The sequence below is a fragment of the Babylonia areolata genome, chromosome 18 (assembly GCF_041734735.1).
Source record: "Babylonia areolata isolate BAREFJ2019XMU chromosome 18, ASM4173473v1, whole genome shotgun sequence".
Taxonomy (NCBI): Eukaryota; Metazoa; Mollusca; class Gastropoda; order Neogastropoda; family Buccinidae; genus Babylonia; species Babylonia areolata.
In genome coordinates this window covers 74,412,743-74,484,831 of record NC_134893.1, presented here as the reverse complement: position 1 = coordinate 74,484,831, position 72,089 = coordinate 74,412,743, and the positions used below count along the sequence as shown (strand labels likewise).

At 43.8% G+C, this 72,089-nt stretch overlaps 1 protein-coding gene across 2 annotated transcripts; it reads right to left on the bottom strand.

Annotated features, from left to right (window-relative positions):
- Window positions 1-21,540: 21,540 nt before the first annotated feature.
- On the bottom strand, window positions 21,541-59,190 carry LOC143293094 (protein lin-37 homolog). 2 transcript variants are annotated; one of them, XM_076604003.1, is made up of 9 exons: window positions 59,100-59,190; window positions 58,150-58,219; window positions 52,713-52,766; window positions 46,142-46,239; window positions 36,564-36,745; window positions 28,410-28,523; window positions 23,624-23,697; window positions 21,729-21,830; window positions 21,541-21,678 (listed from the first exon to the last, which is right to left on the bottom strand). In XM_076604003.1, exons 1-8 carry the CDS (start codon window positions 59,119-59,121, stop codon window positions 21,737-21,739), a joined length of 708 nt encoding a protein of 235 aa, XP_076460118.1. In that variant the 5' UTR covers window positions 59,122-59,190; the 3' UTR covers window positions 21,541-21,678; window positions 21,729-21,736. The 2 variants fall into 2 exon arrangements, with proteins under 2 accessions (XP_076460118.1, XP_076460117.1); XM_076604002.1 differs by lacking the exon at window positions 21,541-21,678 and having other exon boundaries at window positions 21,689-21,830.
- Between the last annotated feature and the right edge of the window lie 12,899 nt (window positions 59,191-72,089).

Below are 72,089 nucleotides of genomic sequence, written 5' to 3'. Positions count from 1 at the left end.
CACACCACCACCACACCACACCTGAGGTGACAGGAAGGACTGTACAATAAGGAAGAGGACTCCACGTCCCTACCCCACACACCACCACCACCCCACACCTGAGGTGACAGGCAGGACTGTACAATAAGGGGACTGCACGTCCCTACCCCACACACCACCACCACACCACACCTGAGGGTGGCGGGAGGAAAGACAACCCCGTGACCTCTGCCACAGAAAGAAAAGAACTGCAGGTTGTCAAATGTGTCCACCTCCATGTCTTCTTCGTTTCGCAGATTATGATTTTTATAGCCTACATTTCTGCCTTGTTAAACCTTATATTGCCTTGCTTGTTCAGAATATATAAATACGACTCACCTTGTTGAAAAAAAAAAGCTGTATAGTTTAAAAAATGAATAGAGGCTAAAAAAAATTCATCAGTAATACACTGACTTAGCAATTCTTTAAAAGAATGTGAAGACATCCGTCACATATTTTATTATGTCCGTATTGTCTCAAGAAATGTTTATTTACTTTTTTTTTTATTTGTGTATTTATTAAGATGTTTCACTATAGCGCATATTCTTGAAGCCCTACGCATTCTATAATAATCATGTCACTGCCAACACTGCATGTTTCCATGACACTTCATTTCTCTTTTCCTGTCCTTTTCCAGGTAACCCTGTATAACGACCACAGCAGAAAGATGATGAATGAATGTAAGATTTGTGGAATGGATGGGTGAGAGATGGGCAATTAATAAATAAAAAATTAAAATCCAAAAATAACAAAAAAAGAAAACAGAAGAACTGTTCATCGACTTGTAACAACATCTACTTCTCTCTGTGGCAAAACATGTTCGTCATGAGAAAACAATTCAAAATAAATATTTCCATATCAATGTAGTGGGCGGGGAAAAGTAGCGCCCCTCTAACCCAAGATTTAATAGAGTATTGGTCAAAGTATACAAACACCAAATGACACCTTAACAGTAACTTAACAGTACAAAATTACACGGAAATAATGCATAAGTAAACAATGAAAATGATTATATGTACAAATAAAACAAACATGGCGACACAGAGCGAGCCAAATGCCAATAAATAAGTTTACCTCAACAGCTGGTGCAATCTGGTCAAAAATTCCCAGAGACTGGAACGCAGCCTCTTCTACCTGGCCGGACGAGGACACGGGTCAGCACAGGGCCTGCAGTGACCCTGACCGGACTTATGGCTGAATGAACAGCCCGTCCCCTCCTCTTCAAACGAATGAAGAGGAACCGGGGAACCACTGGACAGACTGACCAGAAGGCCTTCCAGTTCAAAACCCGTCTGTGAGGAGACGGGGCAAGAGAGAGGAGCTTGAATCTGAGCCATGAACGGTTCACTCACAAGCACAATAATTGCACGAGCGGCACGGACCACATTGCCACACGGACACACTAACTCACATACTCCTATGTATGGCAACCCTTTCGTCTCAAAAGCTGGATCCATGCCGTCTTCCGCAAGAACGGCGAAATAGTAAAGTAACGTTTTAACTGTTGACCGTGACAGTATTAGTGTGCGTAGTGTACTGAAGTGCTTGGTGTATTGTGTACAATGCACTGCAGCGCGTAGTCTATTGCAGTGCATAGTGTATTAATGACCATAGTGTATGGTAGTCCATAGCGTATACTCTATTGCAGTGCATAGTGTATTGCAGTATATTGTTTGGTAGTGTATAGTGCATGGCAGTGTTTAGTGTATTGCATAGTGTATTGCAGTGCATGATGTATTGCAGTGTATAGTATTTTGCAGTGTATATCATATTCCAGTGTATAGTGTCCTGCATTGTGCAGTGTACCACAGTGCATAGTGTATTACAGTGTACATTGTACTGCAAGGTATTGTAAATTGCAGTGTTTGTTGTTGCATAGTGTACTGCAGTTCGCTGTGTATTGCAGCCCATAGTATGTTCCAGTGTATAGTGGTGTGTAAGAGTGCTTAGTGCATTACAGTGCATAGTGTATGGCAGTGTATAACATTGCAGTGAATAGTGTACTGCAATGCGTAGTGAACTGCATAGCAAAGTGTGCGCAGTGCATAATGCACTGATTTCTGTATTGCAGTGTATAGTGTATTCTAGTGTATTGCAGTGCATAATGTATTGCAGTGCGTAGTTTACTGCAGAATGTATGTCAGTGTATAGTGTATTACAGTGCATAGTGTTTTGCACTATGTAGTGTATTGCAGTTCATAGCGTATAGCACTGCTTAGTGTATTGCAGTGTATAGTATATTGCAGTGCATAGTGTACTGCAGTTCGCTGTGTATTGCAGCCCATAGTATGTTCCAGTGTATAGTGTACTGCAGTGCGTGGTGTGTAAGAGTGCTTAGTGCATTACAGTGCATAGTGTATGGCAGTGTATAACATATTGCAGTGAATAGTGTACTGCAATGCGTAGTGCACTGCATAGCAAAGTGTGTGCAGTGCATAATGCACCGATTTCTGTATTGCAGTGTATAATGTATTGCAGTGCGTAGTTTACTGCAGAATGTATGTCAGTGCATAGTGTATTACAGTGCATAGTGTTTTGCACTATGTAGTGTATTGCAGTTCATAGTGTATAGCACTGCTTAGTGTACTGCAGTGTATAGTGTATTGCAGTGTATAGTATATTGCAGTGCATAGTGTATTGCAGTATGTGGTGTACTGACGTTCAGTGTACTGCAGTGTATAATGTACTGCAGTATATGGTGTACTGACGTTCACAGTGTACTGCAGTGTATAACTTCGACGCTGAGCTGCATGTCAGCTTCAGATCCAGCGTTGAGGGCACAATCATCAGCAAACAAAAAGTCTCTGATGATGTCTGTCATGACCTTCGTTTTTGCTTGAAGCCTTCTGAGGTTAAACAACTTGCCATCTGTTCGGTACTTAAGGCCGATTCCAACATCGCCATCTCTGAAGGCATCAGTAAGCATTGCAGAGAACATGAGGCTGAACAGCGTTGGAGCCAGGACGCAGCCTTGCTTGACACCATTTGTGACAGCAAAAGGAGCAGATGTTTCGCCATTGTCCTGGACTCGAGCCTGCATGCCTTCATGGAACTGGCTGACCAAGGAAATAAATTTCCGAGGGCATCCGTACTTGGCCATGATCTTCCACAGTCCCTCTCTACTCACGGTGTCGAAGGCCTTAGTGAGGTCGACATAGGTCACTTTGCATAACAGGTCATTAGGTCTGTGTAAATCACATCAGGTCAGGTCACCAGGTCAATGTTTACAACATAGGTCATCAGGTTATTGTGTATAGCATATCAGGTCAATGTTTACAACATAGGTCATCAGGTTATTGTGTATAGCATATCATCAGGTCACTGTGTACAAGAGGTCATCAGTTCATCGTGTACAATATGTAATCAAGTGAATGTGTAAAAGAGGTCATTAGGTTAATTTGTACAAAAAAGGTCACCAGGTCAGTGTTTACAACAGGTCATTAGGTCACTGTGTACAACTGGTCATCAGATCACTGCACAATAGGTCATTGGGTCAACGTGTACAACAGGTCATTAGGTCAAAATATACAAAAGGTTACCAGGTCACTCTGTACAGCAGATCATTATCTCACTGTTTAAAACATGTCATCAGGTCATTGTATACAACAGGTCAATGTGTACAACAGGTCATCAGGTCAGTGCACAACAGGTCATGAATTCACTTTGTACAACAGTTCATGTCTGTACAACACAGCAGGTCAGGGTGTACAACAGGTCTTCATGTCATTTTGTATAGCATATAATCAGATCACTGTGCACAACAGGTCATCAGCTCACTGTGTACAAACGGTCATTAGATCACTGTGTACAATAGGTCATCAGGTCAATGTGTTCAACAGGTCATTAAGTTTGTGTGTACAACACAGATCATCCGGTTGTTGTGTATAGCATGTCAATAGGTCACTGTGTACAAGTCATCAATTCAGCGTGTACAACAGGTCAGTAGATCAGTATGCATGGAACAAGTCAAAAGGTCACTGTGTACAACAGGTCAACAGATCAGTGCAAACAGATCATGTCAATGTGCACAACAGGTCAACGTTTTCAACAAGTCATAAGGTTAAAATGTTTAACAGGTTACCAGGTCATTGTGTATAACAGGTCATCAGGTCATTGTACAACAAAGGTCAGCAGGTCAATGTTTACTATAGGTCATCACAGGTCACTCTGTACAATAGGTCATCAGGACAAAGTGCATGATAGGTCATTAGGTGACTGAACAACAGGTGATCAGGTCACTGTTACAACACGTTATCAGGTCAGTGTGCACAACAGGTAACAAGTTCATTGTGTACAACAGGTCAGCAGGTCAGTGTGCTCAACAATTCAATAGGTGAATGTGTATAACAGGTTACAAGTTCACTGTGTACAACTGGTCATCAGGTCAGTGTGTGTACAAGTCACCAGGACACTGTGCACATCAGGTCATTAGCTCATTGTGTACAGCAGGTCATTGTTCAACAGGTCACCGGGTAACTATGTACAACAGGTCACTGTGCAAACATGCAATCAGGTCATCGTATAACAGGTCATGAGGTCACTGTATAATACATTAGGTCAGTGTGCACAGCATGTCATCATGTCACTGTGTACAACAAAGGTCACCAGGTCAGTGTGTACACCAGGTCATCAGGTCAATGTGTACGACCTAGGTCATCAGGTCACTGTGTACCACAGGTCATTAGGTCACTGTGAAAACAAACTGTCCAACAAGTCATCAGGTCACTGTGTACAACAGATCATCAGGTCAGTTTGCACAACAATTCATTTGGTGAATGTGTAGAACATGTTACAGGTTCACAGTGAACAACAAGTCATCACGTCACTGTGCACAACAATTCATTTGGTGAATGTGTAGAACATGTTACAGGTTCACAGTGAACAACAAGTCATCACGTCACTGTGCACAACAATTCATTTGGTGAATGTGTAGAACATGTTACAGGTTCACAGTGAACAACAAGTCATCACGTCACTGTGCACAACATTTATTTGGTGAATGTGTAGAACATGTTACAGGTTCACAGTGAACAACAAGTCATCACGTCACTGTGCACAGCAATTCATTTGGTGAATGTGTAGAACATGTTACAGGTTCACAGTGAACAACAAGTCATCACGTCACTGTGCACAACAATTCATTTGGTGAATGTGTAGAACATGTTACAGGTTCACGGTGAACAACAAGTCATCACGTCACTGTGCACAATTCATTTGGTGAATGTGTAGAACATGTTACAGGTTCACAGTGAACAACAAGTCATCACGTCACTGTGCACAACATTTATTTGATGAATGTGTAGAACATGTTACAGGTTCACAGTGAACAACAAGTCATCACGTCACTGTGCACAACAATTCATTTGGTGAATGTGTAGAACATGTTACAGGTTCACAGTGAACAACAAGTCATCACGTCACTGTGCACAACAATTCATTTGGTGAATGTGTAGAACATGTTACAGGTTCACGGTGAACAACAAGTCATCACGTCACTGTGCACAATTCATTTGGTGAATGTGTAGAACATGTTACAGGTTCACAGTGAACAACAAGTCATCACGTCACTGTGCACAACAATTCATTTGGTGAATGTGTAGAACATGTTACAGGTTCACAGTGAACAACAAGTCATCACGTCACTGTGCACAACAATTCATTTGGTGAATGTGTAGAACATGTTACAGGTTCACAGTGAACAACAAGTCATCACGTCACTGTGCACAACAATTCATTTGGTGAATGTGTAGAACATGTTACAGGTTCACAGTGAACAACAAGTCATCACGTCACTGTGCACAACAGGTGATTAGGTCTGTATAAAATACATTAGCTCAGTGTGTGTAACAGGTCTTCAGGTCATTGTTTACAACGTAGGTCATCAGGTTATTGTGAAAAGTATGTCATTAATTCACTGTGTACAACAGGTCATTAGGTCACTGTGTATAACAGGTCTTTAGGTCACTGTGTACAACAGGTCTTTAGGTCACTGTACAACAGGTCATTAGGTCACTGTGTATAACAGGTCTTTAGGTCACTGTGTACAACAGGTCAACAGATCACTGTGTACAACAGGTCATCAGGTAACTGTACAAAAGGTCAACAGATCACTGTGTACAACAGGTAAACGTGCACAACAGGACAGCTCACTGTGTACAACAGGTCATCAGGTAACTGTACAAAAGGTCATCAGATCACTGTGTACATCAGGTCATTAGGTCACAGTGGAAAACAGGTCATCAGTTTACTGTGTACAACAGGCCTGTAAAGAAAGTGCCAGATAGACAGAAATAACTACACAAGAATGAGTGTGCTTGCTTGTAAGTGTATGCCTGCTATCTGTTCACTTGTCACTCCAATCAGAACGTGTTCTCCCCAAAACACGAAAACACTTATTAACCACACCCTTTTATTTATTATTAAGAAGATATGAAAAATTTCTAAGTATGGCCTGGACTGGAATATATTTTTTTATGGGGGAAACAATTTTAATTTCACCGCCTTGAATGTTCTTCAGCAGTCTTGCCAGCTCCTGGGTCCTTACTCAGCACGTCCCGATGGTCCCACCATCACGTTCATCTTCTGTGCCGATAGTTTGCCCCGATGGTCCCACCATCCAGCTCTATGAAGTCCAGTGCCAGTCCCTGGCACCTCGGCACAAAACCAAAACCCGTGGCCTGTCCCAGCCACTAGATGCCTGCACATTTAAGTATGCGTCAGTTCCTTGACTTTCTGGATGCAAACTCCCCTCATTTCCAGTCCCACTACAGACCATGTTTTGAATATTATTCCTAGAAACCTAAGTGGACTAACAAGACAACATAGACACCATACCTTTACATAAACACTAAAGAGAAAATCTTCATCCAATACTATTGACATAAATTCCAATTATCACTGAAGCTAATATAAAAAAAATATTCGCTTGGAAAACGATGTCCATTCACCCCATCAGGAAATACCAAAATATAGCTGCTTAGCTACTACACAATTCAATGTTTCAAAAAAAGTACCATTTCTTAGCCACTGAAGAGTCCAACAAAACTTAAGACAAATTTAAGTAACTACTATCTATTATCAACTGTATATCAACATAGCACCAAGTGCTGATTACTCATACAAGCTTTACAACAACATCAAATCAACCACAACATATCAATGTATCTCATTCAAACGCTACCCATTCAAATGTCCTGCTTTTATATACTATGGTCAATATCCCATCACAAAACGTAGTCAAAGTCATTTCAAACTTGCAATAATTTTCAACGTACCTTTACAGGCAAAAATATGTCCTAACCTGGACAGCTTCATGACACCATCTGGCAACAAATCTACACTTCACAGCAGCACATCACATTCATAACTCATGGTATGATTACAAAAATGCACGTGAAACACGTGAAACCATTTTTCAAAAGAAACAATTCCCAATCATCCGATATAAAAGTTGCCCTGTAAAAAAAATGGATCTAGGAAAGTAGTATATGAAAATAAATTCCAATCCCCGATATAAATATGTTGCCCTGTAAAAAAATGGATAGAGGAAAATAGGATACCATTTTCTTTACAAGGCCTTTAAGTCACTATGTACAACAGGTCACCAGGTCATTGTGTACAACAGGTCATCAGGTCACTGTGTACAACAGGTCATCAGGTCACTGTGTACAACAGGTCATCAGGTCATTGTGTACAACAGGCCATTATGTCATTGTGTACAACAGGTCATCAGGTCACTGTGTACAACAGGCCATCAGGTCACTGTGTACAACAGGTCATTAGGTCTATTTGTACACTGAAGTTCATCAGGTCATTGTGTCCAACAGGTCATCAGGTCACTGTGTACAACAGGCCATTATGTCACTGTGTACAACAGGTCATTAGGTCTATTTGTACACTGAAGTTCATCAGGTCATTGTGTCCAACAGGTCATCAGGTCACTGTGTACAACAGGCCATTATGTCACTGTGTACAACAGGCCATTATGTCACTGTGTACAACAGGTCATTAGGTCTATTTGTACACTGAAGTTCATCAGGTCACTGTGTCCAACAGTTCATCAGGTCAATTTGTACATAGAAGTTCATCAGGTCATTGTGTCCGACAGGTCATCAGGTCAATTTGTACATAGAAGTTCATCAGGTCATTGTGTCCGACAGGTCATCAGGTCATTGTTCACAACATAACAGTATTTCACTATGTATGACTGGTCATCATGGCATTGTGTACAACCGATGTCATGTCACTGTCAACATCAGGTCATTTGGTCAGCGTGTACAACAAATCATCAGGTCAATGTGTACAACAAGTCATTAGCTTACTGTGTACTACAAATCATCAGGTCAATGTGTACAACAAGTCATTAGCTTACTGTGTACTACAAATCATCAGGTCAATGTGTACAACAAGTCATTAGCTTACTGTGTACTACAAATCATCAGGTCAATGTGTTCAACAAGTCATTAGCTTACTGTGTACTACAAATCATCAGGTCAATGTGTACAACAAGTCATTAGCTTACTGTGTACTACAAATCATCAGGTCAATGTGTACAACAAGTCATTAGCTTACTGTGTACTACAAATCATCAGGTCAATGTGTTCAACAAGTCATTAGCTTATTGTGTACTACAAATCATCAGGTCAATGTGTTCAACAAGTCATTAGCTTATTGTGTACTACAAATCATCAGGTCAATGTGTTCAACAAGTCATTAGCTTATTGTGTACTACAAATCATCAGGTCAATGTGTTCAACAAGTCATTAGCTTACTGTGTACTACAAATCATCAGGTCATTGTACAACAAGTCATTAGCTTACTGTGTACTACAAATCATCAGGTCATTGTACAACAGATCATCAGGTCACTGTGTACATAAAGCCACTGTGTACAACAGGTCATTAGGTCATTGTGTTCAACAGGTCATCAGGTCACTATGTTCAACAGGTCATTAGGTCACTGTTCAACAGGTCATTAGGTCATTGTGTTCAACAGGTCATTAGGTCACTGTGTTCAACAGGTCATCAGGCCACTGTGTACAACAGGTCATCAGGTCACTGTGTTCAACAGGTCATTAGGTCACTGTTCAACAGGTCATTAGGTCATTGTGTTGAACAGGTCATCAGGATAAAATCCAGGAAGCACACACACACACACACACACACACACACACACACACACACACACACACACTGACTGCAGATGGTGATCCTATTCTTATGATGCTGTAGATGGTGATCCTATTCTTATGATGCTGCAATCTTATTTTAGTGTGTTTTGAACTGTCCATAGGCAGTTCTTCCTGACTGTAGATGGTGATTCTATTCTTATGATGCTGTAGATGGTGATCCTATTCTTATGCTGCTGCAATCTTATTTTAGTGTGTGTACACTTTACGCCATTTTGCGTGGCATCAATTTCTGCACCAAATGTGTCCCCACGATATTCGCTGGCTGAAATTGTACACTTTCTTCGATATATTCATGCAATATTTGTCGTCAACTAGCTCTTTACAGATGGTGCATTTGAAGCTGTCAGATCCCACTGAAGACACACCAGAAATCACTTTACAATGAAATTCTGATTACATGTGTTTGAGAAATAAATCCAGCCAACATCAGAGTTAACAGAATTTTTCGGTTTACTTTAACACATTTTCTTTTAAAAGACTTTTTCTGTAGTCAGTCCCTCAGTTCTGTGCCTCTATACACACTGCTTAATTCAATGAATGTTTTATTTGCACTCCTCTTTTCCCTTTTTTTTTATAACAATATCTAGTGATTGTTAGCTCAAGGTGAAGTCTGTTGTTCTAATCTGTTTTACTGTTGCCACAATAATGTGTCCGTTTTTGCAACCTTCCAAAAATATTTTCGTTTGTGTTCTATCTTTCTCCCTTTTTCTATATCCCTTTCTCTCACTTTTCCTTCCTGTTTGTGTGTGTGTGTGTGTGTGTGTGTGTGTGTGTGTGTGTGTGTGGCTGTCTTCCACTGTGTGTGTGTGTGTGTGTGTGTGTGTGTGTGGCTGTCTTCCTCTGTGTGTGTGTGTGTGTGTGTGTGTGTGTGTGTGTGGCTGTCTTCCTCTCTATGTGTGTGTGTGTGTGTGTGTGGCTGTCTTCCTCTGTGTGTGTGTGTGTGTGTGTGGCTGTCTTCCTCTGTGTGTGTGTGTGTGTGTGTGTGTGTGTGTGTGGCTGTCTTCCTCTGTGTGTGTGTGTGTGTGTGTGTGTGTGTGTGGCTGTCTTCCTCTGTGTGTGTGTGTGTGTGTGTGTGGCTGTCTTTCTCTGTGTGTGTGTGTGTGTGTGTGTGTGTGTGTGGCTGTCTTCCTCTGTGTGTGTGTGTGTGTGTGTGTGTGTGTATGTGTGTGGCTGTCTTCCTCTGTGTGTGTGTGTGTGTGTGTGTGTGGCTGTCTTTCTCTGTGTGTGTGTGTGTGTGTGTGTGGCTGTCTTCCTCTGTGTGTGTGTGTGTGTGTGTGTGTGGCTGTCTTCCTCTGTGTGTGTGTGTGTGGCTGTCTTTCTCTGTGTGTGTGTGTGTGTGTGTGTGTGTGTGTGTGTGGCGGTCTTCCTCTGTGTTTGTGTGTGTGTGTGTGTGTGTGTGTGTGTGTGTGTGTGTGGCTGTCTTCCTCTGTGTGTGTGTGTGTGTGTGTGGCTGTCTTCCTCTGTGTTTGTGTGTGTGTGTGTGTGTGTGTGTGTGTGTGTGTGTGTGTGGCTGTCTTCCTCTGTGTGTGTGTGTGTGGCTGTCTTTCTCTGTGTGTGTGTGTGTGTGTGTGTGTGTGTGTGTGGCGGTCTTCCTCTGTGTTTGTGTGTGTGTGTGTGTGTGTGTGTGTGTGTGTGTGTGTGTGTGTGGCTGTCTTCCTCTGTGTGTGTGTGTGTGTGTGTGGCTGTCTTCCTCTGTGTGTGTGTGTGTGTGTGTGTGTGTGGTGTCTTTCCCCAGACTGCCCCTTGAGTGACAGAATAATCAGAATGATTCCTGTGGTCGCTAAAGAAGAAAAGTGATGAATGGGAGGGTTGGAGGGGTTGGGGGGGGGGGGTTCTATCCAATGATTCCGTTTGTTTACGGTTAACAGTCAATGTGTCTGCTAGAGCCCAAGGCCTGGCAGTGTGATATTCCGGCAACTCATGTTTGTAAAACTGCTTGTCACATAATTTATTACAAGTGAATGGAGGCCTGGCAGTGTGATATTCCGGCAACTCATGTTTGTAAAACTGCTTGTCACATAATTTATTACAAGTGAATGGAGGCCTGGCAGTGTGATATTCCCAACTCATGTTTGTAAACTGCTTGTCACATGGATGTGTACCAGACGACTGGAAAATGGCGAACGTGACAGCAGTATTCAAGAAGGGCAATCGTAACTCTGCTGCTAACTACAGACCGGTCTCCCTCACCAGCATATGCTGTAAGATGCAAGAACACATCCTTGCAAGCAACATCATGCGCCATCTGACCCAACATGAAATACGTGATAACACAACAAGACATCGCCAAAAAACAGGACAGCAGACAGCAGACCGACATGGTAATCCTGGACTTCTCCAAAGCCTTTGACAAGGTCCCCCACAAACGCCTCCTCCGTAAGCTGGACCATTATGGTATACGAGGATCGACGTTGGACTGGATCAAGGCCTTCCTTTCTGACCGCACCCAAATCGTCGTAGTTGACGGCGAAAAATCTGAGCCAGCACCTGTCATCAGCGGAGTCCTACAGGGGACAGTTCTAGGCCCCATCCTATTTCTGATTTACATCAACGATCTGCCTCAGAACATCAAGGCCAATATTAGATTGTTCGCTGATGACTGTATAGTCTACTCTACCATCAAGACAATCCAAGACTGTAAAATGCTCCAACGAGACCTCAACACACTGTCTGACTGGGAACAGCGTTGGGGAATGGAATTCCACCCAGAAAAATGTAATGTCCTTACCTGTACAACATCAAGGAACCCCATCAGCTACAACTACAAATTAAAAGGACACACCCTCGAGCATGCTGACAGCGCAAAATATCTCGGCGTCGACATAAGAAATGATCTAAACTGGAAAGAACATGTTACAAGAGTCACCAATAAAGCCAATAGCATGGTAGGCTTCCTAAAAAGGAATCTAAAAACATCCAATAAAACCACCAAAGCCAATGCCTACCAAACTCTTGTACGCCCGCACCTGGAGTATTGCTCATCAGTCTGGAGCCCGTACAAAGAAGGCCAAAAGAACAAGATTGAAATGGTGCAAAGAAGAGCAGCACGTTATGTACACAATGACTACGGGCGGACCAGCAGCGTAACACACATGCTGCAAGAACTAGGATGGGAATCCCTCGAATCACGGCGGAACAGACAAAGGCTGACCCTGATGTATAAAATGGTCAACGGCATTGTAGACATCCCTCCAGACAAATTTCTCAAGAAAGGATCCGGCAGAACAAGATCAAATCATCGACACAAATTTGTCCATCTTAGCTCCTCCTCTGACCCTTATAAATACAGTTTTTTCCCATCAACCATCCCCGTCTGGAACTCCCTGCCTGCAACAGCAGCAGAGGCTCCCTCCTTGGCAGCTTTCAAGAGGGAGCTGAACAAGATCACAGTTTAGTCCCCCCCCCCCTTTTTTTTTTCCCCCCGGAGGGACGCTGCGAGTGACGGTGGGAGGGAGTATGTATACATGCTTTCTCATTGTCACCCCCTCCGGAGGAAAGATAGGTCTACTTAGGTTATAGCTAGGTATTTACGCCTCTGCGCACACAGGTCATTAATAGTCAGTAATGACGGCTGACCTTCCAATTTGAAGATTGAAGATTGACATGATTTATTACAAGTGAATGGAGGCCTGGCAGTGTGATATTCTCAACTCATGTTTGTAAAACTGCTTGTTACATGATTTATTACAAGTGAATGGAGGCCTGTGTCCTAACTCATGTTTGTAAAACTGCTTGTCACATGATTTATTACAAGTAGTGAATGGAGGCCTGGCAGTGTGATATTCCCAAATCATGTTTGTAAAACTGCTTGTTACATGATTTATTACAAGTGAATGGAGGCCTGTGTCCTAACTCATGTTTGTAAAACTGCTTGTCACATGATTTATTACAAGTGAATGGATGTTGTTGAATTGAAAAATTAGAGAAAATGTAAAACAAAATATAATTTATTTCGATTCAAGAAATAACGATGACTGAAAGAAAAAAACATCTGCTGCCGTTAGCTGACTGTAGTCATGACAACTATTCGTCATAGATAATATGATAACAGGGGGGAAACGTGCTTAAACTTTGAATCATATTACAATCATTGTGGGGCGATTGTTAGTAAATGTTTGTCAGATAAGATAGCACTGAACATTTCGTACAAATGTTTTATCATCAATAAATCTTTGAAAATAAATAGCAAACATGCGTACCGATTTTTGTGTGTGTGTGTGTGTTTGTGTGTGTGTGTGTGAGGAAGAGAGAGAGAGAGAGAGAGAGAACGTTTAGTGTGTCAATTAGAATAAATTCCCTGGTGTGTTGGACATTCACATACATGATGCAAAGCAATCAGAGTGTGTTTAATGTTAGTAAAACGATAAAGTAATGAGTTAGACTCAAGGTAATAATATGTAAACTGTCATTCAGTTTGTGATTGAAAAATATTATTTGTGGATAAATAACATTTATCTGGGCCAAAACAAATGAAATATTTTGTTGTATTTGTTTTTTGTATTTTGTATTTCTTTTTATCACAACAGATTTCTCTGTGTGAAATTCGGGCTGCTCTCCCCAGTGAGAGCGCGTCGCTACACTACAGCGCCACCCATTTTTTTGTATTTTTTCCTGCGTGCAGTTTTATTTGTTTTTCCTATTGAAGTGGATTTTTCTGCAGAATTTTGCCATGAACCACCCTTTTGTTCCCGTGGGTTCTTTTACGTGCTCTAAGTGCATGCTGCACACGGGACCTCGGTTTATCATCTCATCCGAATTATTAGCGTCCAGACCACCACTCAAGGTCTAGTGGAGGGGGAGAAAATATTGGCGGCTGAGCCGTGATTCGAACCAGCGCGCTCAGATTCTCTCGCTTCCTACGCGGACGCGTTACCTCTAGGCCATCACTTCACTCCGATATCAATAATTAATTGGGTGATTTCATGGTTTTACGTGGAGTTGTTTTGATGTGCCATGCTACATTGTTCTCAGAAAAAAATAGTATCTTTCAGAAAATGCAAAATGTAAATCATACATTTCATGAGTATGACGCTACTTTCGTTGTCAGTGTTTACTTCAGACTGGCGACGGCTGCTAAACTCAGAACCGGCATGAAGCGTCCATGGACTGGGTTGGTCAGCCTCCGTCCCTTTGACTTACAGCGCCAAGTTCAAAATGGAAGCAGGCAAACGCAGAATTATTTTCCGAAACTCACTAAGCTGAGAAACTTTGTTGTCGTTTTTCAGATGTTACGGCAACGTAAACAGTTTAACTGTACAAACTTATGAATCTAAAGTCTTGCGATTGAATTCACATAACTTTGTAGCATGCCTTTCGTTGACATTTTTGCTAGCTTTATAATTCCCAAAACATTAATACTTTACTTCTCATTGTCAGGGACAAGCATTGTCCTCCACTGAAGCGGTCTCTCCTTCCCGAACTCATCCGGCCCCACGAACACGTTCTGCACGCTTCTCTCTCTATCCCTCTCTCATCACCCAACAGTGCACATGCGCATCCAAGCACTTACACACACATGAGAGAGACAGCAATCACACAGAGTGACCATGTTGATCGTGGCCGTTACAAGGACGATGTTGAGGATGATGGAGAGAGATAGAGAGGTCCCAGATCTAGGATACTGTCCAAAATAACACACACGTGTGTGTGTGTGTGTGTGTGTGTGTGTGTGTGTGTGTGTGCTAACTTTCTACAAGTGTGTGTATGTATGTGTGTGCACATGTGCATACACAATTGTGTGTGTATGTATGTGTGTGCACATGTGCATACACAATTGTGTGTGTATGCGTGCATATGTTCGTGTCGATTGTTGAAACTGGACATAAGCGTATGTTGGTACTTTAGAGTGTCTCTATGGAATGTATTTGTGTGAGAGTGCGTGCAAGCATAATGTGCACACGTCTGTCTGTCTGTGCGTGCATATGTGTTTGTGGAGGGGTGGGGCCAGGGTGTGTATGTGTCAAGTCAAGATTTTATTTCATGATGGTAAATTGAATAAGCAACAATTGCTTTTTTACATCAAACCATCAATGAAACTAACAATTAAAAAATAAATAAATAAACAAAAATTAAAAAGGGAAAAAAAGAAAGAAAAAATGGAGAGAGAGAGAAGAAACAAGCAGATGAAGAGCTACAATAACAACAAAATGCATATATACATATATATATATATATATATATATACAAGAATATTGTGATAAAGAAATACACAATCGCATTTCCATTTCACACACACACACATAGGCGCGCGCGCGCGCACACACACACACACACACACACACACATATACACACACCAACCACTGAACACAAATTCTCGGACTCAATTACACCATGCCCATTCCATCCACATGTTCCCCCATATAGTGCAAAATCCTTGCCAACACAAGCATATACAAAACATTTCACAGTTAATAGAAATATTAGACAAACAGATCAAAATTTGTATTACTGTTAATTATTTTCAATGAGGTGATTCTTCAGATTTTTCTTAAACACGTCTTTATTTATGATACTTTTCAGAGTGAGTGGGAGATTATTCAATAAATTTCCACCAGAATACAGAAAGCTGGATTTGTAAAGGTTGTTTCTTGGTCTGGGTATACAGAGCATGTGGTTGTGTCTGTGTTCATTAGTTTTAAAAGTGTCTGCAATCTTTTTTGGAGCATTTCCATACATAACATTATGCATGCAAACAGCTTTGTTGAAGTACAGCCTGTTGTGAAAAGATAATATATTAAGTTGTTTATAGTCCATTGGGGTCAGGCAGTTCGGTTTTAACAATACTATTTTCAGTGCTCTTTTATACATACAGTGAATAAACTTCAATGAGAGGCTACAGATGTCCCATAAAGTTGACGCATAATCGATTACTGGCAGAATATGTGCACAGAAGAAGAGCTTTCGTGAATGGACATTAAGGATCTTTTTGATTTTTGCTAGTTGAAGTATTCTATTTGAGAGACATTTACTTATGTACTTCATATGATCAGTCCAAGATAGATCCTTATCAATATTGACACCCAGAATTTTATGTGAATCTACCTCTTCAATTTTATTGACGCCTAGGAATAGTGGTTTGAAGTTATGTTTCATTTTTTGTCGTGCACATACATACATGCACTTCGTTTTCTGTGTCTGCATGTGTGTGTGTGTGTTAGTGGTGGGTAGGGCCTAGGTATGTATGTGTTAGTGGTGGGTGGGACCTAGGTATATGTGTGTTGGTGGGTGGGGCCTAGGTGTGTGCGTGTTGGTGGTGGGTGGTGTCTAGGTATATGTGTTGCTGGGTGGGGCCTAGGTATATGTGTGTTGGTGGTGGGTGGGGCCTAGGTATGTGTGTGTTGGTGGTGGGTGGGGCCAGGGTATGTGTGTGTGTTGGTGGTGGGTGGGGCCTAGGTATATGTGTTAGTGGTGGGTGGGACCTAGGTATATGTGTGTTGGTGGGTGGGGCCTAGGTATGTGTGTGTTGGTGGTGGGGGGGCTAGGTATGTGTGTGTTGGTGGTGGGTGGTGTCAAGGTATATGTGTGTTGGTGGTGGGTGGGACCTAGGTATATGTGTGTTGGTGGGTGGGGCCTAGGTATGTGTGTGTTGGTGGTGGGTGGGGCTTAGGTATGTGTGTGTTGGTGGTGGGTGGTGTCAAGGTATATGTGTGTTGGTGGTGGGTGGGACCTAGGTATATGTGTGTTGGTGGGTGGGGCCTAGGTATGTGTGTGTTGGTGGTGGGTGGGGCCTAGGTATGTGTGTTGGTGGTGGGTGGGGCCTAGGTATGTGTGTGTTGGTGGTGGGTGGGGCCAGGGTATGTGTGTGTGTTGGTGGTGGGTGGGGCCTAGGTATATGTGTGTTGGTGGTGGGTGGGGCTTAGGTATGTGTGTGTTGGTGGCGGGTGGGGCCTAGGTATGTGTGTGTTGGTGGTGGGTGGGGTCTAGGTATGTGTGTTAGTGGTGGGTGGGACCTAGGTATATGTGTGTTGGTGGTGGGTGGGGCCTAGGTATGTGTGTGTTGGTGGTGGGTGGGGCCAGGGTATGTGTGTGTGTTGGTGGTGGGTGGGGCCTAGGTATATGTGTGTTGGTGGTGGGTGGGGCTTAGGTATGTGTGTGTTGGTGGTGGGTGGGGCCAGGGTATGTGTGTGTTGGTGGTGGGTGGGGCCTAGGTATATGTGTGGTGGTGGGGGGGGGGGGGCTAGGTATGTGTGTGTTGGTGGTGGGTGGGGTCTAGGTATATGTGTGTTGGTGGTGGAAGGTGTCTAGGTATATGTGTTGGTGGTGGGTGTGGCCTAGGTATGTGTGTGTTGGTGGTGGGTGGTGTCTAGGTATGTGTGTGTTGGTGGTGGGTGGGGCCAGGGTATGTGTGTGTTGGTGGTGGGTGGGGCCTAGATATGGGTGTTGGTGGTGGGTGGGGTCTAGGTATGTGTGTGTTGGTGGTGGGTGGTGTCTAGGTATATGTGTGTTGGTGGTGGGTGGGGCCTAGGTATGTGTGTGATGGTGGTGGGTGAGGTGTGGGTATGTGTGTTGTTGAAGGGTGGGGTGTGGGTATGTGTGTGTTGGTGAAGGGTGGGGTGTGGGTATGTATGTGTTGGTGAAGGGTGGGGTGTGGGTATGTATGTGTTGTTGAAGGGTGGGGTGTGGGTGTGTGTGTGTTGTTGAAGGGTGGGGTGTGGGTATGTGTGTGTTGAAGGGTGGGGTGTGGGTATGTGTGTGTTGAAGGGTGGGGCGTGGGTATGTATGTGTTGGTGAAGGGTGGGGTGTGGGTATGCGTGTGTTGGTGAAGGGTGGGGTGTGGGTATGTGTGTGTTGAAGGGTGGGGTGTGGGTATGTATGTGTTGGTGAAGGGTGGGGTGTGGGTATGTGTGTGTTGAAGGGTGGGGTGTGGGTATGTGTGTGTTGGTGAAGGGTGGGGTGTGGGTATGTATGTGTTGTTGAAGGGTGGGGTGTGGGTGTGTGTGTGTTGTTGAAGGGTGGGGTGTGGGTATGTGTGTGTTGGTGAAGGGTGGGGTGTGGGTATGTGTGTGTTGGTGAAGGGTGGGGTGTGGGTATGTATGTGTTGGTGAAGGGTGGGGTGTGGGTGTGTGTGTGTTGGTGAAGGGTGGGGTGTGGGTATGTATGTGCTGGTGGAGGGTGGGGTGTGGGTATGTATGTGCTGGTGAAGGGTGGGGTGTGGGTATGTGTTGGTGGAGGGTGGGGTGTGGGTATGTGTGTGTTGGTGAAGGGTGGGGTGTGGGTATGTATGTGCTGGTGGAGGGTGGGGTGTGGGTATGTGTGTGTTGGTGAAGGGTGGTGCATGTTGATGCTCTGATGGTAATAATGAATGCAGAAACGATGGCCAAGTGGAACTAGGAGTGAAGTGACCATGGATTTGAGTTCCACATACTGACTGGGATTTTTACTTCCCCTCCCTTTTACCTTGGGAGGTTGTCTGGTGTTAGTTGTTCTGATAGGATAATTAGCCAAGGTCCCAAGTGCAACATGAATTTAGCATGCGTAAAAGAACCCATAGCAATATATATATATATAACTGTCAGTAGCAAAATTCTGTTGAAAAATCCTCTTTAATAGTACAAATCCAAATAGACATGCGACCCATGAATGCTGAAAGACAGTTCATGGCAGGAGGTATTTTCCTTGGTATCTGTAAACAGCAATCAAGAACAATACCCTCCTTTGAGTTTGAATCATTACAACACATTTAAATTCTGTGTCAGAATAACAGCACATATGTAATAATTAAGGAACATTGACCACCCATGTGAACACAGTGCAGCATGGTGGGAATAAATGACAGACAAAATCAGAACCAATGAGACAACAAAATGGGCACCAAGATGTTTTAATTTCACTAAGTCAGAAACCCTGCATTACACATATGTTTACATACAAATGACTTCACATTCGTTTCATGATTGAAGCAATACAGAAAACACCCTTTTGTGTCTGAAGAACAGATATGATTTCCAACAATACTGAGCAGAAAGAAACTGGTTTATTTACAATGACAGCAATTATCAAAATATCTTTAACATATGTCTCCCTTCATATTTTCAAGTAAAACCCTTATCTTCAAGAATCATAATTTGAGTTTTGAACAATTTTAAAATGCCACTTAAAATTTGTATGCATTTTCCACTTCCAAATGACATTGTTTTTGTGCATCCCAACTTACACTTACTCCAAATCAGCTCCTCCTTTTCCACTCTTGTTCTCTCAACAGACCTCTTATGACACCAGTTCCAACAGAAACACCGACACGGTTAGTGTCTGAAGACACCAGTTCCAACAGAAACACCGACACGGTTAGTGTCTGAAGATACCAGTTCCAACAGAAACACCGACATGGTTAGTGTCTGAAGATACCAGTTCCAACAGAAACACCGACATGGTTAGTGTCTGAAGATACCAGTTCCAACAGAAACACCGACACGGTTAGTGTCTGAAGATACCAGTTCCAACAGAAACACCGACATGGTTAGTGTCTGAAGATACCAGTTCCAACAGAAACACCGACATGGTTAGTGTCTGAAGATACCAGTTCCAACAGAAACACCGACACGGTTAGTGTCTGAAGATACCAGTTCCAACAGAAACACTGACATGGTTAGTGTCTGAAGATACCAGTTCCAACAGAAACACTGACCCTGCACCAAGACTACTAGATGAAATGTCTACATTTCCAGCCTACTCCTACCTTGGCAGCACACTGTCACGAAAAGCGACCATCGACGATGAAGTGAACGTCAGGATTGCAAGACTCTATGCAAATGTCTGGAACAGAAGAGGCATTAGTCTTGAGACCAAGCTAAAGATCTACAGAGCAGTAGTTCTCCCCACACTACTGTACACCAGCAAAACTTGGACAGTGTACCAACGACATGCCAAAAAGCTGAACCACTGCCACACAACATGCCTCAGGAAGCTACTGAACATCAAATGGCAAGACAGGACCCCAGACACAGAGGTGCTTGCAAAAGCCACCCTTCCCAGCATCTTCACCATTCTGATGCAGTCCCAGCTTTGCTGGGCTGAACATGTGGCGTGCATGCCAGACCATCGGCTGCCCAAAAGGCTCTTCTATGGCGAGCTGCAACAAGGGAAGACATCACACGGAGGCCAGAAGAAGCGCTTCAGAGATACTCTGAAAGTCTCTCTGAAAGCGTTTGACATCAACCCTGAATCCTGGGAGGAATCTGCAATGGACTGTGACAAATGGCGCGCTGCTGTGCACAAAGGCGCCAAGTTGTGTGAGGCCAACAGGACTGCTGCAGCTGTTCAGAAGAGGCAGTCCAGAAAGTCACGGGCAAACAAGCTCCCTGACAATGATATGCCTGTCTTTTTCTGCCCCAGCTGTCAGCTAACATTTTGTGAGCAGATTGGACTATTCAGCCATCTGCGCATTCACAGATAGACTCATGAGCATCCCCCCCCCCCACCCCCCCACCTCCAAACTTGTCCCAGAACAGGTGAAAAGCCAAGGTAAATCCTTTAGGGCCTCCAGGGTTAGTCGTGATCTGTAACACACCTACAGTGTTAGTCATGAGCTGAAACACCCCTACAGTGTTAGTTATGAGCTGTAAAACCCCTACAGTGTTAGTTATGAGCTGTAAAACCCCTACAGTGTTAGTTATGAGCTGTAAATCCCCTACAGTGTTTAAATCATGAGTCCTAACACCCCTAAACTGCTTCAGTCATGAGCTGTAACACCCTTAAAGTGTTACAGTCATGAGCCGTAACACCCCATACAGTGTTACAGTCATGAGTAGTAACAACTCTAAAGTGTTACTGTCATCAGATGTAAAACCCCTACAGTGTTACAGTTATAAGCCATAGTTCCTATAAGGCAGTCCCCACACTCGATCACAATTCACCACTCTGCACACTGTTGTTTCCTCAATCCTTCTGTGGTGAGGAAGGCAGACATGATCTCTGAAGGTGTCCCCACACACAGCCAGTTTCACATTTCTCTAGCTGTCTTTCATGTTGCTCAAGCTGTCTTTCATTTTGCTGTCTTTCACATTGCTCTAGCTGTCTTTCGTGTTGCTCTAGCTGTCTTTCATGTTGCTCTGGCTGTCTTTCATGTTGCTGTCTTCTTTCTTTCATGTTGCTATGGCTGTCTTTGATGTTGCTATGGCTGTCTTCCTGTCGTGTTGCTATGGCTGTCTTTGATGTTGCTATGGCTGTCTTCCTGTCGTGTTGCTATGGCTGTCTTTCATGTTGCTCTAACTGTATTTCATGTTGTTCTGTCTTTCACATTGCTCTGTCTTTCATGCTGCTCTGGCTGTCTTTCATGCTGCTCTGGCTGTCTTTCCTTCATGCTGCTCTGGCTGTCTTTCCTTCATGCTGCTCTGGCTGTCTTTCATGCTGCTCTGGCTGTCTTTCCTTCATGCTGCTCTGGCTGTCTTTCACATTGCTCTGTCTTTCACATTGCTCTGTCTTTCATGCTGCTCTGGCTGTCTTTCCTTCATGCTGCTCTGGCTGTCTTTCCTTCATGCTGCTCTGGCTGTCTTTCCTTCATGCTGCTCTGGCTGTCTTTCACATTGCTCTAGCTGTCTTTCATGTTCCTTTCAAACATGTCCTGCAGTAGGTGCATGCTTCGTGCGTACCTCATTTCATTCGTTGCACTGGCTTCTCGCCACCTGAAAAACACCCAGGGTAATTGGTAAAGAGACAACTGCACTGGCTTCTCGCCACCTGAAAAACACCCAGGGTAACTGGTAAAGAGACAACTGCACTGGCTTCTCGCCACCTGAAAAACACCCAGGGTAATTGGTAAAGAGACAACTGCACTGGCTTCTCGCCACCTGAAAAACACCCAGGGTAATTGGTAAAGAGACAACTGCACTGGCTTCTCGCCACCTGAAAAACAACCAGGGTAATTGGTAAAGAGACAACTGCACTGGCTTCTGGCCACCTGAAAAACACCCACGGTAACTGGTAAAGAGACAACTGCACTGGCTTCTGGCCACCTGAAAAACACCCAGGGTAATTGGTAAAGAGACAACTGCACTGGCTTCTGGCCACCTGAAAAACACCCAGGGTAACTGGTAAAGAGACAACTGCACTGGCTTCTGGCCACCTGAAAAACACCCAGGGTAATTGGTAAAGAGACAACTGCACTGGCTTCTGGCCACCTGAAAAACACCCAGGGTAACTGGTAAAGAGACAACTGCACTGACTTCTGGCCACCTGAAAAACACCCAGGGTAACTGGTAAAGAGACAACTGCACTGGCTTCTGGCCACCTGAAAAACACCCAGGGTAACTGGTAAAGAGACAACTGCACTGGCTTCTGGCCACCTGAAAAACACCCAGGGTAATTGGTAAAGAGACAACTGCACTGGCTTCTGGCCACCTGAAAAACACACCTGGTTATTGGTATAAATACAGACAGCTGCGCTGGCTTCTCACCGCACAACTCACAAGGATAAAGCTGTAAACATCACACAACTCACAAGAACAGAGCTGTAAATATCACACAACTCACCAGAACAGAGCTGTAAACAGCACAAAACTCACAAGAATAAAGCTGTAAACATCACACAACTCACAAGGACAGAGCTGTAAACACCACACAACTCACAAGGACAGAGCTGTAAACACCACACAACTCACAAGGACAGAGCTGTAAACACCACACAACTCATAAGAACAGCTATAAACACCACACAACTCACCAGAACAGAGCTATAAACACCACACAACTCACCAGAACAGAGCTATAAACACCACACAACTCACCAGAACAGAGCTGTAAACACCTCACAACTCACCAGAACAGAGCTGTAAACACCTCATAACTTACAAGAACAGAGCTGTAAACACCTCACAACTTACAAGAACAGACCTGTAAACATTACACAACTCATAAGAACAGAGCTGTAAACACCACACAGCTTACAAGAACAAAACTGTAAACATACAACTCACAAGAACAGAGCTGTAAATCGCACACAACTCACAAGAACAGTTATAAACACCACACAGCTCACAAAAACAAAGCTGTAAACAGCACACAACTCACAAGAACAGAGTTGTAAACAGCACACAATTTACAAAAACAAAGCTGTAAACACCACATGACTCACAAGAACAGAGCTGTAAACACACAACTTAAAAGAACAGCTATAAACACCACACAGCTCACAAGAACAGAGCTGTAAACAGGACACAACTCAAGAACAGAGCTGTAAATAGCACAGAACTCACAAGAACAGAGCTGTAAACAGCACAGAACTCACAAGAACAGAGCTGTAAACAGCACAGAACTCACAAGAACAGAGCTGTAAACAGCACAGAACTTACAAGAACAAAGCTGTAACCATCATACAACTAACAAGAACAGAGCTGTAAACAGCACAGAACTTACAAGAACAAAGCTGTAACCATCATACAACTAACAAGAACAGAGCTGTAAACAGCACACAACTCACAGGTTTCTGATCTGCTTCCAGCGCACCATATGATCAAGCAACAGGTGTTCTGGGGGAGGGCATAGGTCAGGGTCCTGAAACAGGTGTGTACACAACAGGTCTCAATACAGGTGTCTACATGTCTCAATACATGTCTTGGTCAGTGTCCTGAAACAGGTGTCTACATGTCTCAATACATGTCTTGGTCAGTGTCCTGAAACAGGTGTCTACATGTCTCAATACATGTCTTGGTCAGTGTCCTGAAACAGGTGTCTACATGTCTCAATACATGTCTTGGTCAGTGTCCTGAAACAGGTGTCTACATGTCTCAATACATGTCTTGGTCAGTGTCCTTGAACAGGTGTCTACATGTCTTGGTCAGTGTCCTGAAACAGGTGTCTACATGTCTCAATACATGTCTTGGTCAGTGTCCTGAAACAGGTGTCTACATGTCTTGGTCAGTGTCCTGAAACAGGTGTCTACATGTCTCAATACATGTCTTGGTCAGTGTCCTGAAACAGGTGTCTACATGTCTCAATACATGTCTTGGTCAGTGTCCTGAAACAGGTGTCTACATGTCTCAATACATGTCTTGGTCAGTGTCCTGAAACAGGTGTCTACATGTCTCAATACATGTCTTGGTCAGTGTCCTGAAACAGGTGTCTACATGTCTTGGTCAGTGTCCTGAAACAGGTGTCTACATGTCTTGGTCAGTGTCCTGAAACAGGTGTCTACATGTCTCAATACATGTCTTGGTCAGTGTCCTGAAACAGGTGTCTACATGTCTCAATACATGTCTCGGTCAGTGTCCTGAAACAGGTGTCTACATGTCTCAATACATGTCTTGGTCAGTGTCCTGAAACAGGTGTCTACATGTCTCAATACATGTCTTGGTCAGTGTCCTGAAACAGGTGTCTACATGTCTCAATACATGTCTTGGTCAGTGTCCTGAAACAGGTGTCTACATGTCTCAATACATGTCTTGGTCAGTGTCCTGAAACAGGTGTCTACATGTCTCAATACATGTCTTGGTCAGTGTCCTGAAACAGGTGTCTACATGTCTCACCTCTTACCCCTCACTGCCTCACCTCTTTACCCCTCACTGCCTCACCTCTTTACCCTCACCTCTTACCCCTCACTGCCTCACCTCTTTACCCCTCACTGCCTCACCTCTTTACCCCTCACTGCCTCACCTCTTTACCCCTTACCTCTTACCCTCCACTGCCTCACCTCTTTACCCCTTACCTCTTACCCTCCACTGCCTCACCTCTTTACCCCTCACTGCCTCACCTCTTTACCCCTCACTGCCTCACCTCTTTACCCCTCACCTCTTTACCCCTCACTGCCTCACCTCTTTACCCCTCACTGCCTCACCTCTTTACCCCTCACCTCTTTACCCCTCACTGCCTCACCTCTTTACCCCTCACCTCTTTACCCCTTACTGCCTCACCTCTTTACCCCTCACTGCCTCACCTCTTTACCCCTCACCTCTTTACCCCTCACCTCTTTACCCCTCACTGCCTCACCTCTTTACCCCTCACCTCTTTACCCCTTACTGCCTCACCTCTTTACCCCTCACTGCCTCACCTCTTTACCCCTCACCTCTTTACCCCTCACCTCTTTACCCCTCACTGCCTCACCTCTTTACCCCTCACCTCTTTACCCCTCACCTCTTTACCCCTCACTGCCTCACCTCTTTACCCCTCACTGCCTCACCTCTTTACCCCTCACTGCCTCACCTCTTTACCCCTCACCTCTTTACCCCTCACTGCCTCACCTCTTTACCCCTCACCTCTTTACCCCTCACTGCCTCACCTCTTTACCCCTCACCTCTTTACCCCTCACTGCCTCACCTCTTTACCCCTTACCTCTTACCCCTCACTGCCTCACCTTACCCCTCACTGCCTCACCTCTTTACCTCTCACCTCTTTACCCCTCACTGCCTCACCTCTTTACCACTCACCTCTTTACCCCTTACTGCCTCACCTCTTTACCCCTCACTGCCTCACCTCTTTACCCCTCACCTCTTTACCCCTTACTGCCTCACCTCTTTACCCCTCACCTCTTTACCCCTCACTGCCTCACCTCTTTACCCCTCACCTCTTTACCCCTTACTGCCTCACCTCTTTACCCCTCACCTCTTTACCCCTCACTGCCTCACCTCTTTACCCTCACCTCTTTACCCCTCACTGCCTCACCTCTTTACCCCTCACTGCCTCACCTCTTTACCCTCACCTCTTTACCCCTCACTGCCTCACCTCTTTACCCCTTACCTCTTACCCCTCACTGCCTCACCTCTTTACCTCTCACTTCTTGCCCCTCACTGCCTCACCTCTTTACCCCTCACCTCTTTACCCCTCACTGCCTCACCTCTTTACCTCTCACCTCTTTACCCCTCACTGCCTCACCTCTTTACCCCTCACTGCCTCACCTCTTTACCCCTCACCTCTTACCCCTCACTGCCTCACCTTACCCCTCACTGCCTCACCTCTTTACCCCTCACTGCCTCACCTCTTTACCCCTCACCTCTTACCCCTCACTGCCTCACCTCTTTACCCCTCACTGCCTCACCTCTTTACCCTCACCTCTTTACCCCTCACTGCCTCACCTCTTTACCCCTCACTGCCTCACCTCTTTACCCCTCACTGCCTCACCTCTTTACCCCTCACTGCCTCACCTCTTTACCCCTCACCTCTTTACCCCTCACTGCCTCACCTCTTTACCCCTCACTGCCTCACCTCTTTACCCCTCACTGCCTCACCTCTTTACCCCTCACCTCTTACCCCTCACTGCCTCACCTTACCCCTCACTGCCTCACCTCTTTACCCCTCACCTCTTACCCCTCACTGCCTCACCTCTTTACCCCTCACTGCCTCACCTCTTTACCCCTCACTGCCTCACCTCTTTACCCCTCACTGCCTCACCTCTTTACCCCTCACCTCTTACCCCTCACTGCCTCACCTTACCCCTCACTGCCTCACCTCTTTACCCCTCACCTCTTACCCCTCACTGCCTCACCTTACCCCTCACTGCCTCACCTCTTTACCCCTCACTGCCTCACCTCTTTACCCCTCACTGCCTCACCTCTTTACCCCTCACCTCTTTACCCCTCACTGCCTCACCTCTTTACCCCTCACTGCCTCACCTCTTTACCCCTCACCTCTTACCCCTCACTGCCTCACCTCTTTACCCCTCACTGCCTCACCTCTTTACCCCTTACCTCTTACCCCTCACTGCCTCACCTCTTTACCCCTCACCTCTTACCCCTCACTGCCTCACCTCTTTACCCCTCACTGCCTCACCTCTTTACTCCTCACTGCCTCACCTCTTTACCCCTCACTGCCTCACCTCTTTACCCCTCACTGCCTCACCTCTTTACCCCTCACTGCCTCACCTCTTTACTCCTCACTGCCTCACCTCTTTACCCCTCACTGCCTCACCTCTTTACCCCTCACCTCTTTACCCCTCACTGCCTCACCTCTTTACCCCTCACTGCCTCACCTCTTTACCCCTCACCTCTTTACCCCTCACTGCCTCACCTCTTTACCCCTCACCTCTTTACCCCTCACTGCCTCACCTCTTTACCCCTCACCTCTTTACCCCTCACTGCCTCACCTCTTTACCCCTCACTGCCTCACCTCTTTACCCCTCACCTCTTTACCCCTCACTGCCTCACCTCTTTACTCCTCACTGCCTCACCTCTTTACCCCTCACTGCCTCACCTCTTTACCCCTCACTGCCTCACCTCTTTACCCCTCACCTCTTTACCCCTCACTGCCTCACCTCTTTACTCCTCACTGCCTCACCTCTTTACCCCTCACTGCCTCACCTCTTTACCCCTCACCTCTTTACCCCTCACTGCCTCACCTCTTTACCCCTCACTGCCTCACCTCTTTACCCCTCACCTCTTTACCCCTCACTGCCTCACCTCTTTACCCCTCACCTCTTTACCCCTCACTGCCTCACCTCTTTACCCCTCACTGCCTCACCTCTTTACCCCTCACTGCCTCACCTCTTTACCCCTCACCTCTTTACCCCTCACTGCCTCACCTCTTTACCCCTCACCTCTTTACCCCTCACTGCCTCACCTCTTTACTCCTCACTGCCTCACCTTACCCCTTACTGCCTCACCTCTTTACCCCTCACTGCCTCACCTCTTTACCCCTCACCTCTTTACCCCTCACTGCCTCACCTCTTTACCCCTCACTGCCTCACCTCTTTACCCCTCACCTCTTTACCCCTCACTGCCTCACCTCTTTACCCCTCACCTCTTTACCCCTCACTGCCTCACCTTACCCTTACTGCCTCACTTTTTTACCCCTCACTGCCTGACCTCTTACCCCTCACTGCCTCACCTCCAGCTGCAAATAACCATGAGTTTGTAAAGCATTAAGTTCTGTCTCTTACTGAGGATAGGTGCAATATAAATAGCCATATTGTTCATCATTCATTCCATGGAGGAGAGTTGCTTTTGACTTTTTGGGGTCAAAGGGCAGAAGTAATAAAGTAAGCATTCACATACACACATACAGTTGATAAAGGACAAAAAACTTCACCACCTCTATCAGTTATCATGTTTCAAAGCTTGTCCAAGCCTGACTAATCTTGAATTTCCTTGACTGATGTTTCAATTTCAGTTTCTAAAGGAGGCATCACTGCATTCAGATAAATCCATAATTATACACTACCCCACATCTGCTAGGCAAATGCCTGACCAGCAGCAAGACCCAAATTTACCTGTTGAATATTCATTGTCTCCCACCCTCCATTTACCCATTGAATATTCATTATCTCCTCCCCCATCTACCTGATGAATATTCAGCATGTCGACTGGCCTGGGAAGAGGAACAGGAATTCTGCAGCCACAGTCAGTGAACTCATCCTTCACTGGGGTCGGCATGCGGTGCACGTCTGGGAACGTCTGCAGCACAAAGGTAATCATTCATCAATTATAGTAATAATAATTTATTGTACTTATAATAAGGTGCAAACTACCCCTATAATGGACTCAAATTGCAGATATGAATAATCACACAAAAAAGCATAAAATATGCCCTACACACACACACACACATGCACACACGCACTGACACATACACACAATAAACACCTACCCACAAGCACACATACACTACATGAAAACTTCAATGGGGTGAGGGGTGGGGGTGGGGGCCACACAAGGGGAGTGAAGAGGGTGGGAAGGAGAAAATGACTGCTTCGTCGCATCCAAATGCCACTTTGAACAAGTAGGTTTCTAGTTTCGTTTTGAAAGAGGACAGAGTTGGTGAGTGATGGAGTTCCAGAGGAAGAGAATTCCAGACAGAAGGTGCTTGATACTGAAAAGCCCTTTGACCAAATGTCTTTGAAGAGACTTTGGGGACTTGAATGAGCTTTTCTCCAGAAGACCTGAGAGAACAGGAATGGGTGTAAATATGAAGGACCAAAGATAGGTAAAATGGGTGAGAATCTTCGAAGTGGTGACAGGCCAATATGCCAATTTTGCAGTGAATTCTGTACTGAATGGGCAACCAATGAAGTTGAAACAAGAGAGGGGTAACTCTGGAAGCATTGTTCAAGATCATCTGAAGGTGTGATATCAAATCAGAGGGGAGACCAACAAGTAGTGAATTGCAGCTGTCAATGTGACGGAGAATCAAAGGAACAGACAAGATGAGTGGTTGCTTCAACAGTCATATACAGATGTATGGTATAGATTTTTCTTTCTAATTTATCATTGTTGCAATATATACAGGTAGCAGGCAGTGGTGTTATTTATTTCATTATTGTTCCAATATACAGGTATCAGGCAGTGGTAATCATTTATTTTATCATTGTTCCAATATAAAGGTATCAGGCAGTGGTAATCATTTATTTTATCATTGTTCCAATATACAGGTATCAGGCAGTGGTAATCATTTATTTTATCATTGTTCCAATATACAACTACCAGGCAGTGGTATCCATTTATTCTGTGATTGCTGCAGTATACAAGTACCAGGCAGTGGTATTCATTTATTTTATCATTGTTCCAATATACAGGTATGAGGCAGAGATATTCATTTACTTATTTTATCACTGTTCCAATATATATACATTTTACTAGGCAGTGGTATTTATTTATTTTATCACTGTTCCAATATATATACATTTTACCAGGCAGTGGTATTCATTTACTTATTTCATCACTGTTAAAATATATAGGTACCAACTACATTGCAGAGTATTCATTTATCTTATCATTGTTACAACTTACAGGTACCAGGCAGTGGTATTCATTCAATAACTCATCATTGTTACAACTTACAGGTACCAGGCAGTGGTATTCATTCAATAACTCATCATTGTTACAACTTACAGGTACCAGGCAGTGGTATTCATTCAATAACTTATCATTGTTACAACTTACAGGTACCAGGCAGTGGTATTCATTCAATAACTCATCATTGTTACAACTTACAGGTACCAGGCAGTGGTATTCATTCAATAACTCATCATTGTTACAACTTACAGGTACCAGGCAGTGGTATTCATTCAATAACTCATCATTGTTACAATATACAGGTACCAGGCAGTGGTATTCATTCAATAACTCATCATTGTTACAACTTACAGGTACCAGGCAGTGGTATTCATTCAATAACTCATCATTGTTACAACTTACAGGTACCAGGCAGTGGTATTCATTCAATAACTCATCATTGTTACAACTTACAGGTACCAGGCAGTGGTATTCATTCAATAACTCATCATTGTTACAACTTACAGGTACCAGGCAGTGGTATTCATTCAATAACTCATCATTGTTACAATATACAGGTACCAGGCAGTGGTATTCATTCATTTATTTTATCATTGTTACAAAATACTGGTACCAGGCAGTAACATTCATTTATTATATCACTGCTGATGGGTACTAGGCAGTGGTATCTATTTATTTTATCACTGCTGACGGGTACTAGGCAGTGGTATCTGTTTATTCTATCACTGCTGATGGGTACTAGGCAGTGGTATCTATTTATTCTATCACTGCTGATGGGTACTAGGCAGTGGTATCTATTCATTTTATCACTGCTGACAGGTACTAGGCAGTGGTATCTGTTTATTCTATCACTGCTGATGGGTACTAGGCAGTGGTATCTATTTATTCTATCACTGCTGATGGGTACTAGGCAGTGGTATCTATTCATTCTATCACTGCTGACAGGTACTAGGCAGTGGTATCTGTTTATTCTATCACTGCTGATGGGTACTAGGCAGTGGTATCTATTTATTCTATCACTGCTGATGGGTACTAGGCAGTGGTATCTATTTATTCTATCACTGCTGATGGGTACTAGGCAGTGGTATCTATTCATTCTATCACTGCTGACAGGTACTAGGCAGTGGTATCTATTTATTCTATCACTGCTGATGGGTACTAGGCAGTGGTATCTATTTATTCTATCACTGCTGACGGGTACTAGGCAGTGGTATCTATTTATTCTATCACTGCTGATGGGTACTAGGCAGTGGTATCTATTTATTCTATCACTGCTGATGGGTACTAGGCAGTGGTATCTATTTATTCTATCACTGCTGATGGGTACTAGGCAGTGGTATCTATTCATTTTGTCATTTTTGCTTACAGCCCAACCATCCACTGGGTCAAGGGTCATATCAGGACTTAAAACATCATCAATATTAAATTGATCCCACGTAACATGGAAGGAAAACACCAGAAATGAAAATCAGTCACAAGTACAGTCACAATCATGAACATACATCTGGGACATGCCTCTGACACAGACCAATCCATCAACACTAACCAGGGCACTGACAACACTAACCAGTGCCATGACAACACTAACCAGGGCACTGACAACACTAACCAGTGCCATGACAACACTAACCAGGGCACTGACAACACTAACCAGTGCCATGACAACACTAACCAGGGCACTGACAACACTAACCAACCAGGGCCCTGACAACACTAACCAGGGCCCTCCCAACACTAACACTAACCAGGGCCCTGACAACACTAACCAGGGCCCTCCCAACACTAACACTAACCAGGGCCCTGACAACACTAACCAGGGCCCTCCCAACACTAACACTAACCAGGGCCCTGACAACACTAACCAGGGCCCTCCCAACACTAACACTAACCAGGGCCCTGACAACACTAACCAGGGCCCTCCCAACACTAACACTAACCAGGGCCCTGACAACACTAACCAGGGCCCTCCCAACACTAACACTAACCAAGGCCCTGACAACACTAACCAGGGCCCTCCCAACACTAACACTAACCAGGGCCCTGACAACAATAACCAGGGCCCTCCCAACACTAACACTAACCAAGGCCATGACAACACTAACCAGAGCCCTGGCAACACTAACCAGGGCCTTAACAACATTAACCAGGGCCCTCCCAACACTAACCAGGGCTCTCCCAACACTAACACTAACCAGGGCCCTGACAACACTAACCAGGGCCCTCCTAACACTAACCAGGGCCCTGACAACACTAACACTAACCAGGGCCCTCCTAACACTAACCAGGGACCGGCTAACACTAACACTAACCAGGGCCCTGACAACACCAACCAGGGCCCTCCCAACACCAACACTAACCAGGGCCCTGACAACACTAACCAGGGCCCTCCCAACACTAACACTAACCAGGGCCCTGACAACACTAACCAGGGCCCTCCCAACACTAACACTAACCAGGGCCCTGACAACACTAACCAGGGTCCTCCAAACACTAACCAGGGCCCTCCCAACACCAACACTAACCAGGGCCCTGACAACACTAACCAGGGCCCTCCCTACACTAACTAACCAGGGCCCTCCCAACACTAACACTAACAATGGCCCTCCCGACACTAACCAAGGCACAGAGAACAAGATTTTGCAAACCTCTTCATGTTACATTTGTGTCATACTAGACATTAAGGTCTTCAGATACACAAAGAACAAGGTGTCCTCAGATACACAAGGTGTCCTCAGACACACAAGGTGTCCTCAGATACACAAAGAACAAGGTGTCCTCAGATACACAAAAAACAAGATGTCCTCAGATACACAAGGTGTCCTAAGATACACAAAGAACAAGGTGTCCTCAGATACACAAGGTGTCCTCAGATACACAAGGTGTCCTCAGATACACAAGGTGTCCTCAGATACACAAGCAACAAGGTGTCCTCAGATACACAAGGTGTCCTCAGATACACAAAAAACAAGATGTCCTCAGATACACAAAGTGTCCTCAGACACACAAGGTGTCCTCAGATACACAAGGAACAAGGTGTCCTCAGATACACAAGGTGTCCTCAGATACACAAAGAACAAGGTGTCCTCAGACACACAAGGTGTCCTAAGATACACAAAGAACAAGTTGTCCTCAGATACACAAGGAACAAGGTGTCCTCAGATACACAAGGTGTCCTCAGATACACAAAGAACAAGGTGTCCTCAAATACACAAGGTGTCCTCAGGTACACAAAGTGTCCTCAGATACACAAAGAACAAGGTGTCCTCAGATACACAATGTGTCCTCAGATACACAAAGAACAAGGTGGCCTCAGATACACAAGGTGTCCTAAGATGCACAAAGAACAAGGTGTCCTCAGATACACAAAAAACAAGGTGTCCTCAGATACACAAAGAACTAGGTGTCCTCAGATACACAAGGTGTCCTCAGATACACAAAGAACAAGGTGTCCTCAGATACACAAAGAACAAGGTGTCCTCAGATACACAAAGAACAAGGTGTCCTCAGATACACAAGGTGTCCTCAGATACACAAAGAACAAGGTGTCCTCAGATACACAAGGTGTCCTCAGATACACAAAGAACTAGGTGTCCTCAGACACACAAGGTGTCCTCAGATACACAAAGAACAAGGTGTCCTCAGATACACAAACAACAAGGTGTCCCTAGATATACAAACAACAAGGTGTCCTCAGATACACAAGGAACAAGGTGTCCTCAGATACACAAGGTGTCCTCAGATACACAAGGAACAAGGTGTCCTCAAATACACAAAGAACAAGGTGTCCTCAAATACACAAGGAACAAGGTGTCTTCTGATACACAAGGTGTGGCCATACAAAGCAACATCACACTGCGCACAAAGACCATACACAGCATCGCCATACTGCACACAAAGACCATAGCAACATCATACTGCACACAAAGACCATAGCAACATCACACTGCACACAAAGACCATACACAGCAACGTCACACTGCACACAAAGACCATAGCAACATCACACTGCACACAAAGACAACAGCAACATCACACTGCACACAAAAACCATACAAAGCAACGTCACACTGCACACAAAGACTATACAAAGCAACATCATACTGCACGCAAAGACCATAAAAAGCAACGTCATACTGCACGCAAAGACCATAGCATCATCATACTGCACACAAAGACTATACAAAGCAACGTCATACTGCACGCAAAGACCATACACAGCAACGTCATACTGCACACAAAGACCATACAAAGCAATGTCATACTGCACACAAAGACAATACACAGCAACATCATACTGCACACAAAGACTACAGTGACGTCATACTGCACACAAAGACAACAGCAACATCACACTGCACGCAAAGACTATACAAAGCAACGTCACACTGCACACAAAGACCATACAAAGCAACATCACACTGCACGCAAAGACCATACAAAGCAATGTCATACTGCACACAAAGACCATAGCAACATTATACCGTACACAAAGACCATACAAAGCAACGTCATACTGCACACAAAGACCATAGCAACATCACACTGCACACAAAGACCATTCAAAACAGCATCACACTGCACACAAAGACCATACAAAGCAACATAATATTGCACACAAAGGCCACACAAAGCAACATCTTACTGCGCACAAAGACCTTACAAAGCAATGTTATGCTGCACACAAAGACCATACAAAGCAATGTCATACTGCATACAAAGACTACAGCAACATCATACTGCACACAAAGACCATACAAAGCAACATCATACTGCACACAAAGACCATACAAAGCAACATCATACTGCACGCAAAGACCATACAAAGCAACATCATACTGCACACAAAGACCATACAAAGCAACATCATACTGCACACAAAGGCCATACAAAGCAACATGTACACAAAGGCCATACAAAGCAACATTACACTGCACACAAAGACCATACAAAGTAACGTCACACTGCACACAAAGACCATACAAAGCAACATCATACTGCACACAAAGACCATAGCAACATCATACTGCACACAAAGACCATAGAAACATACTGCACACAAAGACCATACAAAGCAACATTACACTGCACACAAAGACCATACAAAGCAATATCATACTGCATACAAAGACCATAGCAACGTCATACTGCATACAAAGACCATACAAAGACCATAGCAACGTCATACTGCATACAAAGACCATAGCAATGTCATACTGTACATAAAGACCATACAAAGCAACATTATACTGCACACAAAGACCATACTAAGCAACATCATACTGCACACAAAGACCATAGCAACATCATACTGCACACAAAGACCATAGCAACATTATACTGCACATAAAGACCATACAAAGCAACATAATACTGTACACAAAGGCCATACAAAACAATATCATACTGCACACAAAGGCCATACAATACACACTGTGAAACAAACATATTTCCACTTCTCATCATCCTATAAATTTGTGCCTTCAAGGTCTCTCTGCTTCTGCCAATGATAAAACTGTTCCCAAATTCAACAGAGTGGTGGGAGAGTTTTTAGTTCTTCAGCTGAACAAACAAGAAATTCCCTGCCGTTTTCAGTCCTGCAGTCTCTCACTCACATCGTTTTGAACAAATCTAGAAGCCTTCTAAACTTCCTTTTCAAGCAATGTCCACATGATTAAGACAAACCAGATCACAAACTTGCCCACACCTCCTACAAGACAAACCATGACCCAACAACTTGTCCACACCTCCTCCTACAAGACAAACCATAACCCAACAACGTGCCCACACCTCCCACAAGATAAACCATCACCCAACAACATGCCCACACCTCCTACAAGACAAACCATCACCCAACAATGTGCCCACACCTCCTACAAGACAAACCATGACCCAACAACAACATGCCCACACCTCCCACAAGATAAACCATCACCCAACAACATGCTCACACCTCCTACAAGACAAACCATGACCCAACAACATGCCCACACCTCCTACAAGACAAACCATGAGCCAACAAGATGCCCACACAACTACAACAAAAACCATGACCCAACAACATGCCCACACCTCCTACAAGTCAAGCAATGACCCAACAACTTCCCCACACCTCCTACAAAACAAGCCATGACCCAACAACATGCCCAGGCCTCCTACAAGACAAACCATGACCCAACAACATGCCCACACCTCCTACAAAACAAGCCATGACCCAACAACATGCCCAGGCCTCCTACAAGACAAACCATGACCCAACAACTTGCCCACACCTCCTACAAGACAAACCATGACCCAACAACACGCCAACACCTCCTACAAGACAAACCATGACCCAACAACATGCCCACAACTCCTACAAGACAAACCATGACCTAACAACTTGCCAACACCTCCTGCAAAACAAACCATGACCCAACAACTTCCCCACACCTCCTACAAGACAAACCATGACCCAACAACATGCCCACACCTTCTACAAGACAAACCATGATCCAACAACATGCCCACAAACCATGATCCAACAACATGCCAACACCTCCTACAAGACAAACCATAACCCAACAACATGCCCACACCTCCTACAAGACAAACCATGATCCAACAACATGCCCACATCTCCTACAAGACAAACCATAACCCAACAACATGCCCACACCTCCCATTACACAAACCATGAACCAACATTGAACAACTTGCCCACACCTCGTCGTCCTGTGAGGTGGAGGGTTCAGGAGGCTCTGGTGTGGGCGTCCTCTCTCTTTTGTGCAGGGTGCGGTTGCCAGGCTGGTTCTGTATCCAGGCACGGCAGATTGGGTAGAGCGGGGAGTTCTCGTCAAACTGGGCCAGGTCTACACTGCGGTCAAACAGCTTCATCACAAACGTCTCTGCAATCAGATGTCACTCTGCTGCATCTCCTGTGTTATACTGCGTTGCATTGTACTTTGTACTGCATTATACTATACTGTATTGTATTGTACTGTGTTGTACTGCATTATACTATACTGTATTGTATTGTACTGTGTTGTACTACATTATACTATACTGTATTGTATTGTACTGTGTTGTACTGCATTATACTATACTGTATTGTATTGTACTGTGTTGTACTGCATTATAGTATACTGTATTGTATTGTACTGTGTTGTACTACATTATACTATACTGTATTGTATTGTACTGTGTTGTGCTGCACTGTGTTGCAGTGTACTGTAATGTACTACATTATACTAAACTGAATTGCATTGTACTGTGTTGTACTACATTATACTATACTGTATTGTATTGTACTGTGTTTACTGCATTATACTAGTATTGTTTTGTACTGTGCTGTATTGTATTGTGTTGTACTGCATTATACTACACTGTATTGTTTTGTACTGTGTTGTATTGTGTTGTACTGCATTGTACTACACTGTAATGTTTTGTACTGTGCTGTACTGTATTGCGCTGTACTGCATTATACTACACTGTACTGTATTGTACTGTGCTGTACTGTACTGTGTTGTACTGCATTATACTACACTGTATTATATTGCATTGTGTTGTACTACATTATACTACACTGTATTGTATTGTACTGTGAACTTGAACTTATTCCTCTTGATTCCGTGGGGAACATAGGGCCGCAACAACACTCCTCCAACGCACCCGGCTCTGGCTGGTCCTCTTCAGTTCGGCCCACGTCATTCCGGCCGCCCTGGTCTCTGCCTCAATGCTTCTCCGCCAGGTCTGCTTCGGACGGCCAACTTTCCTTTTCCCCTGTGGGTTCCAATCAAGAGCCTGTCTTGTGATGTTTGTTGCAGGCTTGCGTAGTGTATGGCCTATCCATCCCCATTTCCGTTTCTTGATTTCCGTCTCCAGTGGGGCCTGTTTTGTCATGTTCCAAAGTTCTTCATTGGAGACAACCTCTGGCCATCTGATGTTCAGGATGTTTCTTAGACATCTGTTGGTGAATGTCTGAAGCTTGTGGGTGCTGGTCTTTGTCACTCTCCACGTCTCTGAGCCATAGAGTAGAACCGACTTCACGTTGGTGTTAAAAATCCGCATCTTGTTGCGGATTGAGAGGGCTGTCGATCTCCAGATTGGTCGAAGGGTGTTGAAGGCGTGTCTTGCTTTGTTGATACGGCTCTTGATGTCTTCGTCCGTCCCCCCGTCTTTGCTGACAACACTGCCTAAGTAGACAAACTTGTCAACCTCCTTGATGTTCTCTTGGTGTAGTTGCACTGGATCTTGCTTCTTGTTGTTGACCCTCATGACCTCTGTTTTCCCAATGTTGATTTGGAGTCCAGTCTTCTCAGCTTCTTCTGCCACACGACATAGTTTCTCCTGCGCATCTTGCTGCCTGTGGGAGAGAAGACTTATGTCATCTGCGAAGTCTAGGTCCTCCAGCTGTTTAGTGAAAGTCCACTGGATGCCTGTCCTCCGATCTGCTGTAGACTGCCTCATGACCCAGTCAACCACCATCAGGAAAATGGTCGGTGAGAGCAAACAACCCTGACGGACGCCGGTTTGCACACTGAAAGGTTCCGTCAGTTTCCCATTGTGGATCACTTGACAGGTGGCGTCTTCGTACATTTGCTGGATGATGGTTACAAACTTTGGTGGAAATCCATAGTGGTACATCAGTCTCCAGATGACATCTCGGTCGACGCTGTCAAAAGCTTTTTGAAAGTCGACGAAGACTGTGTACAGGGGGGTCTGCCACTCCAGGGACTGCTCGATGATGATGCGCATGGTTGCGATGTGATCCGTGCACGAGCGATCTTGTCGGAAGCCTGCTTGTTCGTCCCGAAGTGTCTTGTCCAAAGCGTTCTTCAGTCTCTCAAGGATGATTCTGCTCAGTACCTTGCCCGGAATAGACAACAGCATGATTCCCCGCCAGCTGTTGCAGGATGAAAGGTCCCCTTTCTTTGGCAGCTTTACAAGATGTCCTCTTTTCCAGTCTTTTGGCACTCGCTCCTGTTCCCAGATCTTGCAAAGGAGAGGGTGCAGCATCTCAGTTGAAGTCTGGATGTCGGCCTTCAGAGCTTCAGGTGGAATTCCATCTGGGCCAGCTGCCTTTCCTGACTTGAGGGACTTGATGGCCTTGACGATCTCGGTCTTGCTGGGAGGGTTGGTGTTGATGTCGAGGAGCTTGGTAGGTGGCGGGATGTCTGGTGGGGCGGGTGGTGCTGGTCGGTTGAGCGTTTCTTTGAAATGCTCCGCCCATCTTGCTCTCTGCTGTTCTTCGCCAAGGATGGTGTTTCCGTCTTTGTCCTTGACGGGCCGGCTTGGGTTGCTGTTTTTCCCGGAGAGTGTCCTGGTGATCTCATACAGGCGCTTCATGTTCCGCTGACCTGCTGCACTCTCAGCTTCTGCTGTCAGTTCCTCGATGTAGGTTCTTTTATCTTTTCTCGCACTTCGCTTTACTTGTCGGTTCGTCTCCCAGTACTGTGCTTGTAGCTCATGTCTCTCGGCTTGATCTTGCGTGCAGTTGATCTGGTCTTTCAAATGCTTCCTCTCAGTGATGAGTGTCCAGGTGTCTGTTGATAGCCACTCTTTGTGCTTCCTCGTTTTCTTGCCCAGGACTGTTTTGCAAGTTGTTGTCCAGGTCTCTCGAAGGCTGTGCCAATGTTCTTCTATTGAGTCCTCTGGGAGTTGGGAAAGCACACTGAACTTGTTCCTCAATTCAATCTTGAACTCTTCTGCTTTGAGTTTCTCCTTCAAGCTGTGCACGTTGTACTTGTGCGATGGTCTTGCAGCCTGGTCGTTGTAGGCCTTCAGCTTGGTTTTGAGTGCTGCCACAACCAGGTGGTGATCCGATGCTGCGTCTGCGCCGCGCTTTACCCTGACGTCGTGCAGGCTTCGTCTCCACTTACGACCAATGGTGATGTGGTTGATCTGGTTCTCGGTCTTGCCGTCAGGGGAAACCCACGTGGTCTTATGGATGGTCTTGTGGGGAAACAAGGTGCCTCCAATGACCAGGTCATTGAAGGTGCAGAACTCCATGAAAAGTTCTCCATTCTCATTCTGCACTCCAGTGCCGTGTCTGCCCATGATGAGCTCTCTGTTCGTGTTGTCGGCGCCTACCTTGGCATTCAGGTCTCCCATGAGGATCTTCATATCTCTTTTGGGTGTCTTGTCTATGACTGCTTGGACTTGTTGGTAAAAATCATCCTTCTCTTCGATGACTGCCACGTTGGTAGGGGCGTAGCACTGAATGATGGTAACTTTCCTGCCCTTTGAATTGAAGCGTGCCGTGAGGATCCTTGGTGACATAGGCTCCCAGGACAGCAGTGCTCGTGTTGCTTCGGGTGTCATCAGCAACGCTACTCCGTGGGTGTGGGGTTGGCCTTCTTCCTGTCCAGAGTGGATGATGGTGTCTCCACTCACTAGTTGCGTTCTTCCTGATCCTGTCCATCTTGTCTCACATAGGCCTAGAATCTTCAAGTTGTATCTTTGCATCTCACGACAGACTTGAGCTGTTTTGCCTGTCTCGTATAGGGTTCTGATGTTCCAGGTCCCTATCCTGGTTTTGGCCTTGGTCGTCAGAAGAGTTGTCAGCGCACTGGCTTCCCAAGGGCTTTCACCAGCTCGCGTCATGGGCTCTACCAGAGAGTACCCCTCCTGGACCAAGCAGTTCTCAGAGTTTGTTGTTGCAGTTTCTGTAACAGTCTTCTTTTTACAGAACCGGGTTGTTAGCCTAATTCAAACCCCCAACCTGGAGGACCAGTGGGTACTATTCGTCTGGTCTCTACCCTTTGACCTGTCTGACTTGGGTGGCCCTACCAGGAGACGAATCTCCCGCCAGCATAGCTCTCAGGGTTATTGAGACACGCAAGCCCCCCAACCACGGCAAGGTTGCACCCACTGGGAGGGTATTGTACTGTGCTGTACTGTATTGTGCTGTACTGCATTATATTATACTGTACTGTATTGTACTGTGTTGTATTATATTAAAAATAATAAGAACGATGACAACCAGAGAAAAAGGAACCATAAGATCCAGTCGATTGAACATATCAGTATAATATTAGCTGCATCATTTTTTTTTTTTTTTTTAAGAAGAAAAATTATTCACACACAAGCCACAGATATTACACAAAAAATTCATGTGAAAAAAAGGTGTGGAAGAAAGGTATGTAGAAAGGGATATCAGTGTTCAGAATCTTGTGTGTACGTCACAGAAGTCACTTGACAATTGAAAATCAGGAAATCATTCTGAGGGTGCACATGGAGGCACCAAGGGATGTAACACATGATCAAGTAGAGTGGGTGTTGAGGGTGACTGACAACTGGGCTTCCAAAAGAAAGAGAATTCTTTGAGAATTCTGTTCAGTACAAACTGTGGTATGGAGGCTACCAGAAAATGTATCACTTCTCAGTTCTTCGAGAATTCTGTTCAGTACAAGTTGTGGTTCGGAGGCTACCAGAAAATGTATCACTTCTCAGTTCTTCGAGAATTCTGTTCAGTACAAATTGTGGTTCGGAGGCTACCAGAAAATATTTCACTTCTCAGTTCTTCGAGAATTCTGTTCAGTACAAGTTGTGGTTCGGAGGCTACCAGAAAATATTTCACTTCTCAGTTCTTCGAGAATTCTGTTCAGTGCAAGTTGTGGTTCGGAGGCTACCAGAAAATATTTCACTTCTCAGTTCTTCGAGAATTCTGTTCAGTACAAGTTGTGGTTTGGAGGCTACCAGAAAATATTTCACTTCTCAGTTCTTCGAGAATTCTGTTCAGTACAAGTTGTGGTTCGGAGGCTACCAGAAAATATTTCACTTCTCAGTTCTTCGAGAATTCTGTTCAGTGCAAGTTGTGGTTCGGAGGCTACCAGAAAATATTTCACTTCTCAGTTCAAACAGGATCCTGTTCAGCACAAGCTGTGGTACTGAGACAGCCAGCCAGAAAATGTATCACTTCATTGCACTGCACTATATTACACTGCACTGCATTCTATTGCACTGCACTGTACTGGATTGATTGCACTGCGCTGCATTTCACCGCATTGTACAGTGATTTGTATTACTTTATGTCACAACAAATTTCTCCGTGTGAAATACAGGTTGTATTATTTTATGTTACAACAAATTTCTCTGTGTGAAATACAGGCTGCTTCGCAGAGGGACAGCGCGTTGTATTAGTTTATGTTACAACAAATTTCTCTGTGTGAAATATAGGCTGCTTCGCAGAGGGACAGCGCGTTGTATTAGTTTATGTTACAACAAATTTCTCTGTGTGAAATACAGGTTGTATTATTTTATGTTACAACAAATTTCTCTGTGTGAAATACAGGTTGTATTATTTTATGTTACAACAAATTTCTCTGTGTGAAATACAGGTTGCTTCGCAGAGGGACAGCGCGTTGTATTTATGTTACAACAAATTTCTCTGTGTGAAATACAGGTTGCTTCGCAGAGGGACAGCACATTGTATTACTTTATGTTACAACAAATTTCTCTGTGTGAAATACAGGTTGCTTCACAGAGGGACAGCACATTGTATTACTTTATGTTACAACAAATTACTCTGTGTGAAATACAGTTTGTATAATTTTATGTTACAACAAATTTCTCTGTGTGAAATACAGGTTGCTTCACAGAGGGACAGCGCGTTGTATTAGTTTATGTTACAACAAATTTCTCTGTGTGAAATACAGGTTGCTTCACAGAGGGACAGCGCATTGCCACCTTCTTTCCTGCCTGCAAGTGTACTGGTTTTACCATCAAAGTAGATTTTTCTTCTGAATTTTGCCTGGGTTAAACCCTTTACTGCCATTGCATTCTTTTATATATGTTAAGTCCAAGATACACAAGGAATTGTCTCATCAAAACTCTGCAGAGAAATTATGATCTGTTGCAGGACTAATTTGCAGCTCACAATTTTAATGATTTCACTAAATTATAGCTTACAATCTAAATGATTAGACTAAATTAATTATAATAGCTCACAATTCTAATTATCATTTGTATATACCCTTCAAATACACTCCAATGGACAAGGTTTTCCGAAAAATAAACTATTTTCTTCGACCTCTTTGAGCAGTGTGCATGCTTGCAGTGTGCATGTGTGTGTGCATGGACTGAAGCCTGACTGAATGACATGGGAAACTAATGATAAGCACTTAAAAGCAGCTGTCAGTCAGCTCAGTCTCTTGTGCAAATGACCATGTTTGTAAAGAGCTCAGAGCCTGGGCTCTAACTGAAAGTAGGTGCTTCAAAATATCAATAATGGCTCTTTTGTCCATGTTTTTAAAGTGCTTTGAACTCAAAGTATCAATAATGGCTCCATTGTCTATGTTTGTAAAGTGCTTAGTCAGAGTATCAATAATGGCTCCAAAGTCCATGTTCGTAAAGTGCTTAGAGCTCAGAGTATCAATAATGGCTCTTTGGTCCATGTTTGTAAAGTGCTTAGAGCTCAAAGTATCAATAATGGCTCTTTGGTCCATGTTTGTTGTAAAGTGCTTAGAGCTCAAAGTATCAATAATGGCTCCATTGTCTGTTTGTAAAGTGCTTAGTCAAAGCATCAATAATGGCTCCAAAGTCCTTGTTTAGAGGTCAAAGTATCAATAATGGCTCCATTGTCTATGTTAGTAAAGTGCTTAGTCAGAGTATCAATAATGGTCCATAGTCCATGTTTGTAAAGCACTTAGAGCTCAAAGTATCAATAATTGCTCCATAGTCCATGTTTGTAAAGTGCTTGGAGCTTTACCTCTGATCAAAGACAAGCACCATACAAGTACCATGGCTCCAAGACTGTGAAGCGCTCACACAGTTAGAGCTGTGTCTCTGATCAAAGACAAGCACCATACAAGTACCACGGCTCCAAGACTGTGAAGCGCTTACACAGTTAGAGCTGTATCTCTGATCAAAGACAAACACCATACAAGTACCATGGCTCCAAGATTGTGAAGCGCTCACACAGTTAGAGCCGTATCTCTGATCAAAGACAAGCACCATACAAGTACCATGGCTCCAAGATTGTGAAGCGCTCACACAGTTAGAGCTTGATCTCTGAGTGAAGACAGACGTTATAAGAGTATCAATGACTCTACCAAAAACAGGTGCCATATAAGTAACACTAATGTTACTATTACTGTTATTACTACTTTAGATTATCAAGCCTGTGGCACTGCTACATACATTGCTGAGGTCCTATGTTTATCAAGCCTGTGGCACTGCTACATACATTGCTGAGGTCCTATGATTATCAAGCCTGTGGCACTACTACATACATTGCTGAGGTCCTATGATTATCAAGCCTGTGGCACTGCTACATACATTGCTGAGTTCCTATGATTATCAAGCCTGTGGTACTGCTACATACATTGCTGAGGTCCTATGATTATCAAGCCTGTAACACTGTTACATACATTGCTGAGGTCCTATGATTATCAAGCCTGTGGCACTACTACACACATTGCTGAAGTCCTATGTTTATCAAGCCTGTGGCACTGCTACATATATTGCTGAGGTCCTATGATTATCAAGCCTGTAACACTGCTACATACGTTGCTGAGGTCCTATGATTATCAAGCCTATGGCACTGCTACATACACTGCTGAGGTCCTATGATTATCAAGCCTGTGGCACTGCCACATATGTTGCTGAGGTCCTATGATTATCAAGCCTGTGGCACTGCTACATACATTGCTGAGGTCCTATGTTTATCAAGCCTGTGGCACTGCTACATATGCTGCTGAGGTCCTATGATTATCAAGCCTGTAACACTGCTACATACATTGCTGAGGTCCTATGATTATCAAGCCTGTGGCACTACTACACACATTGCTGAAGTCCTATGTTTATCAAGCCTGTGGCACTGCTACATATATTGCTGAGGTCCTATGATTATCAAGCCTGTAACACTGCTACATACGTTGCTGAGGTCCTATGATTATCAAGCCTGTGGCACTGCTACATACATTGCTGAGGTCCTATGATTATCAAGCCTGTGGCACTGCTACATACATTGCTGAGGTCCTATGATTATCAAGCCTATGGCACTGCTACATACACTGCTGAGGTCCTATGATTATCAAGCCTGTGGCACTGCTACATACATTGCTGAGGTCCTATGTTTAGCAAGCCTGTGGCACTGCTACATATGCTGCTGAGGTCCTATGATTATCAAGCCTGTGGCACTGCTACATATATTGCTGAGGCCCTATGATTATCAAGCCTGTGGCACTGCTACATATATTGCTGAGGTCCTATGATTATCAAGCCTGTGGCACTGCTACATACATTGCTGAGGTCCTATGATTATCAAGCCTGTGGCACTACTACACACATTGCTGAGGTCCTATGTTTATCAAGCCTGTGGCACAGCTACATACATTGCTGAGGTCCTATGATTATCAAGCCTGTGGCACTGCTACATACATTGCTGAGGTCCTATGATTATCAAGCCTGTGGCATTGCTACATATATTGCTGAGGTTCTATGATTATCAAGCCTGTGGCATTGCTACATATATTGCTGAGGTCCTATGATTATCAAGCCTGTAACACTGCTACATACGTTGCTGAGGTCCTATGATTATCAAGCCTGTGGCACTGCTACATACATTGCTGAGGTCCTATGATTATCAAGCCTATGGCACTGCTACATACACTGCTGAGGTCCTATGATTATCAAGCCTGTGGCACAGCTACATACATTGCTGAGGTCCTATGATTATCAAGCCTGTGGCACTGCTACATACACTGCTGAGGTCCTATGATTATCAAGCCTATGGCACTGCTACATACACTGCTGAGGTCCTATGATTATCAAGCCTGTGGCACTGCTACATACATTGCTGAGGTCCTATGATTATCAAGCCTATGGCACTGCTACATACACTGCTGAGGTCCTATGATTATCAAGCCTGTGGCACTGCCACATATGTTGCTGAGGTCCTATGATTATCAAGCCTGTGGCACTGCTACATACATTGCTGAGGTCCTATGTTTATCAAGCCTGTGGCACTGCTACATATGCTGCTGAGGTCCTATGATTATCAAGCCTGTGGCACTGCTACATACATTGCTGAGGTCCTATGTTTATCAAGCCTGTGGCACTGCTACATACATTGCTGAGGTCCTATGTTTATCAAGCCTGTGGCACTGCTACATACATTGCTGAGGTCCTATGATTATCAAGCCTGTGGCACTGCTACATATATTGCTGAGGTTCTATGATTATCAAGCCTGTGGCATTGCTATATATATTGCTGAGGTTCTATGATTATAAAGCCTGTGGCACTGCTACATATATTGCTGAGGTCCTATGTTTATCAAGCCTGTGGCACTACTACACACGTTGTTGAGGTCCTGACTGATAGTCGTTGGAGTCTTCTTTCCTTTTCCTTTTCCGGCTCTTTCCTGTCTTGCGAGGAGACTGCATGGGGGACATGGCACTGCAACACCAAAAACATCATTCCATCCATGAACCTCACAACCACCATGAACCTTACTCCACCCATGAACCAAACCACCATGAACCTCACCCCATGCATGAACCTCACAACCACCATGAACCTCATTCCACCCATGAACCTCACTTCATCCATGGACCTCACAACCACCATGAACCTCACTCTTAACTATGGACCTCACTCCATCCATCAACCTCACTCCATCCATCAACCTCACAACCACCATGAACCTCACTCCATCCATCAACCTCACAACCACCATGAACCTCACTTCATCCATGAACTTCATAACCACCATGAACCTCACTTCATCCATCAACCTCACAGTTTCAGTTTCAGTAGCTCAAGGAGGCATCACTGCATTCGGACAAATCCATATACGCTACACCACATCTGCCAAGCAGATGCCTGACCAGCAGCGTAACCCAACACGCTTAGTCAGGCCTTGCAACCTCACAGCCACCATGAACTTCACTCCATCCATGAACCTCACTCCATCCATGAACTTCACAACCACCATGAACTTCACTCCATCCATGAACCTCACTCCATCCATCAACCTCACTCCATCCATCAGCCTCAGAACCACCATGAACCTCACTCCATCCATGAACTTCATAACCACCATGAACCTCACTTCATCCATGAACCTCACAACCACCATGAACCTCACTCCATCCATGAACCTCACAACCACCATGAACCTCACTCCATCCATGGACTTCATAACCACCATGAACCTCACTCCATCCATCAACCTCACAACCACCATGAACCTCACTCCATCCATGAACCTCACTCTATCCATGGACTTCACAACCACAATGAAACTCATTCTATCCATGTCACTCCTTCCATGGACTTCACAACCACCATGAACCTCACTCCATCCATGGACTTCATAACCAACATGAACCTCACTCCATCCATGGACTTCACAACCACCATGAACCTCACTCCATCCATGGACTTCACAACCACCATGAACCTCACTCCATCCATGGACTTCACAACCACCATGAACCTCACTCCATCCATGGACTTCACAACCACCATGAACCTCACTCCATCCATGGACTTCACAACCACCATGAACCTCAATCCATCCATGGACTTCACAACCACCATGAACCTCACTCCATCCATGGACTTCATAACCACCATGAACCTCACTACATCCATGGACGTCACAACCACCATGAACCTCACTCCATCCAAGGACTTCACAACCACCATGAACCTCAATCCATCCATGGACTTCACAACCACCATGAACCTCAATCCATCCATGGACTTCATAACCACCATGAACCTCAATCCATCCATGGACTTCACAACCACCATGAACCTCACTCCATCCATGGACTTCATAACCACCATGAACCTCACTCCATCCATGGACTTCACAACCACCATGAACCTCACTCTATCCATGAACTTCATAACCACCATGAACCTCACTCCATCCATGGACTTCACAACCACCATGAACCTCACTCTATCCATGAACTTCATAACCACCATGAACCTCAATCCATCCATGAACCTCTGTGGGTGTGTCCATCGAGATCGATGATGACCATCGTTGTCATCCAGATGGGGGATGGGGGATGGGGGGAGGGTGGTGGTGGGGTGGGGGGAAGGATGCTCATGAATCTATCTGTGAGTGCGCAGATGGCTGAATAGTCCAATCTGCGCACGAAATGTTCGCTGACAGTTGGGGCAGACAAAGACAGGCATATCATTGTCAGGGAGCTTGTTTGCCCGTGACTTTCTGGCCTGCCTCTTCTCAACAGCTGCAGCAGTCCTGTTGGCCTCGCACAACCTGGCGCCTTTGTGCACAGCAGCACGCCATTTGTCACGGTCCACTGCAGATTCCTCCCAGGAGTCAGGGTTGATATCAAACGCTTTCAGAGAGACTTTCAGAGTATCTCTGAAGCGCTTCTTCTGACCTCCGTGTGATCTCTTCCCTTGTTGCAGCTCGCCATAGAAGAGCCTTTTGGGCAGCCGATGGTCTGGCATGCGCGCCACGTGTCCAGCCCAGCGAAGCTGGGACTGCATCAGGATGGTGAAGATGCTGGGAAGGGTGGCTTTTGCGAGCACCTCTGTGTCAGGGGTCTTGTCTTGCCACTTGATGTTCAGTAGCTTCCTGAGGCATGTTGTGTGGAAGTGGTTCAGCTTCTTGGCATGTCGTTGGTACACTGTCCAAGTTTCGCAGGCGTACAGTAGTGTGGGGAGAACTACTGCTCTGTAGACCTTTAGCTTGGTCTCAAGACTAATGCCTCTTCTGTTCCAGACATTTGCATTGAGTCTACCAAAAGCTGCGCTTGCTCTTGCAATCCTGACGTTCACTTCATCGTCGATTGTCACATTTCGTGACAGTGTGCTGCCAAGGTATGTGAACCGCTCCACCGCACTGAGTCTCTGACCGTTGACTGTGATGTTGGGCTCAACGTAGGGTTTCCCTGGGGCTGGCTGATGGAGAACTTCAGTTTTCCTCGTGCTGATGGTAAGGCCGAAGTTCCTGCTGGCAGTGGCAAACTTGTCGACGCTGAGTTGCATGTCAGCTTCAGATCCAGCGTTGAGGGCACAATCATCAGCAAACAAAAAGTCTCTGATGATGTCTGTCTGATGAACCTCACAACCACCATGAACCTCACTCCATCCATGGACTTCACAACCACCATGAACCTCACTCCATCCATGGTCTTCACAACCACCATGAACCTCACTCCATCCATGGACTTCACAACCACCATGAACCTCACTCTGTCCATGAACTTCACAACCACCATGAATATCACTCCACCTTGATCTTGATCTTGTTAGACGATTGAGGCCTGGTAGTGGCCTGTTCATCGTTCTGGGCTCGTCACTATTCTAAAACCTTGCATGCGTGGTTATGACGACAGACTAGTGGTAGCACTCTGGGTCGTATAAGGTGGGAATACTGGTCCAGTCAGTGTCCAAGTGGCCCTTGAAAGCAGCTAGTGTTGGGGCTGTCACCACCTCTTCTGGGAGACCATTCCAGGTGTTGATGACCTGTTCCGACGGGCGCAATAGCCGAGTGGTTAAAGCGTTGGACTGTCAATCTGAGGGTCCCGGGTTCGAATCACGGTGACGGCGCCTGGTGGGTAAAGGGGTAAAGGGTGGAGATTTTTACGATCTCCCAGTTCAACATATGTGCTGACCTGCTAGTGCCTGAACCCCCTTCGTGCGTATATGCACGCAGAAAATCAAATATGCACGTTAAAGATCCTGTAATCCATGTCAGCGTTTGGTGGGTTATGGAAACAAGAACATACCCAGCATACACACCCCCGAAAACAGAGTATGGCTGCCTACATGGCGGGGTAAAAACGGTCATACACGTAAAAGCCCACCGGTGTGCATACGAGTGAACGCAGAAGAAGAAGAAGAAGATGACCTGTTCCGAAAACAAGGCACTCCAGATGTTGAGTCGACAGTGAACCTTGCTCACTTTCAGGCTGTGGCCTCTGCTCGTTTTGTTGCTGGAGAGCATGAACTGTAGTTTGTTCATCTTGTATATGCCAAGGACATATTTCTTAGGGTCAATCATGTCCATCAACCTCATAACCAAGGACCTCACAACCACCACGAACCTCATTCCATCCATGAACCTCAATTCATCTATGAACCTCACTCCTTCCATGAACTTCATAACCACCATGAACTTCACTCCATCCATGAACCTAACAACCACGATGAACTTCACTCCATTCATGAATCTCACAACCACGATGAACCTCACTCCATCCATGAACAGTAAAACCAACAAGAACCTCACTCCATCCATGAACTTCACAACAACCATGAACTCCTTCATCATTTCATGCATGAACTAAATAACCACCATGAACCTCACTCCATCCATGAACCTAACCACCACCATGAACCTCACTCCATCCATCAACCTCACTCCATCCATCAACCTCACTCCATCCATCAACCTAACAACCACCATGAACCTAACTCCATCCATGAGCCTAACAACCACCATGAACCTCACTCCATCCATGAACCTCATTCCATCCATGAGCCTAACAACCACCATGAACCTCACTCCATCCATCAACCTCACTCCATCCATCAACCTAACAACCACCATGAACCTAACTCCATCCATGAACCTCATTCCATCCATGAGCCTAACAACCACCATGAACCTCACTCCATCCATGAACCTCATTCCATCCATGAGCCTAACAACCACCATGAACCTCACTCCATCCATGAACCTCATTCCATCCATGAACCTAACAACCACCATGAACCCCACTCCATCCATGAACCTCACTCCATCCATGAACCTAACCACCACCATGGACCTCACTCCATCCATGAACCTCACTCCATCCATGAACCTAACAATCACCATGAACCCCACTCCATACATGAACTTCATAACCACCATGAACCTCAATCCATCCATGAACCTCTCAACCACCATGAACCTCAATCTATCCATGAACCTCTCAACCACTATGAACCTCACTCCATCCATGAACCTCACTCCACGTATGACACGACACAGAGTAACTAGCACTTGACAGCACTGACCGGCAATGCTAGCTTTACCAGTGTAGTACACAAAATTAAAAATCTCCAAACATACATGTTTTTTGTACATCATGCATAGACGTTATGCATGCACACATACAATTATAAATGAACACAAACACATGCAAAGAACACACACACACACACACACACACACACACTCACACAAAAAAAAAAAAACCATCACACCTGTGCATTCACACAAACATGAATGCGCGAGCACACACACACATACACAAGCGCACACACACACATTATACACACTCAAAATAATATTGATATGCACACAACTTCCAATCCTTAATTTTTTTTTCCAAATCTTTCACTGTTCTAATTTACATCAAACATTATCATTTACTGAAGACTTTGACATGATTTTCAACACACAAATGCGTAGGATCATTGATTAACTTACAAAGCACTACACTGCACACCAGATCTGTTCTTTATTAAACTGTAAGGACGGACGGACGAGGAAGATGGCAGAATGCTTTAGACACTTATCTGCCAATATGGTGTCTGGCAACAATCTGTAGAAGAAATCTACAAGTACACAAATATGCATGCACTGGAGGCTTGACTAGCATATTGAGTTATGCTGCTGTAAGGACTCTGTCTGGCAGATGTGGTGTTCTGTATATGGATTTGTCCGAATGCAGTGATGACTCCTTCAGAATCACCTGCTAAATATGGGGTAAAATAGTGGCAGAAAGAAATATCAAAAAACAGGTGTAAGGTGTCACTTCACCTGTCAGGAGACACCCAGCAACCGATATCACGTGTGACTTCACCTATAATCAGACACCCCCAAACAAGTGTCAGGTGTGACTTCACCTGTAATCAGACACCCCAAAACAAGTGTCAGGTGTGACTTCACCTATAATCAGACACCCCAAACAAGTGTCAGGTGTGACTTCACCTGTAATCAGACACCCCAAAACAAGTGTCAGGTGTGACTACACCTGTAATCAGACACCCCAAAACAAGTGTCAGGTGTGACTACACCTGTAACCAGACACCCAGAAACAGATGTCAGGTATGACTACACCTGTAATCAGACACCCCAAAACAAGTGTCAGGTGTGACTACACCTGTAATCAGACACCCCAAAACAAGTGTCAGGTGTGACTACACCTGTAACCAGACACCCAGAAACAGATGTCAGGTATGACTACACCTGTAATCAGACACCCCAAAACAAGTGTCAGGTGTGACTACACCTGTAATCAGACACCCCAAAACAAGTGTCAGGTGTGACTACACCTGTAATCAGACACCCAGAAACAGATGTCAGGTGTGACTTCACCTGTAATCAGACACCCCAAAACAAGTGTCAGGTGTGACTACACCTGTAATAAGACACCCAGAAACAGATGTCAGGTGTGACTTCACCTGTAACCAGACACCCAGCAACAGATGTCAGGTGTGACTACACCTGTAACCAGAAACCCAGAAACACATGTAAGGTGTGACTACACCTGTAATCAGACACCCCAAAACAAGTGTCAGGTGTGACTACACCTGTAATAAGACACCCAGAAACAGATGTCAGGTGTGACTACACCTGTAATAAGACACCCAGAAACAGATGTCAGGTGTGACTACACCTGTAACCAGAAACCCAGAAACACATGTAAGGTGTGACTACACCTGTAATCAGACACCCCAAAACAAGTGTCAGGTGTGACTACACCTGTAATAAGACACCCAGAAACAGATGTCAGGTGTGACTTCACCTGTAACCAGACACCCAGAAACAGATGTCAGGTGTGACTACACCTGTAACCAGACACCCAGAAACAGATGTCGGGTGTGATTTCACCTGTAATCAAACACCCAGAAACAGGTGTGACATCATCTGCAATCAAACTCACCCAGAGAAGTGAACCGGTAATGCGCCTCCCTCTCCATCACTGGCACCGTAACTCCTGGTAACACACACACACATACATACAGACAGTGGTAACATCTGGTCACACACATGTAGACAGTGGTAATTCCTGGTAACACAAACACATGCAGACAGTGGTAACTCCTGGTCACACACACACACACACACACACACACACACACACACACACACACATATATATATATATATATATATATATATATATATATATATATATATATATATATATATATATATATATATATAATGTAACATCTGGCAACACACACATATATGTCGACAGTGGTCATTCCTGGTAACACACACACATGTAGACATTGGTAACACCTGGTAACACACACACACATGTAGACAGAGGTAACTGCTGGTAACACACACACATGTATCAGTGGTAACACCTGGTAACACACACATGTACTGATGTAAACAGTGGTAACTCCTGGTAACACACACACATGTACTGATGTAGACAGTGGCAACTCCTGGTAGCACACACATGTAGACAGTGGTAACACCTGGTAACACACACATGTAGACAGTGGTAACATCTGGTAACACACACACACATATAGACAGTGGTAACTCCTGGTAACACACACACACACATGTAGAAAGTGGTAACTCCTGGTCACACACACATGTAGACAATAGTAACACCTGGTAACACATACATGTAGACAGTGGTAACTCCTGGTAACACAAACACATGTAGACAGTTGTAACACCTGGTAACACACACATGTAGACAGTGGTAACTCCTGGTAACACATACACACATGTAGACAGTGGTAACACCTGGTCACACACACACACACACACACACACACACACACATATAGATAATGTATCACCTGGTAACATGCACATATATGTAGACAGTGGTAATTCCTTGTAACACACACACAAGTAGACATTGGTAACACCTGGTAACACACACACACACATGTAGACAGAGATAACTGCTAGTAACACACACATGTATCAGTGGTAACACCTGGCAACACGTGTAGACAGTGGTAACTCCTTGTAACACACACATATAGACAGTGGTAACTCCTGGTAACACACACACACACATGTAAACAGTGGTAACTCCCGGTCACACACACACATGTAGACAATGGTAACACATATATGTAGACAGTGGTAACTCTTGGTAACACACACACATGTAGACAGTGGTAACTGCTGGTAACACACATACACACACACATATAGACAGTGGTAACACCTGGTAACACACACATGTAGACAGTGGTAACACCTGGTAACACACAGACATGTAGACAAAGGTAACTCCTGGTAACACAAACATGGAGACAGTAGTAACTCTTGGTAACACACTCATGTAGACAGTGGTAACTCTTGGTAACACACACACATGTAGACAGTAGTAACTCTTGGTAACACAGGCACATGTAGACAGTGGTAATTCCTGGTAACACACACATGTACTGATGTACTGTACAACACACACACTAATGTATACATGTACACAGTGGTAACTCTGGCAACACACACACTAATGTATACATGTAGACAGTGGTTAACACCTGGCTACACACAAACTAATATATATATATATATATATATATATATATATATATATATATATATATATATATATATATATGTAGACAGTGGTAACTCCTGGCAACACACACACTATTGTATAGATGTAGACAGTGGTAACTCCTGGCAACACACAATGCATGCATGTAGACAGTGGTTAACACCTGGCAACACACACACTAATATATATATATACATGTAGACAGTGGTAATTCTGGCAACAGACACACTAATATATACATGTAGACAGTGGTTAACACCTGGCAACACACACACTAATGTATACATGTACACAGTGGTAACTCCTGGCAATACACACACTAATGTATACATGTACACAGTGGTAACTCCTGGCAATACACACACTAATGTATATATATAGACAGTGGTAACTAATGGCAACACACAATGCATGCATGTAGACAGTGGTTAACACCTGGCAACACACACACTAATATATATACATGTAGACAGTGGTAACTCTGGCAACAGACAAACTAATGTATACATGTAGACAGTGGTTAACAACTGGCAACATACACACTAATGTATGTAGACAGTGGTAACTCCTGGCAACACACAATGTATGTAGACAGTGGTAACTCCTGGCAACACACACACTAATGTATGTAGACAGTGGTAACTCCTGGCAACACACACACTAATGTATGTAGACAGTGGTAACTCCTGGCAACACACACACTAATGTATACATGTGGACAGTGGTAACTCCTGGCAACACACACTAATGTATGTAGACAGTGGTAACTCCTGCCAACACACACACTAATGTATGTAGACAGTGGTAACTCCTGGCAACACACACACTAATGTATGTAGACAGTGGTAACTCCTGGCAACACACACACTAATGTATGCAGACAGTGGTTAACACCTGGCAACTCACACACTAATGTATGTAGACAGTGGTAACTCCTGGTAACACACACACTAATGTATACATGTGGACAGTGGTAACTCCTGGCAACACACACACTAATGTATGTAGACAGTGGTAACTCCTGGCAACACACACACTAATGTATGTAGACAGTGGTAACTCCCGGCAACACACACACTAATGTATGTAGACAGTGGTAACTCCTGGCAACACACACACTAATGTATGTAGACAGTGGTAACTCCTGGCAACACACACACTAATGTATGTGGACAGTGGTAACTCCTGGCAACACACACACTAATGTATGTAGACAGTGGTAACTCCTGGCAACACACACACTAATGTATGTAGACAGTGGTAACTCCTGGCAACACACACACTAATGTATGCAGACAGTGGTAACTCCTGGCAACACACACACTAATGTATACATGTGGACAGTGGTAACTCCTGGCAACACACACACTAATGTATGTAGACAGTGGTAACTCCTGGCAACACACACACTAATGTATACATGTGGACAGTGGTAACTCCTGGCAACACACACACTAATGTATGTAGACAGTGGTAACTCCTGGCAACACACACACTAATGTATGCAGACAGTGGTAACTCCTTGCAACACACACACTAATGTATACATGTGGACAGTGGTAACTCCTGGCAACACACACAAATGTATGTAGACAGTGGTAACTCCCGGCAACACACACACTGATGTATACATGTGGACAGTGGTAACTCCTGGCAACACACACACTAATGTATACATGTGGACAGCGGTAACTCCTGGCAACACACACTAATGTATGTAGATAGTGGTAACTCCCGGCAACACACACACTAATGTATACATGTGGACAGTGGTAACTCCTGGCAACACACACACTAATGTATACATGTGGACAGTGGTAACTCCTGGCAACACACACACTAATGTATACATGTGGACAGTGGTAACTCCTGGCAACACACACACTAATGTATACATCTGGACAGTGGTAACTCCTGGCAACACACACTAATTAATGTATACATGTAGACAGTGGTAACTCCCGGCAACACACACACTAATGTATACATGTGGACAGTGGTAGCTCCTGGCAACACACACACTAATGTATGTAGACAGTGGTAACTCCGGCAACACACACACTAATGTATACATGTGGACAGTGGTAACTCCTGGCAACACACACCAATGTATGTAGACAGTGGTAACTCCTGGCAACACACACACTAATGTATGCAGACAGTGGTAACTCCTGGCAACACACACACTAATGTATACATGTGGACAGTGGTAACTCCTGGCAACACACACAAATGTATGTAGACAGTGGTAACTCCTGGCAACACACACCAATGTATGTAGACAGTGGTAACTCCTGGCAACACACACACTAATGTATACACGTGGACAGTGGTAACTCCTGGCAACACACACACTAATGTATACATCTGGACAGTGGTAACTCCTGGCAACACACACTAATTAATGTATACATGTACACAGTGGTAACTCCTGGCAACACACACTAATTAATGTATACATGTACACAGTGGTAACTCTGGCAATACACACACTAATGTATACATGTGGACAGTGGTAACTCCTGGCAATACACACACTAATGTATACATGTAGACAGTGGTAACTCTGGCAATACACACACTAATGTATACATATGGACAGTGGTAACTCCTGGCAACACACACACTAATGTATACATGTACACAGTGATAACTCTGGCAACACACACACTAATGTCCATGTACTGATGTAGACAGTGGTAACTCCTGGCAACACACACACTAATGTACACAGTGATAACTCTGGCAACACATACACTAATGTATACATGTAGACAGTGGTAAATCCTGGCAGCATACAATGTATACATGTAGACAGTGGTAACTCCTGGCAACACATACACTAATGGATACATGTAGCTAGTGGTAACTCTGGCAACACATACTAATGTATACAAGTAGACAGTGGTAACTCTGGCAACACACACACTAATGTATACATGTAGACAGTGGTAACTCTGTCAACACACACACTAATGTATATATACATACATATATATATATATATATATATATATATATATATATATATATATATATATATATGTATATGTATATAATATTATAATTGTAAAGCATTTAGAGCAAAATTATTTGATTAGGCGCTATAAATAAGCTTATTATCATTATCAAACAGGGAGTTGGTGCTTTCATGGTAGTTTACTGTAAATTTATGCATTAACGCTCATACAGTATGTAATATATTTCCAAAGTATGTAAAACACACACCATGCACACTCATACTTGTCATAGTCATTCAACACACACCACAGGCAGTTGTATTTTTTAGCATTACAAAATATTGCCTTTCTAGTCATATATGGTCACGTTAGACTTATTTAGAGCTTTCCCACTTTATTGCTTTAGTTCTTTTCCATTGTTTCCACAACACCTGTGATTTTTAAATAAACATTCTGATCACTGTTTGCATATCAACCAAATGGTCAGAAAATCCCATCTAAGATGACTCCAGAACATTTGAATATGCAATGATGTATACATGTATACTTATATAGTTATAAATATAAACATATGGCATACAAATACTGTCAAAGACATATTGACAGAATCGTACATGTCTTCAGACACAGGACACGTGTAGTACACAAACAAACAAAAAACATGCTTCTCAATCTCATATATTCAAAATGACAAATGTAAGATGTGCATGTATTTTCTTCTGTCCACTTTTGACATATTTTCTATACTGCCAGAATACACACAAGATGACAGATGTACATGACACATTTTCAGTGTACATGTATACACAACATGACAGATATTTTCTCTACTGCCATGCACACCGTGACTCTAGTCCGGTATTTACCCATCATCCTTCTTTTCCACCAAGTGCTGCAAAGTCGCATCCAGTCGAAACCTGGCTGATGCCACTTCCGCTGTAGGAACACACACACACACACACACACACACACACACACATATACATGTATACACATGCACACAAAGAGAAATACTGTAATACAATGGTAAAAGGCTCAGAAAGAAACAGAGTTTCTGTGAGAAAGAGAATGAGACTGCATAAGTAAAAGGTCTCAAAGAAATAGAGTCAGTGAGACAGAATGTGACTGCTCAACAAACAATCATATCGATTTCAGAGAGAAAAAAACACTTGATTCGATGATATCATTCCAATTACATTATCTAACTTTTGTTTATGGTCATTAGTGTGACTGGTGTCAACATTTGATCGATAAATTAATTGAATGAAGTCAACTGACTTGAGCCTTTCTTTACAATTATACAGCACTGTCCACAATTTATTATTCAAAATTTCATTTTTGATAGAAACACACAAGTGATGCTAGAAACACGGAAGTGATACAGTGAGAACACAGCTCTAGAGAAATACAATACAGAAACAGAGTGTCCGTGAGGAATAGAAAAAGGACTCAACATTGTGCTCAAGACAGAATGAGTGTGACTGCTCAACAAACAGGGATTGTAGAAAGAGATCGTGATACGCCTCCATACTGAAATTGTCAATTTCAGAAAGAGAAAAATAAACTTGATTAGTTTGTAATACAGTACCATTATTCAACTTGCGTGGTTTACTGTAATTAGTTTGATTAGTGTGGTTGGTGTCAACGTTTGATCATTACTTAATTTTCCGGTTTTTGTCCTGGGAAGTGGATATCGCCAACTCAAAATATCTTATCAAGTTTTCATCATGTAGGGCCTACTGTTTTGTGTTACGTGGAACGCCTTTTCAATATTTCAAACAAGATTCAGTTAGTCATTCTTGTTTACATCAGTTACCGTGTTTAGACTTTCCAGACATGATAAAACTCCACTGTTGACAAACAGTCACAATCCACTTTTCGATTGAGCCGCCATTGACACAATCCCGATTTCGTCTTTTCGCCGAAACCAAGGTTCGAAGGTGCATTTGCAGTGTGGGACGATTGGATGTCAACACTCAAAGTGTCGCAAAGCACAGGCGATGGTGATCAGTGAAGAATGTTTCGCGTGCTCCATGTCTAGCGCCGGATGAAAATGGTTTATTTTGCACGAAACATTTACGCATTTCACTTGGGCCAATCACTAACAATATCAGAGCAGTATAAATGCTCATCCTTTGTCAGGACAGTTGCAGCCTTGAACAAACTGAAGGAGGAGGTTGTACAGGCACGCTATGTCGCCGCATTTTCTGCAGCATTGGGCAGATCCCCTTTGGCTACCTCGCAGGAGAAAATCAACCACCACCACCACCACCACCCCTCACACCCCCCTCCCCTAGCTCCCCTCCCTACCCTAACCCCACCCTACCCCCCACCCTCCCACCAGCCCACCCTGCTAGGGAGACACAGTGCTGAACCAGGACATCTTGGAGAACAACTTGAGATCAACTGTGTCCGTTGGAGTAGAGTTTTCTTCAGTTTTTTTTGTTTTGTTTTGTTTTTGTTTGTTTTGTTGTTGTTGTTTTTTGGGGGGGTTGTTTTGTTTTGTTTGTTTGTTTGGGTTTGGGTTTTTTTGTTTTGTTTTTTTTTTTGTTTTTTTTAATAGTTAAGTGAACTTATGTAAATATAGATGAGGACAATTTGAGCTTAAAACAAAAATAGCTGCATTCATAGACTAATCAAGCCATGCGCTCCTATCACCTGTTGTGATGATAATCTGCAAAGGTTCCTGCAAACGTATCGTTCCAGATTCCAGAACTGACGTGACACTGGAAAGGATCGATACCATTCTTACTGACTGAGCCATTACGCTACACTGCACAAATATTCAAACGAGAATTTTTTTTTAAAATGATAATAATAACATTAAACAATGATAATAATTAAGTGGGTGGGGTCACTGCACTGCCGGAGTGGCCGATGTAATCATGTACCAGCTGTAGTCCGTTCACATATCATAATATCAACTGCAGTCTGTTCACACTGCTATGTAATATCAGCTGTAGTCCGTTCACATATGAAATACCAGCTGCAGTCTGTTCACATATGTAATATCATCAGTGTAGTCCGTTCACATATGAAACACCAGCTGCAGTCTGTTCACATATGTAATATCATCAGTGTAGTCCGTTCACATATGAAATACCAGCTGCAGTCTGTTCACATATGTAATATCATCAGTGTAGTCCGTTCACATATGAAACACCAGCTGCAGTCTGTTCACATATGTAATATCAGCTGTAGTCCGTCCACATTTGAAACACCTGCTGCAGTCTGTTCACATGTGTGATATCAGCGGTTGCAGTCCGTTCGCATAAATATGTCGCCGGAAACACCAGCTACAGTCTGTTCACACTGATATGTAATATCAGCTGTAGTCCGTTCATATATGAAATACCAGCTGCAATCTGTTCACATATGTAATCAATATCAGCTGTAGTCCGTTCACATATGAAATACCAGCTGCAGTCTGTTCAAGTTCACATAAATTATGTAATCAGTATCAGCTGTAGTCCGTTCACATATGAAATACCAGCTGCAGTCTGTTCAAGTTCACATAAATTATGTAATCAGTATCAGCTGCAATCTGTTCACAAAAGTACTGACACTATCTTCTTCTTCTTTATATTACACGACCAACATCGACTTGCCTATGAATCTGTCGTAGTTCTTGTATGCTGGGTATCAGTTTTCATAACCCACCGAACACTGACATAGGTTGCAGGATCTTTAACGTGCGTATTTGATTTTCTGCGTAAGTATACACACGAAGGTGGTTAAGGCACTAGCAGGTCTGCATATATGTTGACCTGGGAGATCGGAAAAATCTCCGGCAACCTTTATCCACCGGGCGCCGTTACCGTGATTCGAACCCAGGACCCTCAGATTGAAAGTCCAACACTTAATTAAACCACTCGGCTATTGCGCCCGCCTGTCAGGACGGATAGTCAAGAAAGCAGACCAACCCGTGTGACATCAACGGAACAAAGCTCAAGACAAACGGTTTGCCGAGTGTTTGCATTCCCTGTGTGACTCTGTGTGTGTGTGTGTGTGTGTGTGCGTGATCAAGGTATCCAAATGTGAGAATCTGAACTCTCTGAGAGAGAGTGTGTATGTTTGTGTATGTGCACGCGCACCATTTGTTTGTTTGTGTGTGTGTGTGTGTGTGAGAGAGAGAGAGAGAGAGAGAGAGAGAGAGAGAGAGCATGGAGGAAAGCAAAAAAAGCCGAAGAAAGAAGAGGACTGACAGCATTTCAAGAAGATGCAGAAAGACCAACAGGGTCTGAAGGCAAGCCATCGCCAGCTCACTGCAAAACTGTGGACTCAGATGGATGCACAAGAAACCTGTGGTGGCTGATCAAACTGAGTAAGGAGTGTGAGTCTATCAGCATCATCCCTTCTAAAAGCAACAGGCTGACTCACAGCGACCCCAAGGCAAAGGCGCACGTATTCAAGGAGCAGGTTTGCCCTGTCTTTCCCAGGGAGGAAATGTCCAGCCTTCCAGACCTTCGAGTCACCACCCCAGCATGCCCAGTATCGTGGTCTCCCAGCCAGGCATCCTGAAACTCCTTCTGAAACTGCCCCATTAAAGTGTCTGGTCCTGACGCTATTCCTCCCCGTCTGAAACTGTCCCATTCAGGTGTCTGGTCCTGAGGCTATTCCTCCCCAAGTCCCATTCAGGTGCCTGGTCCTGACGCTATTCCTCCCCGTCTGAATCTGTCCCATTCAGGTGTCTGGTCCTGACGCTGTTCCTGCCCGCCTTCTACGTATCGTCACTGAAGAGATTACCCAGGCTCTCACCCTCCTCTTCAACAGGTCCCTGTCCTCTGGCAACTTCCCTGAAGACCTGGCCACATGCCCTTGTAACATCATCTTCAAGAAAGGCGACTGAAACCAAGCCTCAGATGACCGCCCCATCTCCCTGACTTCCATTTGGAGGAAGATGTTGGAGCACATTGTCAGATCAGCATTGATTGCCCATTTTGATAAACATCAATGTTTTTAAAATCTTAACCAACTGCCAAATGGTTTCAGAAAGGACAGATCATGTGAAACCGAGGTAATCTTCACAATCGATAGTCTTGCCAAAGAACTTGACAAAGGAGTCAGACTGACACCATCCTCTCCGATTTCGCCAAGGCCTTTGACAAAGTTACCCACCAGCGCCACCTCGTGAAGCTCTTTCACTATAGGATCCGTGGCTCCACCTTTCAGTGGATAAGGAGGTTCGTCCTGAACAGGACACAACACGTAGTGGTAGAGGGGCTTTGTCACGGGCTGATCATGTCATCTCTGGGGTCCCCCAAGGCTCAGATCTTGGCCCTGCCCCCTTCCTGGCATATATCAACGATCTTAGCAAAAACACCAAAACCCGGGTTCGCCTTTTTGTTGGTGACACCATCCTCTGCCAGCACATCAGCTGTGCCTGGGACTCACTCCAGCTGCAGGAAGGTGTGGGCACTCTGCACGAACCCAGTCCTGGCTAGTTGTAAACTGCAATAGCTAGTTACAAACTGCAATGACTAGTTATAAACTGCAATGGCTTGTTACAAACTGCAATTGCTTGTCATAAACTGCATGGTCAGTCACTTTCAAGAGTTAACAGTGCCGCCAAGTACCTGGGAGTCGAAGTGTCAACAGATCTGCACTGGGTCACTCACATCAATAATACTGCTGTCAAGGCTAATAAAATCTCAGCCTTCACCTATAGAAATATTAGTGGCTGTTCCACAGAGTCCACACCAGGTGCTACGAGGGCTTTGGAGTACTCCCCAGCCAAATCCCCGACCTTCCAAAGGACAGTCTGGTAAACTGTTAATCCCGTACTGGTGTTCATGGGCATCCCTTTTACCGTCAATTATCCTATCTATAATGCATGCTGAACCTCTTCTGCCTTCTCTACTGACTCCTTACCTGCCTGTGGACAAGTCGTCGAGGCCTGGGCAAACCAAATGAATTTCTAGCCTTTAGCACACACACCCCTCCCTCCACTGGAAAGTAGTGTGTAGAAGGCTGGGGCTGTGCTCGTCGGGTGTATTCCCGGGGACCGCCACGGTTGCCGGATTGGCCTAGCTGGGGACATGGACACTCCTTGTTTTTTTTCTTCTCACCCCCACGCCCCCCCCCCCCCCCCCCCCCACACACACACACCCCCGTGTGTGTGTGTGTGTGTGTGTGTGTGAGAGAGAGAGAGAGAGAGAGAGAGAGAGAGAGAGAGAGAGAGAGACAGGCTTGAAATAGTCAGCAAAAGTTATAAGTCCGTTTTAAAGAAAGCAGAAAAGTCGTGGAGAAAAAAATGGCACAGAGAACTTCGAAGTTTACGCAATAGCAATTCAAGAGAAATATGGAATAAAAATTAAAAAGAAAAAGAAAACATCCTGTCTCATAAATTCAGAAGACATGTTTCACCATTTTAGTAACCTCAACGTTAATGATAATGAGCATATTGACAGTACAACGACAATGCATATTATCAATACAGAGGATGATGATGATAATTATTTTTTAATTTTAAATGCACGAATTACTGAAGATGAAATTACTTCAGCCATCAAAAGACTAAAGAAAGTCAAAAGTGCCGGTGAAGACATGACTCGTAATGAATACACCAATAACAGCGTCCCTTTGCTTACAGAAACATACTGTAAATTATTTAACAAGGTACTGGACGAAGGTGTTGTATCAGAAAAATGGGTATCCGGTTTGATATTGCCATTGTATAAAGGCAAAGGTGATACACTTGACTGTGATAATTATAGGGGAATAACTTTGCTCAGCTGTGTTGGAAAACTATTCACTACAGTGTTAACTGCTAGACTGACTGATTATATCAGTGCAAGCAATATACTTTCAGGGCCCCGAGCAGGATTTAGACAGTCCCATTCTACATTAGATCAAATGTTTGTTTTGAAATCACTAACTGATATTTTCTCCATGAAAAAGAAGAAACTTTATTGTGCTTTTGTTGATTTAAAAAAGCCTTTGATTCAGTTTGGAGAAGTGGGTAATGACAAAAACTTATTCATGAAAGCGTGAATGGTAAAACTTTGCGTGCCATAATGAACATGTATGACAGAATTAAGTCATGTGTGTTTTTAAATGGTGACAAATCGGATTTCTTTAGCATTTGCAAGGGTGTGCGACAAAGAGAAAGTCTCTCACCTTTGCTTTTTTCTTTGTATCTCAATGACTTAGAATCGTATTTGACTAAGCAAAAGATTCCATCTGATGATCTTTTATTGAATGTTAACATTTCAGACTTAGATACTTACATGCGATTATTTGTACTCTTGTATGCAGATGACACAATTGTACTTTCGGAGACGAAAGAAGGATTACAACAGTCCCACAATGTTTTTCACAAATATTGTTTAAAATGGAAACTAGTTGTTAATGTAAAGAAAACTAAAGTGATGAAATTTAATTTTACAAACAAGCTAAAGTATGTTTTTAAGTTAGGTAATGCATGTTGTCGATTCTTTTAAATATCTTGGTATCGAATTTAGTAGAAACGGAACTTTTTACAAAGCTAAAAAAAATAATTTATGAACTGGCTCAAAAAGTTGTGTTTTCGTTACTTCCTCATCATCCTCATCAGGCCCATAACTACAAAGTAGTCGTTGTGGAAAGCCTGAGGACCGCAGACGCAACCTCCCTTCTCCATCTGTCTCTGTCAGCAGGCTTACTTCAGTCAGCCAGAAATCAAGATTTACCTTGACATTATTGTTCTGGACATGTACCAGTCTACGATTGTTCCTATTTTGTTGTATGGTGCAGAACTATGGGGTTATGAAAAAATAGATATGCTTGAAAAATTAGAATTGAATTTTTTGAAACGCTTGTGCAAACTGAGCAGGAATACTATGATCCAAATTATCTATGGAGAAACTGGTATCTATCCAATCAGTGTGCTAGTGAAAATGAGATTGGTTCGATTTTGGACCATCTTAGTAATATCAAACACAGAAAAATATTCTGGTAAAATATATTTGATATTACTTGACTTATATCGAAATGGTGTTCATTCCTCAAAATGGATGAGTAATATCAGACAAATTTTAAAAGAACCAGGGTATGACTGTGTTTGGGATGCTGAATTCTTCTTAGATAGGGAATCTTTCTGCAATAATGTCAATATTGCTTTGAGAGATAATTTTCAAAATCTATGGAGACATGCTCTAGAGGCGAGTAATAAGTGTTTGTTTGATCGAAATTTCAAAAGTGGATTTGGTAGAGAAAAATATGTGTCAAATGCCTGATAATTACGTTATCAGCTTCTTCAAATTTCGAAGTAGTAATCATAAGTTGGAAATAGAAACAGGGAGACACAAAAGAATATACCATGAGAGTTATGGCTTTGTAAGGTTTGAAACATGTCTGTGATTGGGGATGAGTTCCATTTTATAATGGAATGTCCCAATTATGATCGGTTGCGAAATAGATATGTTCCTAAAAAATATTTGTCTCCAAAATCGGTTTTTGACTCACTTGTGTAAACAAAGTGAGTCTATGTTTTAACCCGGTGTTCGGTTGTCTCTCTCTCTCTCTCTCTCTCTCTCTCTGTGTGTGTGTGTGTGTGTGTGTGTGTGTGTGTGGCCGTGGTAAACTTTAACATTGACATTTTCTCTGCAAATACTTTGTCAGTTGACACCAAATTAGGCATAAAAATAGGAAAAATTCAGTTCTTTCCAGTCATCTTGTTTAAAACAATATTGCATCTCTGGGATGGGCACACAAAAAAAAAAGCCAAATTATATGCAAACTGCATTTACTGTTATATTTGTAATTTTTTTATTCTTTAAACTTGGCACTTTGATCTGATATTCTGACACAACAACAAGAGCAGTCATTATTATCAGTTTTTCTTCAAACAGGAACTTCTTTTGCTAAGCATGGAAGTTTTATTTATTTTGCAAACGTTTTGGTACAGATAGTAAAAAAGGGAAATTAATCTGTAATTAATGCTAGGGGACTTAATTTGTTTTAAACTGATCTTTCTCATCTTAGACATTACATTTTGAAATCATACTCAATACATAAAAAGCTTGTGTGTTTTACTCTTAGTGTACAGGGCTTTCACTATGTTCATTCGCCCAAGTGGTCTTTTTCGGAAAATACTAAAATCAATACGACGAGTGGACTTAATAGATCTATTGGCTGAGCCCTGAAGGTCATGGGCAAAAATCAATTGCCTACACATATTTATACACATTCAAAGCGCGTGCTCATATTCTTCGCGAACGCGAACGACGCCATTTTGTTTCAAGTTGTTGACCTGCCTGTTCAATCCTATATTCAATGGACAATACACAATAACATGTGATGGAAAGTTGGAGAAGGAGACCGTTAAATATTTATTCATAGAAAGACTTGTGAATGCCTCATCACTTACTGGAGTATGGCCCAAACTGCCATAAAAATATCCACAGAATCAGTCGGAATTCATAGTTAAAAATTGTAAACCATGCCAGTAATACCCTTGAATTGATGAAACGACAAAATTTCCAGTCTTGACTTTTCTCAAAATGAAGTCCTTTTCACTTCATACGACGTTTAGAAGTACTTGTACTTGGCTCTACATGTTATTAGTTTAACAAAATACTTAATTTTCATATCAACTTTAAAACTATAAAACTAGAATGCACATAAAAGAAAAATTGAATCGACCGTGTCGTACTGCATTCCCGGCGGGTGTAACTAAACTTGTACATCTATCTAGATCTAGAGAAAACGGCTAAATGTTGCAGTGTGATTGCGGCGATAGCCACGTCTCCTTTACCGCGGACTTAAAAAGAATTTTTATTGCCCTTAAAGATTTTTTGAATGCCCAAGATACACCAGAACAATATGATTGAAACAGCTTTCTCACTGTGAATACCGCAATTGATTTATTGCACTTTAACAAAGTATGTTCAAATACCAAATTTTAGAACGTCAGTTAAGGAGCCATGATAGTGTAATGGGTAAGACAGTTTCTTCTCACCCGAACACGCGGGGTTCGAATCTGGTTAGGACTTTTTTTTCTTTTTTTTTTCCTAACCCGAAGCTTTATAATAACAAATACAGAACACATTTTAACGGTTAGATTTTTTTCTTCTTTAAAGTTTATCACAAGTGAGTCTTGAAGGCCTTGCCTCTCTTGTTATTTTTTGGAATATGCTCAAAGGAGGCAAAAAAGTCATTTTAGCTGTAAGTAAGATGATTAGATTTGCAAATCTTGCCTGGCTACACTTTTGGACTGAGTTAAAAGACATTTGCGTTTCCCCAACTTTCATGTGACATTGTTGTGTATTTGGAAATGTAAATCTTAAAACTTGAAACGTGTGTGTGTGTGTGTGTGTGGATTTATCCTAGGAAATAAAGTGTTCCAATTCTGAACCTTCCGACAGTTTGAGGCAAACGTTAACATTGCGAGTGTTTCTGCAAACTGTTTTCAGTCGTATGAATCCCACCCAGTGTGTTACAGACAAGAAATGAGTGTTTTCACATCACCACAAAATCCCTGCCTGTGCACTCCACGCCTCCACTTTAGTTAGTTCTTGCGCGGAGGGAGGTTTTGATGACGTAAAAAATGAACATACTATGACGCCATACTCTAGAGTTCCTTCCGTGGACATTGTTGGTAGGCCTTCAGGTTTTCCTCGATGGATGTCATGCTTCCTACGAACATAACAAAATAATCCGCACATCCACACAAGTGACTAACCAAACCAAAAGTTTCAAACAATTACTGAAGGCAGCCTCTGTCCGTTCGCTGGGCGTCTGAACTGACAGGTCGAGAAGAATACTTCACACAGCGATTTCACCGGTGCCAGTCTGAATATCTCGTCCTTAATAGGTAATACATATGTGGAGAAATTAGACTGTAGAAGTGGAATCTAAGCGGTATGTCGAGTAGGCCAGCGTGCGCATGTTACTGGCCAAAAATGTGCCAGATTTAGTAACAAATGATTCAATTTGTTCAGCAGCAATATCCGCAGAACTAATAATAATGATAATAGGTATATAAATTGAAAAATGAATAATGATGATAATAATAATGATAATAATAGTAATAATAAAGTATTATTATTATTATTATTATTATCATTATACATCGTTGAGTCTTGTGCGGAGACTGATCAAAGCTTTCACACCAGTCATTCACAGGCATGCACATCTCTGATTCAGAAGGACGAAAGCAAAAACGTGAAACTCAGATGCATGTGTGAATCTGCAGCCATATATAAATGCACTCAAAATACACAGGTTCATTTCTTCTTCTTGATAGGATGTTTACGGTAAGATAACAATTCAATGTTTTTACCATAGCCGGCCATAAGGCATCTGTCACTTACTGCCACGAGATTATGTGCATCTGTCACTGCCACAAGTGTGTGCATCTGTCATTGAGTGCCACAAGTGTGTGCATCTGTCACTGAGTGCCACAAGTGTGTGCATCTGTCACTGAGTGCCACAAGTGTGTGTATCTGTCACTAAGTGCCACAAGTGTGCGTGTCTGTCACTGAGTGCTACACGAGTGTGTGTATCTGTCACTGAGTGCCACAAGTGTGCGTGTCTGTCACTGAGTGCTACACGAGTGTGTGTATCTGTCACTGAGTGCCACAAGTGTGCGTGTCTGTCACTGAGTGCCACAAGTGTGTGTATCTGTCACTGAGTGCCACAAGTGAGTGCATCAGCACTGTGCATCTGTCACTGAGTGCCACAAGACTACATCTGACGACACAGGGTGCATCAGCACTGAGTGCATCTGACAGTGCATCTGTCACCGAGCGCCACAAGACTGTGCATCTGTCACTGAGTGCCATGGGTGTGTGCATCTGTCACTGAATGCCACAAGACCGCACTTGTCACTGAGTGCCACAAGACTGCGCCTGTCACTGAGTGCCACAAGACTATGTGTCTGTCACTGAATGCCACAAGACTGTGTGTCTGTCACAAGACTGTGTATCTGTCACTGAATGCCACAAGACTGTGTGTCTGTCACAAGACTGTGTATCTGTCACTGAATGCCACAAGACTGTGTGTGTCACAAGACTATGTGTCTGTCACTGAATGCCACAAGACTGTGTGTGTCACAAGACTGTGTATCTGTCACTGAATGCCACAAGACTGTGTGTCTGTCACTGAATGCCACAAGACTGTGTGTCTGTCACTGGTGCCACAAGACTGTGTGTCTGTCACTGAATGCCACAAGACTGTGTATCTGTCACTGAATGCCACAAGACTGTGTGTCTGTCACTGAATGCCACAAGACTGTGTGTCTGTCACCTGTGCCACAAGACTGTGTCTGTCACTGGTGCCACAAGACTGTGTGTCTGTCACTGGTGCCACAAGACTATGTGTCTGTCACTGGTGCCACAAGACTATGTGTCTGTCACTGGTGCCACAAGACTGTGTGTCTGTCACTGGTGCCACAAGACTGTGTGTCTGTCACTGGTGCCACAAGACTGTGTGTCTGTCACTGGTGCCACAAGACTATGTGTCTGTCACTGGTGCCACAAGACTGTGTGTCTGTCACTGGTGCCACAAGACTATGTGTCTGTCACTGGTGCCACAAGACTGTGTGTCTGTCACTGGTGCCACAAGACTATGTGTCTGTCACTGGTGCCACAAAACTGTGTGTATTTTCAGCCCTTCTTCCTCACCCCCTCCACCTTTTTGACTGGGTGACTGACTGCACGTTGAATGAAAAAATCTGATATCGTGGCAAGGATTGTACAAGCGACAGCTGCGATAGCAAGATTCAAACCATCTGAAGAGACAAGAACATCAGTCTGCACCAAGACAGAGAAAGACATTGGAAGACAATATCATGAATGGACAGGAATGAATCTTGCAGAACATCCAAAAAGCAGCGGAGGACAGAGACAGTTGGAGGAGAGTGGTGGCACTGTCTGCACTGGTGTCCTAACGCAGCAGAAGTCAAGGGATATGATAAGATAGACTGAATGCGATACACACATATTGTGATAGATTTAGCAACAGCCTGTGATTGAATGGTATTCGAATGATGTTTTGTTTTGAGAACGTTGTCCAGGATGATTAAATGGCTCACATTTTCTCATATATTGTATTCTCCCTTCTTTGGTCCCGCACAAGCTTTATTCTTCTTTCTTTGTCCTACAAAAGTGTTATTCTTCTTCCTTCCATTGTCTTGCAACAGCTTTGTCATTCTTTTTTTCCATTGTCCTGCAGATGAGTTATTCTTCTTATTTCCTTTCTCCTACAAAAGCTGTATCGTTCTTCCTCCTTTGTCCTACAAAATCTTTATCACTCATCCTTCCTCTGCACTACCATTCTTTCTTCTTTTGCCCAACAAGAGGTATATCATTCATTCTTTCCTTGTCCTGCAAAAACTTTATCATTCATTCTTTCCTTGTCCTGCAAAAACTTTATCATTCTTCTTTCCTTTGTCCTGCAAAAGCTTTATCATTCTTCCCTCCTTTGTCCTGCAAAAGCTTTATCATTCTTCTTTCCTTTGTCCTGCAAAAACTTTATCATTCTTCCCTCCTTTGTCATGCAAAAGCTTTATCATTCTTATTTCCCTTGTCCTGCAAAAGCTTTATCATTCTTCCATCTTTGTACTGCAAAAACTTTATCATTCTTCTTTCCTTTGTCCTGCAAAAACTTTATCATTCTTCTTTCCTTTGTCCTGCAAAAGCTTTATCATTCTTCTTTCCTTTGTCCTGCAAAAGCTTTATCATTCTTATTTCCCTTGTCCTGCAAAAGCTTTATCATTCTTCCATCTTTGTACTGCAAAAACTTTATCATTCTTCTTTCCTTTGTCCTGCAAAAACTTTATCATTCTTCTTTCCTTTGTCCTGCAAAAGCTTGATAATTCTTCCCTCCTTTGTCCTGCAAAAGCTTTATCATTCTTCCATTCTTTGTCCTGCAAAAACTTCATCGTTCTTCTCTCCTTTGTCCTGCTAAAGCTTTATCATTCTTCCCTCCTTTGACCTGCAAAAGCTTTATCATTCTTTCATTCTTTGTCCTGCAAATTCTTTAGCATTCCTTTGTCCTGCAAAAACTCTATTCTTCCTTTGGTTGTTGTGCAGATCCTGCTGCCTGATTCCCATGACCCCACACAGCAGATGAGCGGCGACCAGGCAGTCTCTGCCTTTGCTGCCCCTCGCCTCACCTCACATCACCTCACCTCACTGCCGGGGTCTGAGCGGTCCACATGGACTCGGATTTCTGGCTGCCAGAGTTCAAACCCGACCCTCCTGTCCCAAAGGCAAACATCGAAACACCCACAATACAGGTACAGTCGCTTGTAACGAATCGCCGGGGACATTCATCAGTGTCAGTGACATTTGTTTTGTCTTCAATATATTAAGAGTGCGAGACATACCTGCATCAGCATCACCTTGTGATCTTTCTGTCTGATAATGTCTGTAGGCCTTTATTTTTTCTTGCATTTAGCATACAGTGTACGTGTACCTCTTGAAAGATGTGGGATGATCATAGGAAACATGTATACAGGGAACATAGACACTGCAGCACTTGTGACATCACGGGGAACATGGACACTGCAGCATTTGTGACATCACATCGCATGGACACAGTAGCACTTGTGACATCACAGTGAACATAGACACTGCAGCACTTGTGACATCACCGGGAACATAGACACTGCAGCACTTGTGACATCACAGGGAACATAGACTGTAGCACTTGTGACATCACAGGGAACATGGACACTGCAGCACTTGTGACATCACAGGGAACATAAACACTGCAGCACTTGTGACATCACAGGGAACATAGACACTGCAACACTTGTGACATCACATGGCATACACACTGTAGCACTTGTGACATCACACGGAACGTGGACACTGCAACA

Bases quoted from the DNA above. Each gene is read 5' to 3' on its own strand.
- LOC143293094 (XM_076604003.1), bottom strand. From the start codon at position 59,121: ATGTCTGGAAAGTCTAAACACG. The intron at 46,240-52,712 runs GTGAGTTTGATT...TTGGTGTTGCAG, and splicing joins TTACCGGTTCACTTCTCTGG to TGCCATGTCCCCCATGCAGT. The intron at 21,831-23,623 runs GTGAGTTGTGTG...GGTGTTTTTCAG, and splicing joins TGGAAGCAGATCAGAAACCT to GTGGCGAGAAGCCAGTGCAA.